Source organism: Protopterus annectens, chromosome 4.part0 (assembly GCF_019279795.1).
Source record: "Protopterus annectens isolate FY-2018-M chromosome 4.part0, PAN1.0, whole genome shotgun sequence".
In the NCBI taxonomy this organism is placed as follows: Eukaryota; Metazoa; Chordata; order Ceratodontiformes; family Protopteridae; genus Protopterus; species Protopterus annectens.
The window spans coordinates 913,303,691-913,375,779 of record NC_056733.1 but is presented as its reverse complement, the minus strand read 5'-3'; the positions used below and the strand labels follow the sequence as shown (position 1 = coordinate 913,375,779).

General features: G+C 43.1%; 2 protein-coding genes across 5 annotated transcripts; one reads left to right on the top strand and one right to left on the bottom strand.

The window, feature by feature from the left end:
• Positions 1 to 21,485: 21,485 nt before the first annotated feature.
• Positions 21,486 to 47,797, bottom strand: SRSF9 (serine and arginine rich splicing factor 9). Of its 3 annotated transcripts, none has more exons than XM_044068876.1 (4): positions 47,390 to 47,797; positions 42,963 to 43,129; positions 25,995 to 26,167; positions 21,486 to 22,205 (listed from the first exon to the last, which is right to left on the bottom strand). In XM_044068876.1, exons 1-4 carry the CDS (start codon positions 47,587 to 47,589, stop codon positions 22,059 to 22,061), a joined length of 687 nt encoding a protein of 228 aa, XP_043924811.1. In that variant the 5' UTR covers positions 47,590 to 47,797; the 3' UTR covers positions 21,486 to 22,058. The 3 variants fall into 3 exon arrangements, with proteins under 3 accessions (XP_043924811.1, XP_043924813.1, XP_043924812.1); XM_044068878.1 differs by having other exon boundaries at positions 47,471 to 47,797; XM_044068877.1 differs by lacking the exon at positions 47,390 to 47,797 and adding an exon at positions 46,679 to 46,960.
• Positions 47,798 to 47,956: 159 nt separating this feature from the next.
• DYNLL1 (dynein light chain LC8-type 1) lies at positions 47,957 to 61,141 on the top strand. Of its 2 annotated transcripts, none has more exons than XM_044068880.1 (3): positions 47,957 to 48,084; positions 56,156 to 56,299; positions 60,712 to 61,141. In XM_044068880.1, exons 2-3 carry the CDS (start codon positions 56,168 to 56,170, stop codon positions 60,847 to 60,849), a joined length of 270 nt encoding a protein of 89 aa, XP_043924815.1. In that variant the 5' UTR covers positions 47,957 to 48,084; positions 56,156 to 56,167; the 3' UTR covers positions 60,850 to 61,141. The 2 variants fall into 2 exon arrangements, with proteins under 2 accessions (XP_043924815.1, XP_043924814.1); XM_044068879.1 differs by lacking the exon at positions 47,957 to 48,084 and adding an exon at positions 49,002 to 49,141.
• The last annotated feature ends 10,948 nt before the right edge of the window (positions 61,142 to 72,089 follow it).

Here is a 72,089-nt window from a genome sequence, read left to right as displayed (position 1 = left end):
AGGCCTGGTGCCTCTAAGAGTTTCCGAACCAGCCAGTCCATATCCAGATCGGACAAGCTGACATAAGACCTGGAAGAGTGAACAGATGGAGCCGATTGGAGCAGTATCGGACGTTTTTCGGCAACTGGTTCCAGAGCAGTGTCCTGGTTCCGAAAAGAACAGACTGACGGCTCGGAAGGCAGTGGAGCCGAAGTCACCACACTGACATTTGTCCTTTCTTAGTCCTGGATTCAGAGGAAGATTTGGACGATTTGCTAGCCCCATCCTGGTCAGACAATGCCTCTGAAAAAGGGTGTTTGATAATACCCCTATCAATTAACTTCCTCTTCCTTCCTGCAAGCACTCTAGTGGAAAAGGAGTGACAGATACTGCATGACTCTTGCAGGTGCACCTCACCCAAACAGTAAACACACTGCACATGGGCATCCGTGAATGACATCTTCTGTCCGGAGTCTGGGCATTTTTTAAACTCAGACTTTGGATGTTTTTCCTTCTCTTCAGTAATTTCAGAAAATCCAATATAAAGGAAACACACTATGAGCCATTTAAAGTTAAAGAAAAAATCTAACTAACTAGACAGTATTATATAGTAATAAAAGATATAAAAATTGAAATCTAAACTTGCTGAAAGTTGAAAACTCCCAATAATAGTCTCAAGCAACACTGGGAACCAAGAGAACCATGCAGTGGCAAACTAGATCTGAGGTAATTCTAGCAGTGCATTGTGGAACAACAGGTTGGGTCTCAAGCTACTGGAGAACTTTGAACTTGCTAGTCGGCCGTGTCAGAGCAGAGGATCGGCTCCGAACCAGTGAAGAATAAATGGAGAGACTGAACAACTTCAAATAAAAAGTTTTCATAAACTATTTTAAAAAATCAGAAAAGAGAATAAAACAGATATACTAAGGAGAAGGAAAAATGGTAGATAATGTACTCAGCAAAGGTACTAGAGATACTAACAATGGTAATGGAAACAGTACTGGACAGCAACTCAAAAAGGGTCAATAAATAGCTAAACTAGCTTAAACATGGGCAAGAGGAAAAGAAACCAGGAAAATACAAATAGGAACTCCTGAACCAACAGAACAGCAAAACGAATAATTCCCCCCCCCCCCCAAAAAAAAAAAATAGGGATCCACATGTGAAGCTAATGGTTGCAAATGAAATCTGAAATAGGTTAGGTTGACAGGGAATTTATAAGTAAAGGGACCTCGAGAGTTCTTGGATCCGATGATCTGGTAGAGTCAGATCCAAACCCAGCAGTTGAATGGAAAGGACAACATCAGATCAGCAGATTCATTGGCTTTTCTTCATCCAGTTCAGCTGAGTGTTGTCAGGTCTTACTTCAGCATGAACTCCAGACTTTGCTACAACTTGTCCACTACCCACAATCCTCCTCACTCCACCTTAACACTTCTAATAGTTTGCATTGCCTACGTGCTGACATGATCAATCGTCAACATTCTGTACTAATAGATACCACATCTCAAGACCATGCAACCTAGTAAACCAAGCTCCTGAAGGAATTATAACCCTAACCTGGTCCACCAGAATAAGGGGATAATTTGCAGGGAGTTGGTAAGAGGGATGTTGAACAGGAATCTTACTGCTGCAAGTGCATAGCTTCTGTATCCATCGTTTCTTTTCACCTGATTCAACTGTGGGACAATTTCTCCAAGCACTAAAAGCCTGGGTGGATTCATGGCAGAACAGTAGAGTCAAAAGATGAATGATATGTTTGTCCAACTGATAATTTGACCAAGTAGCTCCAGCACAGTCACTATGAATTCTGTTAAATGCTGTTGAAGCTACTGCTCTTGTGAATGCATTCCTGGCTTGGATAATGGTAAGCCTCTCTTTGTATACACAAATGAAATTGAGACAACAGGACAGAGTAACTGCCTTCCCAACATCTGCTTTGAGAAAACAATTGATCAGGTTCTCTGAAGGTCTTGTCCTGTGCAAGTAAAAAAAAAAAAAAAAACATTAACTGGTGGTGAATGTCCAATGCAGATCATGTACTCTCCTTTTTAGCAAATTTTGGGAAGAAAACTGGTAGATGAACAGACGGACTTGTTAGACTTCAATGCCACCTCAAGTTCTCAAAGTAACCCTATCCTTAAAACATCATTTAGGGAGGTTTAGCAGAAAGGGATTGTAATTCTTTTGGGTGATGCAATTGCTACTGGAGAAATTTGATATCTGCCTTTACTGCTGGTTCAAAGTGCAGTTGTGTCCAAGTTTGTAGCAGAACAGTAATGCCCCAAGGCAGCATTAGATCTTTAATAGGTGGTCTGAGAAGGAAGATAGCCTTTAAAGAGGATTTCAAAATTTTAAGGGATGCTATGGAGGAATCATCATTGCTTGTACAGAAATTGGAGATGGCTGCTAACTGTATTTTGATGGTGGAAGAGCTGCAGTCAATGTGAACATTCTGAAAGAATTGGAAGATGGTAGGAACTAAAGCAGAGTGGGTCTACACCTTTAAAATTCACTCATATGGAAAATCTTTTACATTTGATATAATAGACTTTGGTAGTAGAGACTTTCTGAAGCCATCAGAATGTGAACCACTGCAGGGAAAAGACCCACCTCTGGCTACTGTCCAAATTGGAGGAACCATACAGTTAGTTTCATGGACTTCTGATGTGCTAGAGGCAAGCAGAAAGGATAAAACATAAGCTATGGGAAATGGGTTGGTCCAACATCCATGAAGGATGAACTACTGGGGGCCATAGGAAGGAAAACCAAAAAGAGACTACAAGGGTTAATTTGGCCTTGCACCCCCATGCCTTTTTTTTTTCAAATAGGAATTTCTTCATTAGTGGCAGAAAGTACAGGAGCTCTTGGGGCCAATAATAGAAAAGCATCTCTCAACAATTGTCCCTGTGGCAGGAGCAGAGCAAAGTTAGTGCTGCATCCGTTTAGATATGATCTAAAGATCACAGTAAGGCTGCCCCTAGTGAGTGAAAATCTCCACTGCTGCTACTAAGATTAGGAACAACTTGTGAGGCATCAGAATAACCTTGCTCAGTCTGTCCACTGAACAGAATTCAGTGGAATAGGAGTAATTAGAAAATGATATGAGCAAGAGCATGTTCTCCCTTGCTTGTTTTGGTACCTTACTACAGACATACTGTCAGTCTGAATGGCTATTACAGCTCTAGGGAAGAGTATCCTGAAGGGCCTGCAACATTAGTACTATGCTAATCTCCCCCACATAATTTACACTGGCTATTTCCATCTTCCTTTCTTCCCCTGTTTACACTAGCAATTTTCATTTTTCTTATCTCTTAACTCATACCTCCTTGTAACTCCTAAGATATTTGCAAATAATAAGATGCACCTCTTAAGTGTATGCTTTCTATGATGTAATATCTCTCAGTATTTATTTTGTAATGTTCCTTTTGCTAGTCTATCATCTAAGTTTAATCTCTAGTCTGTATTAATTGTAATGTTTGCTCAGATCTATGACACTTATAAAATTATAATCAAAAACCTATTGTAACCTTGATTGTTTTTGGAGCTTTTCTCCCCAGGACTCCATTGAAAACAGGTTCTTTTTGGCCCAATGGACCATCCTGGTAAACCAACTGCAAATAAATCTCCAGGTTTGTTGAAGTTTCACCCCTATTTGGGACCAGGAGTCTTGGAGAATTTCCCTCAAATGCCCCCCACCCTAAAAGAAGCATCTGTGGTCACCACTGCCACCAAGGGCTCCCTCACAAAAGGGAGACCTTCTGCATGGGAAGGGGGCATTATCCAACATATGTCTGCAAACTGGAGTGATCCACATCTTTGCAAGCAGAGGGTGAGGATTCAGTGGCCACTGTGTGAAGGCTGCCAGCCTAGGTAGATATAATTTTATAGATAATTATCATTTGTAAAAATGAATGTACAGACGTTTTCTTAATTGAAAGGACTGTGAAATGTTGAACTTAATGTAGCAACATTGCCCTCCACTGTAAAGAAAGCTAAGTCAAGCATTTCTTGTCTGTCCTTTGAAGTTAAATATTCGGAGTCATTCCGTCTGCGCTAGCACATTCTATTGTTTTAACTAATTGTTAGATTGCTAGATTTAAAAAAACAAATGTATTTTTATTGCTCTGGTTTCTGCCTGTGTGCAAAAGAATGTAGATGCAGATTTGGTTGTGCTAGGAACCCCAGGAAGGGTGAAGAATGATGCAATGTTAATTTAAACAAATAAGATGTACCTACCATAACGTTCCATGTTAGTTGTCTTCTCGCCTGCTTTCTTGCTGGATGGGTTCGGAGCCAATCCTCAGCTCAGACTCTGCCAATAAAGCTCGAGAGCTAATTCCACTGGCTCGAGGCTCCCCTATATCCCACAATGCTAGGCGGTAACTACTCAGATCTTGATAGCTAAACCAAGCAGTTCTGGTCTCCACAGTATGGAGAAAAAAGAACCCACCTCTATATAAACCCGAATTGTAAGCTACTAGAGATGGTAGAACATGTGGGAAGGAAAACTCCAAAGGAAGATCCCAAAATTTCCTATCGGTCTGTCCAGGCTAGGGGGAAGGAGGGTGGGACACAAGAAGGAGAGAAGACAACATGGAACGTTATGGTAGGTACATAACTTCTTAATGTTAAGTTGTCAATCGCGCCTTCATTCTTGCTGGATGGGACCGCGTCCCTAGCATCTTATTCCAGGTGGCCTATCGGAACAGACTCTTAAGAACAGTGGGACCAAAGTTGGCACGGTTTCTGGAGGCCATACCCATTTGTAAAGTAAAATGTAAAATGAAGGTATGAGGAGAAGCCCAAGTGGCTGCTGCACAAATGGAATCTATTGGCAGCCTGTCCTGAAAAGCTACAGATGTAGCTAATGCCCTAGTTGAATGAGCTCTAGGTCTTGAAGGCAGTTTTTGATGTGATTTCATAGATGAAGGTAATTATAGAGGTAAGCCATCTTGGAAGGGACACTTCAGTAACTGGAAGGCCCAATTTCCCTTCCACATAAGACAGGAAAAGCTGATCAGATTTCCTGAACTGTTTATTCCTGTCTAAATATCTAAGTTGGCGGTGAACATCTAGAAAATGTAACTTTTGTTCCGATCTGTTGGAATAGTCAGGGAAGAAGACTGGGAGATCGATAGTTTGGTTCAGGTTCATCTCAGAGGAAACCTTAGGTAAGAAGGACGGATTAGTCCGGAGGGACACCCTATCTTTGTGGAAAACTAAGTAAGGAGGACGATTGCACACAGCATGAAGTTCAGATACCCTTTTAGATGAAGTTATGGCTACTAGAAAAAGTGTTTGCCACGAGAGCAACTTAAGAGGGCATGAAGCCACTGGTTCGAAGGGGGGGGGGGGGGGAGATCAAGGATGCCAGAACCAAATTCAAGTCCCATTGAGGTGGGGATCATTGATTGGGGGCTTGAGCAGAAAAACACCTCTTAAAAAGGCTTTGCAGAGCTTATGGGACATGATACTGGAGTCTGAGACACCTACATGAAAATTAGATATGGCAGCTAGTTGTACTCTAATGGTAGATGAAGTGCCTAAATGAAAGAGCTCTGCCAGAAAGTCTAGGATAGACTGGATAGGTGCAGTGAAGGGGTCTATATTTTTCGATGCTGCCCAGAAGGAAAAACGTTTCTACTTACTATTATAAATCTTCCTGGTAGAAGATTTGTGAGAGGCTATCCGGATGTTTCGGACCGAATTAGAGATTAAGGGAAGCCTAGCTAGGGTAGGAATTGGAGAAACCATGCTGTGAGGTTGAGAGAATGAAGGGAGTGGTGCAGCTGGCCCGACTGGTGGCTCAACAAATCTGGCACCAGGTCCAGATGCCAAGGCTGCTCCAACAGGTAATGGAGGAACGGAAACCATATCTGTAGAGGCCAGTAAGGGGCAATGAGGATCATTGTAACTGTCAAGGCGATAGCTTTCTGAATTAATTGAGATATCAGGGGAAAAGCATACAGAAGTCCCCGGGGCCAATCGCGGACTAGAGAGTCTCTGGTGGGATGGCCTGGTAACGGGAAGAGAGTGCAGAAGTCGTGACACTTGCTGTTTTGGGGAGTAGCAAAAAGATGGCAGCAAGGCTGGCCCCATCTTTGGAAGACTTCTTCCAGCACTGATTTCTTTAGAGACCACTCGTGGGGCATAAGAATGGCCCTGCTCAACTTGTCCGCAATCACGTTGGACTTCCCGAGAATGTGCGTTGCTATCAGAAAACGCTGAGAAGAAATCGCCCACTGCCAAAGTCTGAGTGCCTCTCAACATAAGGGGTAGGATCTGGTTCCGCCCTGTTTGTTGATGTACCACACTACAGACATGCTGTCCGTCTGAATTACAATAGTCCATGTGGGAAGAGAGTCCTGAAGGACTTGCAACACCAAAAGCACTGCTCTCATCTCCAAGACATTTATGTGCAAGTGGCACTCGAAAGGTTGCCATGTGCGCTGGACTGTCCTGCCCTGATAATGCCCCCCCCCACCCGATCAGGGAGGCATCCGTTGTCACCGTGGAGACTGGGGGGGGGGGGAAGAAAGGTCCGCCCTAAAGAACTTGAGGTGATGTGATCCACCAAGACAGGTGATTCCTGCATGATGGAGTTATTAATATGCGAGACATCGGGAGCTGTTGGAAGGACCATTGAGTAAACAGCATCCATTGGAGGATCCTCATGTGGAAACGAGCTAAGGGGAGAAGGGCGATAGCTGCCATGAGTCCTAATACCTTCAAGACTACCCTGGCTTTGACCTTGTTGCATTGTAATAGAAGGTAACCTTGTTTGCGGATATTAAACACTCTTTGCTCTGTAGGTCTGGCGGAAAGATAGAGTGGGTCTAAGGTGGCGCCTATAAAGGTAATAGATTGACAAGGCAGATTTTTTCGAAATTTATTGAAATGCCTAGAGCTTGGCAAGTTTGGATGGTGAAGTCTCTGGATAGAATCAGTTGATGTCTGGTGGTGGCGGTAAGGAGCCAGTCATCTAAATATGGAAACACCTGGAATCCTTGACGTCTCAAGTGAGCCACGACCACTGCCATGCATTTGGTAAACACTCGGGGGGGGGGGGGGGGGTGGGCTGTAGTGAGACCAACGGGCAGGGCTCTGAACTGGTAGGGACTGGCTCCCAGCCTGAAGCGGAGAAACCTCCTGGAGCGTCTGTGCATTTTGATATGGTAGTACGTATCCTGAAGGTCTATCGAGCACATCCAATTGTCCTGACCCACGAAGGGTAGAATGGACCGTAGAGTGACCATCCAGAATTTTGTTTTGATATAATTGTTTAACTTGCTGAGATCCAGTACAGGTCTCCAGTCCCGTTTTTTTTGGTACCAAAAAGAATTTGGAGTAGATTCCGGATCCTTGCTGGTCTGCTGGGACTGATTGGATAGCTCTTTTTGATAGCAGCTTTTTTGATATTTCTAGAGCTGCTTGTTCCCTTAGACTGGGTGGAATGTCTGGGAAGGGATCCTTTGGGTTGGGATGGGATGTGAATAAAAGGGAATTTTGTAACCCTCGGATGATTGACTGTACCCATTTTTTGTCTTGGGTGAGGGAAAGCCAGGCTTTTAGGTACAGTGATAATCTTCCTCCGAAGGTGGACAGCCGGGCAGCTGCTCCAGGATGCTGAAAGGGTTTATCAGAGAAAGTTTCTCTGCTACCCTGGTTTTGCAGACCTCCTCTGCCTCTAGGACAGTGTCTATTGTTATTCCCCCCTCTGCCTCTAGAGGGGAATCGACCTTGTGCGTCAGATGAGACTTTGAGGTTTGCGGAACCACATTTTTTCCTCCCCTCTGACCTTTTGGATAAGGTCTAGAAGGGGTAGAAAGACTCCCACGGCAGAGATTCTTACCTTCCACCTCGCACCTAGTCAATGTATCCTTCACCTGAGGACCAAACAATGTTGAGCCATCAAAGGGGGAATTGGTGAAGGACACCTTGAAAGGGTCCGCAAAATTGCAAAGCCGCATAAAGGCGTGACGTCGTAAAGCTACACCTGTTCCTACGGCCCTACTCGCCCCATCAGCAGCATATGAAATAAGCCGCATGGAGGAGTTAATAGAATTCAGGGTTGCCAACTGGGAGTTCATTTTGTCTTGGAACCCCTCAGCTGTTGGATCCTGTATAGCCTCACCCATATCTTTGAGCAAATCTCTCTGGAGACGGGTGAAGTGACACAAGTAGTTCAGCGACCGCATTGAAAAGGTCGCTGATGAAAACATCCGCTTACTGTACCTGTCCATGGTCCTAGACTCCTTATTAGGAGGATGGACAGGTACCGAAGGATCGGCTAACTCCTTAGTGGCTGCGGCCACCACCATGGCATCAGAGACACCTTTAGATAGAAACTTTTAGGGGCAGTAATAAATTGACAGCCTCCTTGGGGTAGGTTCCACTGAATCAGGGGCCGTCCAAGCCTTCCTTGCCACCACTTCCATAAGGGGGTCAAAGGGAGGGGGACACCCAGGAAGTGGAAGGGCGAGAGCCAAACACCTCAAGGTAAACTGACTCGTCCTCTGAAGGGTTAAGGGCAGGCCAGTTCCCCCTCTGTTTCAGGATTTCAAAGATGTCAGCAAAGGGGACATCCTCAGAGGGGGACCGAGGGGAGTCTTCAGATTCCTCCAAGTCAGTGTCAGAGGTGATAGACTCAGGGGAGTCAATGCGCTTCCCCTGGCACAGTGTCTTTCGAGGGGGTTCTCCTACCGGAGAAGGAAAGGCCTCGGAAGGAGGGAATTCCCAATGGGGAAACCTGAGGAGCTGGCTCTCTGCGGTCTGATACAAGGGGATGGGTAGAAATCACCGCAGGCACTGAAGAGGGAAGAGCTGACAGAGCCGACTGTGGGGTAGACACTGGGTCTAGCACACTCTGCATGAACTTGAAGGTGCCCCCATCAGGCAAGGCCAGAGGTCCCCACTCAGAGGAGACAAGGACCCCCCCGGCACAGACAGGGACGGCTCAGAGGCCGATGTCAGAGCCGAACTCACCAGCGCCGACGCTCAGAGAGGGAGAACAGGGTCAGTCAAGGGTCCGATGCCACTCGCCCCCTCTGAGCAGAGGGAAGCCCAGCACCAAGATCCCTCCAATGAGGAAATCTGAGCAGAAAGGGAAGGTATCGGTTCCGAAGCACCGACAGCCATGGCTCAGATGAGCCCCGGCTCCGAACTCAAAGGAGTCGGGGGAGGAATAAAATCAGGGATGGAAATAGCCGCTGACTGTTGAGTAGGGCTATGCAGCATTTGGGCCAGTGCCTCAGACTTGAGAAGTCTACTCACCACCCTTTGTAAATCATGGTCGGACAGCCTGGAGGACCGAGAGGAATGAGACCTATGGCTCCGTTCAGATAGAAGAGGGGATCCCGGAGCCGAATGGATGGAACCGATGGAAGGGGATTTAGACTTTTGAAGGTGGCTCCGATTAGCCTATCGGAGCCAACTGAGTCTTTGTCAACACTGAAGGACTAGGGAGAGGGCCAAAGGCCTAAAGGTTAAGGGAATAAAAAGGGAATTCTAACACAAGAGGAGACCCGATTTAAACTAATGGAATATTTTAAATAAAAACTATACTAAATGGAAAAATAGGGGCTGAAATTGAAGTTTCTGAACAAGAAAACTTACTAACCTGCCAGAGTCGGTAGAAGCACCTAGTCAGCTAAGCGGCAAACGAGATCAGAGTAGTTACCGCCTAGCATTGTGGGATATAGGGGTGCCTCGAGCCAGTGGAATTAGCTCTCGAGCTTTAGTATTGGCAGAGTCGGAGCCGAAGATCGGCTCCGAACCCATCCAGCAAGAATGAAGGTGAGATTGACAACTTACCACAGATTAAGCATTTTTGTCTTGACCATACAACTCACAGCACCATCTAGCTCACATGCAAGTTATCTTGGACTTATTTTCTTTTAGAAAGACTTTGTGATGTCAGAAATGTACTAAATTATTTTAATTATTTCTGTGTAATCTCTGAACTCTTGATTAACACTGTGTAGCAAGTACTGCCTTTTGTCTATTACTACACATTTTCAAACCTTTCAACTATGACTTGTGTAGAGTTAAGTTACAAGTACACTGAACATATTAGGGATCCTGTACCAAGTCCCTCTAACAAACCTTGACTAGTTATACTAATTGGACACCCTTTTAAGGGCCTATGAGTAGCTGGGTGGTTATCAGTAGTACTATTGTCTAGGCTGGGTAAAAAGGGCACAGCTGGAGAACCTGTGCCAGCCTTCCCCCAAAAGTGTGCGGTTATATAAACTCATCTCAATGTGTACGCATCAGCTACATGGGCAGGGACACCGCACTGGTTAGACAAGGAGTGTGCTGGAGATTTTAGCTTGCCCAGCTGACTGAGATCAGGACCCTAGTGCAGTGCCAGTGGGGAGTCATCTGGAAAGCAAAGGAGCGACCGACCCCAGACTGATTGTGATCTCCATGTGCTCTTAAGGGAAATTGCACTTTCCTGCATTTGTTATCCTGTCCGCATATATGAGACACCCTCTCTGGTGTTTGTAAGGATTGAGGCTCCTTGATTGCTGGGCCAGGGCACAGGCATCACATTTGTAGTTTGGCAGCGGTGGGATATCCACACCACACATTAAATTAGTTGGCAAATACTAACTGGCCTGTAGTGGTGGGGGTAGAGTGAATTCCTGTAGCTTCCAGTTCATGTTCATTCCAGTGAATTGCAGTGAGGCACCACTGTCAGAGGATACGAGACTTCCTGTGGAAGGGGAGCTGGGAAGGGTTACAAAGGGAGAGTTGACACAGGCTCAGCTCTGACCCTACATTGCAAGGCCTGAGGCAGGTAGCTAGGGAGGCACCTGATTCTCAAGGGGAATCTGTATACTGGGACAAAGGTACTACACAGAGTAGACCCCCGAGGGAGGTCTAGAAGATTAGAGTGTACAGCAGTTGGTAGTACCTACAGTCTGGCACTTCTAGCCATAGCCCATGATATTCCTTTTGCAGGTCATACGAGCATAAAACTTGCAAAGAGGTGTATTATGCAGAACTTCTATTGGCCTGGAATTTCCAGAGATGTAACAGGGTACTGCAGTGCCAAAAGGTAGGCAAGGCGAGAGCTCCTTTGATGCCTGTGACTGAGGAGCCATTTCAGAAGGTAGCTATGGATATTGTGGGTCTGAATACTCCAAGTTCCACAAGGAAAACCTATCCTAGTGGCAGTGGATTATGCTACACAATACCCTGAGGCAGTGGCTTTGTCCTCCATTGAGGTAGAGAAAGTGGCAAATGCCTTGTCAAAAATTTTCAGCAGGGTAGGTTTCCCAAAAGAAATACTGAGGTGCCAATTTCATGTCAGACCTGCAGGCTTGTCTGTGGAAGTCCTGTGGGGTGAAGCACACGAAGACCACCCCCTACCAGACTAATGGTGTTGAAAGGTTAAACTCTACAATCAAGTCCATGCTACAGGCATTTGGACATCATTTTAAGAGGGAGTGGGACAAATATTTGCCCCATCTGTTAAGTTCCACAGGTTTTTCACCCTTTGAGTTGCTGTATAGGCACAGGGTAAGTGGACCTCTAGATTTAATTCAGAGATGAGTGGGAAGGCGACTGCAAATCTCACCAGGAGTCTGTTGTGGCATACATCCTAAGCCTCAGGACAAGGCTTGGGTAGGACAGGAATGTTAGAGTTACAGTATGCTGCAGGTAATGGTTCTCATTCCTGTCCAATAAAACAAGCAGCTTGGGAGGGACCCTACAAGGTGGTAAGCGATACTAACTGCATGATGGAACTGCTAGGTAGGAGGCACAGCACAAACTGTACCACGTTAATGATGAAACCTTAGAGAAATCAGTCATCCCTCTGCACATACGGCTATTGCACGGCTCAGAAACATCAGAAGACTACAAAAAACATGTTAGAGCCAGCAAACAGTAGACAGCAATCCATTTACTGATAGAGGATGAAGAAAAACAAACTGGTTTTGGACATTCGGTCTTCCTCAGTGTCTGCATTAGTTGCAAAATGTCACAACTATACAGATATCTACAGATATACACATACAGATATCTACAGATATACACATACAGATATCTACAGATATACACATACAGATATCTACAGATAGATATATAGATAGACAAAGAGATATAGATACAGATAGACAAATAGATATATATATATATATATATATATATATATATATAGATACATATATAGCAATAGACAGATAGATATATATAGACAAATAGACAGATAGATATATACATACAGATATATAGATAGACAAATAGACAGATAGAGATATAGATACATACATATATATTCATTCAGAACAGGGGGAAAGAGTGCACCCAATTTTATAATCCAGTTCTTTTCCATTTTAATATTCCATGCCAACCCGATTTGTTGTGTATTCAGTTTTATATCAAATCACAGTAAATCTAAACTTGGCCCGGGGAGGTTTTATTGTACATTTATTTAGTGCATTGGTTGGTTTACCAGTCCTAATGTCGCTAAGGTGTTCTGAAATCCTAAATTTTACACACCGGGAGGTTTGTCCTACATAAAAGGCAGCAGCAGAAATACTGGTGAAGTTTTTCCGACTAAATTCTTTGCAAATTATCAGATTGGGTGATTTAGCATCATGCAATTGTTCAGCCTTTTATGTAGGACAAACCTCCCGGTGCGTAAAATTTAGGATATCAGAACACCTTAGTGACATTAGGACTGGTAAACCAACCAATGCACTATATAAACATACAATAAAAATACCCGGGCCAAGTTTAGATTTACTGTGATCGATATTATACAATGGAATACACATAACAAATCAGGTTGGCATGGAATATTAAAAATGGAAAAGAAATGGATTATAAAATTGGTCTAAATGAATATACGTGAAATATATGTGGTGTAATTTTGTTCATGGACTCTAGGTGGCGCTATACCACTTGCTATTATGGTTGACACATTTTGTAACAAATGCAGACACTGAGGAAGGCCCAACAGCCGAAACCGGTTTGTTTTTCTCCATACTCCCATCAATAAACGGATTGCTGTCCACCGTTTGCTGGCTCTACCATGTTTTTGTAGTCCAATGATGAAACCTTACCATGATAGGGAGGCTCTTGTGCCGAGTATTTGCAGTGGATTGCAGGAGTGAGGGAGATCCCCTCAGTGAGGGTCAGACTAACACCTCAGTGGAAGGGATAGCAATGTCATAGCAGCTATTTCCTACCCAGGTTCAAGAAATCAGAGCAGTGTTACAGGAGTTTGGGGACATGTTCACTCTGAAATCAGGGTACACCCACCTAGTGCAGCACCAGGTGGATGCAGGCCCCTTTATAGGGTGCCTGAGGGAGAGTTTGGAACTACGTAATTCCAGTCCAACAGTCCCTGGGTCTTCCCAGTGGTGCTGGTGCCAAAGAAAGATGGCAGCACCAGGTTGTGTGTGGACTACAGGAAATTTAATAAGTCAGTGTCAGATGCTTATCCCATGCCCAGGGCAGATGAAGCCCTAGAGCAGCTGGTTGGGGACAAGTACCTTGCCACTGATCTTACCAAGGGTTACTGCCAGGTGCCTTTGACTCCCAGTGCTAGAGAGGTCAGCCTGTGATCCCTTTTGGCTTGTACGAGTTCACAAAGACACCCTTTGGGATGAAAAATGCCAACTTTTTACAGAGGCTGGTAGATCATATCCTAGCACCTTCAACATATTAGGGAGGGGCTAGGCAGACTACAGACAGCAGGGTTGACCATTAAGTCCAGCAAATGTCAGGTGGCTATGGCAGAAGTCTCCTACCGGGACAGAGTGGGGAGTGGCAAGATCAGGCCAGAACCTACCAAAGTGGAAGTCATTCAGGCATGGCCTGCACCTGTTATCAAAAAGCAGGCGAGGGCACTCTGGGACAAGCAGAGTACTACAGAAAGTTTACCCCCAGTTATAGCACCATAGCTGCCCTCCCTCAAAGACCGGACAAGGAAGAACAGTCCAGAGAAGGTACTGTGGACCACAGCATGTGCACAGGCATTCAAGAAGCTATGGGGGGGGGGGGGACACACCCTGTGTTAGCCAGTTCAGATTAGGCAGAGTCCCTCACTGACTCTCTTCAAGAGGAATCTTGATAAGTGTATGGGGAATCGTAGGTTTACCCCAGGTATAACTTGTGTCACTGTTAGACAGAAGCACAGTATACTAACCTCGAAAAAGGGCTCAGCAAAATTTAAATGGGTGGCGAAAGCCATACACACTCTGGCTAGGCTTATAAATGCCCTAGGGCAGATAGCCTAGTATGAACCTAGGAGAGAAGAGGGGAGGTTGCGTGTTGTAATGAGCTGAAATGGCAAAGGCATGTATTTTTATGGAACAAACATACAGGCCCTTGTGAAGCATCTCGGTTAAGTATTGTAAAATCTGAGGAATATTGGGCACTGCTGTGCTTATTCATAGTGATATATTCCAGGCACAGAATCTTTTCCATTTGTCAGCATAAGATTTTCTAGTACTAAGCCTTATTGCCTCCAAAATGACGTCCATCACGGGCTTGCCGAGGGATGGTGTGTGAAAATTTAGGTGATTAGCCTAGCCATGCTGCAAGATTCAAAGTTTGGAGTTGTGTGTGCAGAATTTGGTTGTTCTGCTGAGACGGTATGGTGTCAGAGGCAGGTGCTACAGTGGAAGGTCTGACACATTGTGCAGGTGTGGGTACCAGTGTTGGTGAGGCCAGTCTGGAGCACTAAAAATAATTTTTGCTTTGTCCTGTTTGACAAAGAACTTTGGAGAGCAGAGGAGGAAGGCAGACATTTTTCCAGTTGAATTAGAGCATCCACTTTCCAGGCTTTTTTACGAAGAGTTCGTATGCAGAATTTGCCCAACTGAATTTTGCCTCACCCCAGAACTATGTCTGGACCCCCCCCCCCCATTTGCATGCCAACATGTTGAAAATCAGTGGTTCGTTTCCATTTGTGTGGGTCCAAGAGATTTCTGCTTAGTCTGCCAGAGTGTTCAGCTTTCCTGGCAGGAATTGAGCATGTAGTTGTATTGGCTAGTCTGCAGAGGGGGTAGGTAACAACTGTGGTGTGGTCCGTCTTCATCATTAATTGTCCTGGATGAAGGTAGTCCTTGAAGGCTGTCAGTGCATTTTGTACAGCTAACATTTGATTGATATGAAGGTACATTTGATTTAGCCTCCATTTGCCCTGAATGCACTTCCCTGACAGATGAGCCCTCCCCAAGCATAATCTCAGGAGTCTGTAGTTGGGGTTTGGGCAGCAGGGGCAGTCTCTTGTTTTGGTGGCAGGCCTCTGCCCACCATAGGAACTCTAGTTGCAGGCAAGGTATGATAGGAACCATTTCCAGGCTGTGACAATGTTGACTCCATAAACATTTTAAGTACCACTGAAGTTTCCTCATATGTAGTCTTGCATATGGAATCAGAAGAATGCAGGAGACCATGAACCCCAAGGCTTGCAGTATTAAGTCTTGCAGAAAGCAGGGTTTTTGTGGCCACCTGTTTTGAAGTTACCAAATGAATTTGCTTTTCTGGTGCAAGCCAAGCCATCTGGGCAGTTGTATTCAAGCTTGCACCCAGGAATGTAATCTTTTGAGGGTACCAGTTATGATTTTTTCATTTATGGTGTATCCTAGACAAATTAGAACCCTTTTTACAAACGCCAAATGTTTAAGTATGTCACTGTCTTCTGCCTGAATTAGACAGTCGCCCAGGTATGGATATATTTGAATATTTCTTTGCCTGCAAAATGCAATTACTGGAGCCAGGCATTTTGGCTTACCTACTGCGCCCAGGGTCTGGCAATGCAAGTAGCCTGCTTTGAAGCAGAGGTATCTTCTGCAAAATTCCCTGATTGGGATACGCAGGTAAACCTCTTTCAAGTCTAGAGTTAGTTACCAACCAGGCACATTTGCCTAGCATAGGAAGCAACTGCTAGAAGAGTCAGAATCTTGACTTTTGGAATGTCCAGAATTGGACACCATGATTTGTCTTTTCTGGGTACCAGGAAAAGTCTTGAATAGAAACCTTGTCCCTTTTCCTCTTCTGGTACTGGTTGAATAGCCCCCATGTTCATGAGGGACAGTACTTGTTCCTGGGCCTCTGCCCACTGATTTAGGGGCAGGTCTGGCCATCCATTTTGAGACTGGCAACATGTGGAAATGAAATCTGTATCCCTGGGATACTACATTTAAAACCCATTTGTCCTGGTGCCAGTTTCTCCCCCAAAGGGGCAGCTAAAAGGTTAAGTGCTTGGTAAGTGTAAAGGGAAGTCATTGTGACTGCTTACCATAGGGAGAAGTCTTGTAGTTTCCAGAGTTGGATGAGGCAGCACCCCATTGTTTTGTTCTAAAAATCCCTTGCGACTGAAACCTGAAGCCTTTGGAATGTCTGGGTTTGACTTGAGTGGCTCTGGAAGGAACTGGAAAGGACCAGTTCTGAGTAGGCTAGTGCCTACTAAATCTTTGAGGTTGCACTTGTAAGAAATCTTTCACAGTTTGCATAGATTTAGCTTGATCTTCCATCTTTCTTTTAAAACTTATTGCCAAAAAGTCTGTCCTGTTGTAAAGGAGCATCCAACAATTTAGCTTTAACACGATCAGGCAGAATTTGCTTGGAGCAAAGCATGCCTTCTTAGCACAAACCCAGTTACAGCAGCCCTGCAAGAGACCTCCAAAGAATCAAAACCACATTGCAAAGTAAGTTTTCCAACTTGTTCAGCTGAATGCAATAGATCCTGTAAATCTTTATTTTCCAGTCAGAAATTAACATTTTCTGTTTAAGCAGTCCCACGATATGCTGCTATTTAACCATATGAAATTGACAGTTTAAAGCCCTGGTTGACAAGGTTGCAGAAGTGTAAACAACCTTTAACCCATCTATCCTGCACTCTGGAATCTAACGGAAGGGGTAGGATTTTTAGCAGTAGAAGCCTTAATGCTCTTGAGACCGAGAAATGGTTTCAGGATCTGCAATAGGATTTTTGAGAGTCAGGAACGCTGTACTACCTGTCTGGCTTACAAGGAGCCGGAGGCAGAGAATCAGGAGCCATACTAGATTCTGAAAAATCATCAACAATGTCTAGAACAGGAGGTATAGACAAAGGCCTATGCTGAAGAAGAAAATCCCCAAGTCTTTTAGATTCAGAGAAATCCTGACTTTCCCAGTGGAAATGCTCCCTTAAGGTAAAGTTTCCCCAAATTAAATATCTTCAGGGGGGTGAAGCAGAAGGAATGGAATCTTCTGCACCAGAGTCCTCAAGTACAGAGGAATCTTGTTCATTAGAAGAGTCAGAAGAAATAGAATCCCTGTTCAAGATTCATAATCAAGGTCTTGCCTAGGCCTCTTGGGGGGGTTTGCTACCCCTGATCAGAGTAATTAACTTCAGCCATTATGATAGTTTAGGCATAGGGGCCTGCACATGTAGTTTTTTTTTTTTTTTAGGCATAGGGGCCTGCACATGTAGCCCAGGAGTAGTCTCTTAGACACAGATTTAGATTTTGGCCTTAGCTTTGAAGATGGCATCTGTGTAATACAAATCTGTAGGCCTAAAAACAACCTCAGAAGCCAGTGCCTGCACAGCAGCTCCAGATCCATCTAAGGTAGAGACATCCACTGGTTACATAACTGAAGCATCTCTCAGCATACCAGACTCCAAATGGGTCTCAGTAGAGGCGTGCGAATCATAAGTAGCAGGTATCAGCGGCTGCAAACACACCTCACTGAGTACCAGCAAACTGGTGACTAACTTAGAAGCTTTGTAGTCAATTTTGGACCTAGACAGCCTGTCTTTTTTTTTTCCTTAGGTATTCCGGTAGTCAGATTGCTAACCAACATTTCTGGATAATTAAAGCGCGAGCCAAAATATTTAGAAGCAAAAATGTACAGATGTTTAAGTGTGTTGATTAAAATTTAGCACAAAACCGACAGCAAGGTACATTGTGGTCAGGGCCTAGACAAGGAATACAGTACAAATGAAAATCCTTAAGAGGTATTTGCTTCCCACAAGTAATGCAATTAACTTTTACTGACATCGGTAAGGAGCAAGAAGTTTCCCCAACGGGGGTACTTGGCTTTTTAGTTGAAGACTTCGGTTCTGAAATTTCAGGAGTCTGCGACTGGCAACAGCTTCGGGCAACGTGCGGCAAGAAAGACTGATGTAATGGCGTCAGTCAGCTGCATGTTTTATATCCCTGACGACATGGAAGGGACAGCAACCGACGCAGGACCCAAGACTATCAGGCCGACTGAGGGCATCCTGCCAGCAGATTACCCAAATGTAATGACTGCAACAGTGAAACACTGCCAACCTCTTTGCTGCACAGATGGATGCTTTGAACCACTGGGTGGGGCTGTACTTAACCAGATTTCTTCAAAGGAAGACCAGCACCCAGTGGTTTCTCAGTCATAGTAGGCTCTAACCCAGGGAGGAATGCTATGCAGCTGTAGAAAAGGAATGTCTAGCCAGTGTGGGCACTGCAGAAACTTCAGCCTTATCTGCATAGAAGAAAATTCACTATAGTGACATATCACAATCCCGTAATGTCAGTGTGGCACTGTAGTGGGAGTAGCAATGCCAATGCAGATGGGCTCTTAAGACATGGAATGGGGCAAGGTATACTCCCAACAGACCTAACCCTCTCAAAGCACACTCAAAAGATATGTGAAGGCTGCCAGCCTAGCTTGATAGAATCTTGTAGATAATTCTGTCTTTGCAATTAAAAGACATAGGCTTGTTCTCTTAAATGGAAGAAAACGAAAGTCAAATGTAACAGCGGCTTTCTTCCACCAGAGTGCACTAAGTCAAGCCTTGTATGACTGATCTTAAAGTCAGAGCTGTGGTGTCTGAACCAGCAGATTCTATCGCTTTGAGACCAGAGTTAATTGCTAGACTTTCCATATGTCTTTAATGTGCTTTCCTGACTAGGTGCAAGCTTAATAAGAAATGTAAATGTAGAGTTTTAGCCTGGGAAACCAGAGAATTGTTACGAATGATGTAATCTAAAATGAGGCATCATCAATTTAAGGACAAAGAAAAGAAACCATTTTGGATTTTGTCTAAAGCTGACAACAGTATTCTGCTTTGCTCTATATGCAAGTTTATTTAGAACTAAGATTGCTCTTAGATATACATACACAAGTTTAGTCTGGCTGTTTTCTGTACTGATGCCAGAACTACAGTATTTTATGCCTTTTCCTGGGATATTTGAACTCTTGACTAGCACTGTGTAGTAAGTACTGTGCTGTGTTTTTAACTATTTTTAAACCTTTCAACTGTGGCTGTTTTGTGTAGAGATAATTTAAGCTAGAGTACATTGCATGCATATAGTGATACTGGCCAAGGTAATGCCCTGGGTCAAACTTAATATTTGGATAATACTGTACAGTAATAATTCTCACACATCTCAGCCAAGAGAGATTTCTTAAAATGTGCACAGTAAAATGTCTAACTGGAATTGCAATCTGGCTACTCATGTGGTTATTTATGCATAGTTACTTGGCCACAGCATAACCTGAACTGTAGTATTTAAAGACAGGTTTGACATAAGTGAAACAGTTTAACTGTATGTAGCATCTCATCCTCACAGCAACAGAAGCTTCCAAATCAGACACTTCTGAAAATAGTAATACTACTGATTTAGTCAGCTCACAAAATAAGACCTCAATTAGTACTTTCAGAAAGTGAACAGTCTTTCATTGTAATGAATATTTTTAAGCAGCAAATACCTTGTACTAGTCAAAATTAGGGACACTTGTGAGGTACACTGATAACAGATGTGACACGCTTACCTGTTCCTTTGCAACTACCCCAAATCACACAGGCACGTACATACTTCATGATACACGTGCACTGAAACACTACCAGCAGCTGTAACCGTAATACCATACTCCAGAAAGGGCACTATAAGAGTGACAGTGGTGTACATATCTTAAGCAATGACAAAAATCAACAGGAATCACACTGAGCAAAGCTTAATCTTAATCCCTCCATTGAATAATGCACAACATTCACACCAGACTTACAAAGGCACACCTCCACCCCCCCCCCCGCCTCCACCAATTCTGACACTTTCCCCACCTCTCTGCAAAACGCTGCTGCAACAGTTTTGACAAATGAGAATGGCTGAGATGTCAGCTCAGGACTCCTATCCCCGCTCCACTGCACTTGCACAAGTGACCCCCTCAGCAGGGCAACAAGCAGGTGTCAGTACATGAAAACAAAGGTCAGTAACAAAATAAAGTGACGAAATAAAGAAAATAGCAACAAAGTCCTACCATAGGGATAAATGTAGCACCAAAACGTATCACCAAAAAGCCAACAGCTAAGATATAAATCCAAAAGATTAGACACGACAGCCCAAAGCAGAGAGGTGGCATAACTTTCACAGCTATCCAAGCCACTTCCTCAGACAAGTCACAACCATTACTCCACTTTTAAACATAGAACAGCCAATAAAAAACACAATCTTGCAATTAAACCAAGAATTAAAAATTCAGAGACATCTAAAAGATAAATACCATATGTACACACTCATACAAAAACATATAAAAATACATGAATATGCAAACATTTACTATCTAAAAGTCCTGCTCTTCAGAACAGGTTTTATACTAATGTCAGAGGAAGGAGGGGAGATGGAAGGAGCAACTGTCAGGAACTGAAACCCGCAAAACCATTCTTGTAGAGAGACTATTCAGTAATTTGTTGATAGTTTTGCAAGCTTTTCGGAGAACGTGTAGTGCATCACGCAAGAACATTTGTAAAACTCAATGCACACCAGTCAATGACATTATCTGCAGACTGTCAAACTTTTTTTTTTGGTGTTCCATTAGAAGTAAATGGAAATTTATTCCGACAAAGGTAGGGCTACTTTTGTGCATTACTGGACAGATTTAGTTTTCCAAAGGAATCAGGATGTCTGCCCCCCTTGAGGGCAGAATAGGATAAAAAAATTTGGAATGAGTACTTTTGGTACAGGCAGAGATCTGCGGTGGTGGTACTGCGGTAGCGTTGTCGCCTCACAGTAAGATGCTGTCCGGTTAGATTCTCAGCTAGAGAATCTTCTGCGTGGAGACATGCATGAATGGGTGTACCTTCGTTGAAGGTTGTGTCAGGGCTGGTAACTCGGCACGTAAAAATCACCTACCAATCATTAGCAGACTGGAGTTCTGCTGTGACGACCCCTAACCAGGAAAAGCCGAAAGACGCAAAAACAAACTTGTTACAGGCAGCTTTGGGAGGTGCAGTAATTCGCAGCAAGACAAACTTTTATTATTTGCCCGTAGTGGTCTTAAATCCCCAGACCTGGCAGGGACAAATACCAGTTTCTGAAAACAGCAGTTCAACACTTGCACTCTTGCACTCAAACCACTCCAGACTTCTGTACAGGTTTCAACATCAAGGATTTTTGAAAATGTTTCAGCCTAAACAGAGCAATGACACACCAATTAATCTTAAGCAGGTTAACACTGGAAGTCAGCCAACTCTACGCAGTAGTGATCACACAGACTAATGTTGCCATACCAACTCAGTATGAAATCCGTAGTTTATTTCCTACAGAAAAAGGGCATAATCAAGTATGAAGAGGAACACTGGACAAGTTACACTTGGTAGTGTTGTGCCAAGATGCCTGTATGCAAAAAAATATATATAAAATAAAAAACTGAAGTTAAATTCATAAGTAAAACCACCACCACAAAAAAAAAAAAACTTTACAGCATCATTCTACCACCTTCTACATGTCTAGAGGCCACTTGACAATATTGTTTATGGACTTACAGCACTATCCAACCCCACCCCCTCCAAACATACAATTGACAGGAACTGTTGTGCTAGAGATGTAAACACATCAACAACCTTCACTAGGTCAGGTAGAGTACACCATCCAGAGAGACACTGAGCAAATTTGTATACAACATTAATGCATTTCAAACTTTCTATTCCAATAAAAGGCCAAAGAGTGCATCCATTATTTTCACCCCCCCCCTTCCCATTTTTACAAAGCAGTCTAAAGATGTGGCAAGTCTTAAAAATGTTTTAAAAAAATCAATATCAAATTCCACAGAAGGACAAGCACAATGAATCACTGGTTCAGGAAACTTTATCGGTATAATCTTGGTGGAGGAGAATAACGGGGTGATCCTCTGCTTGCATATGGTGACCAACGGTTTCTTGAAGGAGATCTAGACCTAGAACGCAAGTAAGCTGCTACTCTGTCAGGCTGGACACGGATGTAGCTAGTCTCTCCCTGGAGGAATTAGTAAAGGAAATATGTTAGCAGGAAAAAATACAGAACTGCTACACTTTCATAAATTGATTTTATACTCAAAAAGCTGAAAAGTAGATAACTGCTACAAAGTTTAAAATCATGGTATATTGCATCTCTGTAGTAATCTCCCATGCATTCCTAACATCACATTCTTCACATGAACGGCCTCATACACTAAATCATTACAGGAACAATAAAATCGGCTCTTACTTTAGGCAAACCACCTGGTCAAGACATGTGCAGCAACTCCCAAGCCCCATTACAAGCCTCAAAGTTTTCAAAAAGTATTTTAAAACAGTCATACCAGCAGCTGTAGGACATTCTATAAAACCAGCAGAAACTGTTCTAAAGTACTACCCGATGACCAGGTGTGGGAACTGGTCAAATGACCCTCCAGTCACAACCCAGAATCAAATCACAGAACAAGACTGTTCTATTCCCAGTATTTTACAACATACCATTTACAAAATTGTATAAAAAAGTTAATTTGCTTCAATATTTTGCACTCGTGTTCACAAAGAATGCGTTTTTTCTTAAAGTCTTAGATGCCCAATTTTTGGATTCTATAGGCAAGTGATTCCAAGCATCAGGTCCCAGTCTACACAGCTTTCAGCTAGTAAAACTGTTTTGAATCTGGCCAGGCCAGGGTGACCCTTACAAGCTTAGTCAAGTTCTCTTATTTCCATGATCAGCACCTATTGCTCCTGTCCAAGAGGGACACAGGTAGAACTCCCAGGGTGAATTTTCAACCACCCATCCAATCGTCCAGACTGCGTTTGAAGAGGACCAAATGAAGGTGCTGACGAAGTGGAAAGTCCGTTATAGGATTAGAACAAGTTGGTGTCCAAGAGCCTAGTTTTCCAAGTGTATAAATTAGTGTACTTGCAGAAAAATTAGCAGTCACTGCCATCCATTTGGCATTTTTAAGCACAATGCAGCAACGGATTGACAGATCAGACAAAAAAAAGAGGAATGCTGACAGAGTATGCTGAGCAAGACTAGGAACGGGAGTCTATTCTAGATCGGGATTTGGCACTACTGATTACAAAGGTAACACGCACAGTAAATGTTAGAAGGGTCAAAGACTAGACCTAGATTACTTTTTCTCAGTACTGTTAGAAATTGTTACCTTTGGAAACAGTTATGGAAAAAAAATGGGTAAATTCTTTAGATATATTAGTTTTGTGGTGGATCAGAAGTCCATTAGAATAAGATCAATTTCAACTTGAAGTCTTAGTTTGCAGTTCTTACTAATTACGTAGACAAATACTGCAACCTAGTAACAGGATTAAGACTATGAATCTCAAACAGGTCACTGAGAGCACAGTAGGACCCCTACTTTTAGCAGGCCAATGAAGAATTACTGCAGAATACCTGCAAAGCTCCATCATGCAGACAATTCTGACAGAAGTAAAGTAATGAGGCCAAAGTTGAGCCCAACTAGTTTAAGATGAGTGGCACAATTTCATTTCAGAGGCCCTGGTCACGTCCATTAAGCATGCTGTTATATTACCATCATTAAATACAAGGAATCAGGCAGCATTAGGAGAGCTGAAAATGTGCTTAAAGAATTATGAAAGCCACACACCACATCACAAATCCATAGCAACCAGTATGGTTTAGTTAGTTGCATAGTAGCTTTTCAAAGCATTTTTGTAACAGGACAGATGAGGGGCCTGTAATTCTGGCTTTCTGGAAAAGAGAATTTTTGATAGTGGAATGGACAAGTCTGACTGCAGTAGGGACAGATGCTGTGGTCAAAAAGAAAAGCTGAAAAATGTGAGCAACTGGTTTGGCCAACTTCAACAGCTATCCAACTCAGAGGGAAGTCTGAAGAACAGTGGCACTGGTTTCTGTAGTATGATTGACATGTTTTACGGTTACTCCCAAGATGTTTTGAGAATGTTGTGACAAGAAATCAAGGGGATATAACGCAGTAAGGTAATCTTTTAGAAGTGGGATGGTGTACAGAAAGTAAATCTGTAATGTTATGTTATGGCTGCAGAAGACAGGCATAACTTTTAGCAAAAGAGATGAGATAGAACCAGAGATCAGATGAACCAGAGATCTGATGGTTTCTTTCCAACAAAACTGGTCCAGGTGTGAAGGGTATCTGTCTCACGGAAGTGGTTTTGGCCATGGTGGCAATTCAACTTCTTTTTAACGTTTAGAAGAGTGCCAAAGTTGGGCGTTTCCAGATCTTCCAAAAAGCATCTCTTGCTCTCAACATTTCTGATCTTACTTGTGCCAAACCCTGTACTGGAATAAAGTATTGTACAAGAAAAGTACAGTGCAGATGAATCAGGTTAGAGAGGACCAGTCAACAATGCTAAGCAGCATGTAGAGTTGAAGGAGCTTGGTGACTGGGGAAAAAAAGGTTCCCCAACAGAGGAATTCACTGGCTCAGGGCCAGCAAGATGTTCACTTTTGGGAGAATGTAGCAAGTAGACAGGTTGTCTTTCAAAGAAACTAAATGTTCCCTTATTTGGCCATGGACTGTTGCAGACAAATGGGTCCTGAAGGTTATTCTGGAGAGTTTAGGTTTGCAATGGACAGAAGTCACTTCCTTTCAGGGGAATCTTCCTCTCACCCACCCAAATCAGACAAATACATTGTAGACATGGGTCAGAGCATATTAGCACACATCAGACCTTATTCCAGTACAGTTCGGGTTCCAGAGAACAATTCCTGGAGACCAGTTCTGGACATTTCATCTCATCCTCTCTGGGAAGACAACGTTCAAAATGTTGATCCTTCAGATTGACAGAAGGATAGTACTTATTAGCAAGTGTCTGAGCTATTGACTCCAATATCAAGTAACTTCAAGAGGTTTCCAAGATAGTTTTAGCCTGCATCACATTGCCAGCTCTCTGTACATGTTAAAATGTCTAGTCCCAGTAGTGATGCAATGCAAGTTGTAGGCTACCCATATTTTCACAGGCAAGTACTAGGCTAGCCTGCCTCTGGGACATTAAGCCTAGAGCATACCCCCAAATCCCTTGCAACACTACAGAGCATGTTGTGCAACTTAAAGGCATGGCATCCAAGTCCAAGGACTACGCCCCCTTTGTTATATGCCTAACCAGGCATATCCAAACGTCCAGAGGTTCCTTACTAAAGGACAGAGGGTGTGTTACGCAGACCACTTCAAGACCCTATCCCTGCATTCTTTCTACTACAGGCTTTTGAGGAGAACTCTATACCTGGGATAGAGGGCATTGTCAGACCCCACTCTAATGGACCTCTTGCATATCTACAAAACAAAGTACCAGAATTACCAGTTCTAAAGACTTAAACCTCGCCTGTGATATAAACAGGACCAGCTGGAGAGATAGAGATGTATCCCAGAGATTACCTCATCTATGGAACAGGCTCCCCATCCATGTGATGCAGAGTTCCTCCCCAACCCAATATAATATATCTAGACTTTCACTGGTTTTAGCTGTGCAGTGAGCATTCACTTATATATTTTTTCAACATGCCAATTCTCCATACCTAGGATTTGACTTGAGAATAAAACCATAAAAATTCAAGATGATCAAAGTCTTGCAGAAAGTACACAGACTTTAGAAATAAATGAATTAAAACATGGAACACCTTGGGTAGCTCGTTTCCAGGAGCTGCCCAAGATAGATTATATATGCTCCAAGACTGCCCAAAGGGCTAGAATACCACCACCAAAACATGTTCTTAAAAAAGTACCAGATGTGCAGTAGCTAAACAAAAATTAGTATCTTATGCACATTAAACCAGAAACATAAAACCAACCTCATGGGATCGGAATTTGGAGTCATCTAGTTTGCGGACGGCATAATCCATATCCTCCTTTCGCAGAAACTCCACGACCCCCGTGCCATCCTTCTGTACATCAGCGTAGCACACATCACCTGCTTCTCGCATGTGATCTTTCAGGTCCTGCCAACTACCAGATGGAGGAAGACCTGAAGAATCAAGATACCATTAGTATGGTTCTAAACTAAACCCAATACTCAAAGTTCAATCAACTCTTGCCAATATAAAATTAGTCACATCTTATTAACTTAGATCAGAACATGAACCATCCACCTACATAAAGCTTGAAATCTGACAATGGCTGCTTATCAGCCATGAGCAAGTCAAATGGAGCAATTGTGGGGGCTGCACAGCTTAGCAACACTAGAAAAGGAGGCAAAACCAGTCTCTCCAAAAGCACACCCTGTGCATGTTTGTAACCAACAAGACAATTCTAAAAATATAGGGCAAGACTGATCCAAACTTAATGGCAAAGTAGTTTATTTGGGGTGTTATTTGTGCAGCAATCAGGAGCCTGTCCAAGACTGCTACCTTGCTTTTAGGGAATATATGGATTTCAACTTAAGTTGGGAGGCTCCTCTAACATTTGACTTTTGTACAATTACATGAATGATACCAACACAAACTTTATAAATTCATCACTATCCTAGTAACTATAACGTTATTTATGCAACAGCTGTAAAGATATTAGCATTTTACAGTGCATTTTGAGGGATCCAGCAACAAAAAACTGAAGTGGCAGAGAAAAGGCACACTACACACACATCTCATCCAAGTACTAGACATATAGTAGGTTGAGGCTGGACACTGCTAAGACAGAAGTCTAACACATTACAGGTTTGACATCCACATTAATCAACAGGTGCACATTGCTATGAAGGACTACACGATTTATGCCAAAGCTTACAATTTCTGCTGAGTGCAGTTGCTGTCAAAGGGTGACAATCCAAATGGGCAGATTTTAGCTTGTACTTGTTTTTTTGCCAATCTGTGGTTAAATGGGTCCACTTCTACCACTAAAGCTGACTGAACACCCTTAAAAATAAAACGCAAGTACAATACACTTTCCTGAAGTCAAATGGCTGACAAAAACTAGCCACACCCAAAAATACCAAGCATCTGTCTGGGGAGGAGGGCACCTCAAAACATTTGACAGTTGTTATGTGTAATTTAAACTAGGCAACCTAATCATTAAATCTAATCTCCCCTAATACTCTCACACAAACACCCATCTGGAATTGGAATGCAAACCTTGAAAGCAATCCTTAATTTAGCACAATGTTTGGATCTCCCAAAAGCACCAGCACATCTCCCTACAAACAGGGAAGACAGTCATACCAATATTGGGGCACATAAAATTAGACCCCCATTCTCTTAACCACAATAGCTTCATAGTAGTCAGGGTATTGGGTCAATTAAAGCTTTGCAGCAGCACACCTCAAAAACACGAAACTTTCTAGCAAAATATATATATATATATATCCCATTCCCTAAACTGGAATACAGGCCACATCTCCCAAATTTTCCATTCTATGAACACCAAAGTTTATTTTTCCCTCTTGGCCATCTACTACAGTTCAACTGGCTCCCAGTACAAGAGACAGCATAACTAAAGCATAACTAATTTTAATAAACCTCACATTTTAAATCTTGGTAATCACAGACCTCTACTGAAACCCACATGTCTCGTTAGAGAGACATCTAAGAAACTCAAAAACACCCAGTAAGACAGACTCTCTCGTAAAACCAATCTAGGTGACAAATCCTCAGTACTACCCCCCAGCGACGCAGAATTGCTATTTCATATGCAAAGTTCAAAGTCCAAACTTATGAAAGAGCATCAAGAATGCTGAAGAATTTAACAGCATTAACTGTGTGTGTGGGAGCCACATACTTTACTTATACTGACAATTGCCATTACCACCCAGCCACAACAAACATGGTTTAACTCTTGCCATCTTTTAAAGGATTAACCTTCCCATAACAAATGAGCGTCGTACCACAGCAGAATGAAAATCTTACATGTACTCAAAAGTTTGAGGCCTACATTAAGACAAGGTACCAGGGAAGCTTACAAAACACTGCAAATATCAGATCCATCCTTAACTCTAGTACTGATAGTCCACAGCATGCACAAAAAAAAATTCACACCACAGAAACGCAAATTACTATAGCTTCTATTAATATGCACCTTTGTCACTGTAATGTGATGCAATAAAGAACCTTTCCCCTGCTTCCACATTTTTAGAATTCAGGACAAGTAACAGAGACCTGACAAGACATTAAAACTTAAGTGCTAAGTGTCCTCCATGTGCACATGTTTCTGCACTCTGACTCATCACAAACCAGCACCACCTTTTAATAATTAAAACACAACAGCTTCCTATAAAGGAGGTTAAAACCATGCACACAGCACAAACCACCAAACATACAAATTAGGAAGAAACACTAATTAGACACAAATGTTCTGGACTGTGTACCAAACCCCCTAAACAGAGAAGTTCGCCTGTACCAGCTTCAGGGGAAACATGAGCAACGAGTGAAACTTGTGAAACTAGCTGTGCTATGCTGCAATGGTAATCTGTCAGCATAACCAGCACAACTGCACAAGAACACTGAAAACTGCCCAGTACACCCCCCATCTGCCAATATGGGAAATGCACACCAGTGCTACAAGAAAACACCGGTATCACTGCAAAACTCAAAATATACCAAAGCCCAAATCATAGTCATATTTCAGAGGTTTAGTGGGACTAACCCAGTCAGAAAAGGCATCTTCAGGCGAGACCAGAGGTTGCATGCATAATGAATACAGGACATCTGGCCAGAGTACTGGGGAGGCTCCTCTAATCACATTCAATATGTGCCATGGAATCTTTTACATCCACCTGAGCCACTACCACCTCAGGCAAATGGGGCCTCCATTTAAAATCGGAATTTCTAAGGGCCCAAATCAATTCTACTAGTTACAAAATGCAAATCACCCATGGGTAACTACAGTAGACAAATCAGGCAACATTTCACTCCTGTTCAATACCAACAGCAGAAATGTCCAAAGAAAGGACTACCTTAATTGTCCTATACACAATCTCTACATATCCACAGAAGTCCAATGCCTCACCACACTGTTCATTAACTGCAGTTCTCAATAACAGCCTATTCTATATTCACTCCTAACACGTTAAAAAGGTTTAACGATCAGTCAGGATTTAGCAGTCACCCCCCCCCCCCAAAGGGTAGCAGCATCAGGCACTACACTGCAGATCTTAGCTAGCATTCACCTTCCATCTAAACAAACATAGTATTTCACTTCTGAAAAACTTTCTGAAGTCACTGGAACCACAGAGCACTCCCATTGCACTTGTTTTCAAAAATATCTCTTGTTTTTCCTGCTTTACTAGTTTAGTCCAGTTTCAGAGTTGCTGATTCCTGGGCTTTGGTTGTAGTTCCTGTGTACTGTTTCCTTGCCTTATTTGGGGGAAGGGAAGCTACCTTGCTTTCCTGCTTTACTAGTTTAGTCCAGTTTCAGAGTTGCTGATTCCTGGGCTTTGGTTATAGTTCCTGTGTACTGTTTCCTTGCCTTATTTGGGGGAAGGGAAGCTACCTTGCTTACCAGTGGGAGTGGGAAGCATTGAGCTGCCTTTTGTCCAGTTTTGTGAGGTTTCAGCCAGTAACTAGTAGTTTATTGGTCGTTTGGGCCAGTTTCTAGCTTTTCCAGCCCCTGGTATAAAACTTTCAGCTTGTACCTACTCAGCACAGACTCCACGTGGGCCAGCAGAGTAATCCAGGCTGCAGAGAGCTGAATAAGCGACTTTTCTTGATACTAAGTATATTTTTGTTGCTTTCCACATCTGAATACCTAGCAACTGTATTTCACCTGCCTTTCTGTTACATTGAAGCTGTTTTACTGCATTTAACTTAATATTGCACTTGGAATCCTTGTTTGTTACTATTTGACTGTATTTGTAGCAAATTCTTCTGTGTAAGCTGTAGTAGCTGATTCATAGCATTTATAAGTGTTTGCTGTACCTGTTTCTGCCTGTTTTGTGAAAAAAAAGAAAAAAATATCTCTTGTTTTTCCTGCTTTACTAGTTTAGTCCAGTTTCAGAGTTGCTGATTCCTGGGCTTTGGTTGTAGTTCCTGTGTACTGTTTCCTTGCCTTATTTGGGGAAGGAAGCTACCTTGCTTTCCTGCTTTACTAGTTTAGTCCAGTTTCAGAGTTGCTGATTCCTGGGCTTTGGTTGTAGTTCCTGTGTACTGTTTCCTTGCCTTATTTGGGGAAGGAAGCTACCTTGCTTACCAGTGGGAGTGGGAAGCATTGAGCTGCCTTTTGTCCAGTTTTGTGAGGTTTCAGCCAGTAACTAGTAGTTTATTGGTCGTTTTGGGCCAGTTTCTAGCTTTTTCCAGCCCCTGGTATAAAACGCCAAGTTAGCTGATTTAGAGCGATTTAGCGGAGCTGCCACTGTTGCACACTAGGGCAGTGCCGGTTAAGCAGGTTTAAACTATTCGGGCTACCTAAAGTCCACTCTTCAAATTTTCCCTTAAAACTACCTTCCTCGAACTATACTACTGATCAAATCAGCGTATCCTATAACTAAAAGATCAACTCTACTTGACTCCAAGTAGACTATTCTCTATCTATTAAACCTAGCACTTGCTCCTACAGTACTTATTACCTTGATACGGCACTCTTGTCATAGATAGTATCCCAAAACGCCAACCCCATTTCTCGGTCACCCACGTCCCCGAATCTTTTTTAAAGTTTTTCGTCTACCCTTCTAGCATGTCGAGGGATCAGTTGCTAGTGTCCTCTCCTGCTCAGCTGGTGAACCTGGGAATATTGAGGCAATGTTTCAATTGCCTCATGTACACAGACAACCCTTTCCTCCTCCCACAAAACACAAATACATGCGAGAGATGCAACTATACGGCCAAACTGGAGGCTGAGCTCTCTCAACATAGGACTGGCAAGACCAGTCAGGAGGAGAAGGTTACCACACACACTATAGACCCAGTCTCACATAGTACCATTACAACCTCAAATCATACACATAAACACACAAAGACATACTCGAGGCTCTGATCAAAAATCTACCAAAACAGCAGAGGCCACCAAAGCAGACACCCAAACAACCACCACCTCAGAACACAACACCCGCAACACATAGACCTCACAGTCAGAGTGTCAAACAGTCACAGCCCTTAAGGCAAAACACAATGCCAGACACACTAGTCATTGGTGACTCCATAGTCAGACACACTGATGTCCCGCTCACCAGACTGAGTAAGGAGAAGGTCACAGTAAGCTGCCTGTCGGGCGCTAGAATCCGCCACATAACGCAAGCACTCAGGTCTCTCAACAGCAGGTACAAATATGACTCAGTCATTGTCCACGCTGGTGTAAACGACCTGAGACGCACCTCCTTGGACTACATGAAAAGAGACATTGAGGAGCTCTCTGATTATGTAGCCCAGGCAGGTATGACCCTGACCTTGAGCAGTATCCTACCTTCACCAAGAATGATGCCACAATACAGAGATAAGATGATCAGCTTTAACAATTGGCTTAAACACTGGTGTCATTCAAAGGGGATCCAGTATCTGTCTGCCTGGGATGACATGCTGGACAAGCCACGCTGCTTCAAGGGACGGCTTGCACCTGTCACCCTGGGATTCGGATATTGGCAAAGGCTCTTGCCACCCCATAGTGCCTTTTTAGGCAAGGCTCAAATTCTAAACCTACCACCCTAGAACACAAAAAGGAAAAAACTAAGGGTAATGCTGCTCAATGCCAGAAGTCTAAATCTCAAAATGCACGCACTCGAGGCCCTTCTCAGTATGGAGAACATCGATGTTTGTGCTGTGACAGAAACCTGGTTCAAGGCTCCTGAGAGCACCCCAGTGCTATCAGGTTTTACCTCATATCATGCATTCCGCCCCCAAAATCCGGACAATACCAAGAAAGGAGGGGGGGTATCCATATTCATCAAGGACACCCACACCTCAAGACTGGTGGCAACGCATGATGCATCGGAGACCATCCAGGTGCAATTAACCATAGGCAAGACTGCTCTGCAAATTGTAGCATGTTACAGGCCACCCTCACAAACTCAGGAAACTCACATGGCCTTCCTGAAAACACTAGAGGGGATAAATGTATCACCAAACACCATCATACTAGGTGACTTCAATTACCCTAATATAGACTGGGAACACTACTCAAGCCCAAACACCCTAGCCCAAAAGTTCCTGGAATTCATAAACTCAAATGCCATGGAACAACTAGTCACCATCCCCACAAGAGGAGATAACATACTTGATCTCATCATCACGAACATGGGAGCACAATGTTCAACACCGAAGTATACCCCTCACTGGTGAGATCAGATCACAAACTAATCTCGCTGGAGGTCCTCATCCCACCCCCACCTGAAATAAAAAGACCACAGTAAAGAACTTCTCAAAAGCCGACTTCACACTTCTAAAGACTAGTGTGGTCTCCTTTCAGGCCCCCGAGCCGGAAAACAATACTCAAGCCGCTGAATCACTTACAAACGCCTTCTACCAGCACCTGCAGGACTGCATGGATAAGGCAATCCCAAGCAAAACAAAGACTCTTTGTACCAAAGGCAAGCGCCCAGTCTGGTGGACCCCAGCCATAAACAAACTCTACAACAAAAGGAGGAAGCTACTACAAGATAGAGCAAAATCCTTAAAAGGTAAGACACCCTTGATCACTATAAGTAAAAACTAAGAGCTCTCATAAAATCATCCAAAGCAAATTTGAGAGAAAAATAGCTAAAGACTCAAAAGACAATCATAAGGCCTTCTTTAGCTATGTTAGAAACCTAGGAGGAAACTCCCAGATATGCTCAGAACTAGTTCAAAATGATGTGAAGATTACTGATCCTACAGACATTGCCAACATACTGCCTGACAGGTTCAGTGCAAACTTCTCCCCCCCCCCAAAAGGACAGATATCTATACCAAATCAGTGCAGCCCCCAAACATCTCCAGCCCAAGTGAGAACTGCTCTCTCCAAAGCAAAAACACAGCATCCATGGGACCCGATGGTGTCCCCGGCTGTGTGCTCCACGAACTCAATGAGGAATTAAACCCACAGCTAGGACAGCTGTTTAATCAAAGTCTTACCTCTGGATACGCACTCCAGGAGTGGCGCACTGCAACTGTGGTCCCACTTCACAAAGGCGGTGCCTCCACAGACCCTGGAAATTACCGCCCATTAGCTTGACAAGCCTTATCTGCAAAGCCATGGAGAGGATCATAATGGACCTCATAAATAAAGACATAGGGAATTTGCAGACTTTGGATCCAACCCAGTTTGGCTTTGTCAAAGGCAGATCATGCCTTTTAAACTTGGTTGACTTTTTCAAACAGTCACCAAAGCCATTGATGAGGGAAAGGCAGTCCATACAGCCTACCTCGATCTGGCTAAGGCCTTCGATACAATACCCCACTCGGGTATCATTGAAAAACTCATCAGCTTAAATGTTAACCCATACATCACAAGATGGGTTGCAAACTGGCTGAGTGACAGAACCCACAGGGTCAGAGTTGCTGGCGCCATGTCAGACTCAAAGCCTGTCACAAGTGGTGTCCCACAGGGCTCAGTCCTGGGCCCACTCTTGTTTGGCATCTACTTTTCCAAGTACAAGCAAACACAGGAGGGTTATGGCTGACAAAGTTTGCAGATGACTGCAAACTGGGCCATAGTAGAAAACACATCTGACACAGATATCCTTCAGAAGGGTCTCACAGAAACGGATAACTGGTGCCAGAGCCACGGCCTAAAGTTAAATGCCAAAAATGCATAGTCATACCCTTCGGGAAAAACAAGGTTACCCCTAGCTACCAAATAGGTGGCAATCCACTGAGCACAGAAGAAGTTATCAGGGACCTGGGGACCCAGGTTGATAGTAGTCTGTCATTCGACACCCATGTAGCTAAAGTAGTTAGGAAGTCCTTCTACATTGCCCACCTTATCATGAAGGGATTCTCATCTAGATCAAGGGAGGTCATAGTCTCCCTTTACTCATCACTCATCAGACCAATGATTGAGTACAATGCCCCATTCGGAATGTATCTGACCCGACACTTGCAGCAGCTGGAGAGGCCACAAAAGTTCCTCACCAAAAGGATAAAGGGTCTCAATCTGTCCTATGCTGCCCGACTGAAAGAACTCCAGCTCTATTCAGTCGCCACCGCTTGCTCAGAGGTGACCTTTGCCTAACATACAAGGCCATGTCAAACCCAGATTTGATGAATATGCTTCACCTCAAAAAAATCTAGATCCATCAGAGCCACAAGGGCGGAGACTTAAACCTCGACACGGCTATTAATAGGACATGCTGGAGAGATAGATTCATCACCCAAAGACTCCCTATGCTGTGGAACAAAATCCCGGTACATGTGAGGCAGAGCACCTCGCTGGCCTTGTTCAAGAGAAATCTTGACCAATGGATGGGAGATCGCAGATATACCCCAGGAATTACCTCAGTGTCACTGCTCGACAGAGGCACAGCAAAATAATGGGTATAGTTCCCCATACTAAAGGGGTGGCGTAAGCCACAAAACAATGGGCTAGGCTTATAAATGCCCTCGGGCAGATAGCCTAGTATGAACCTATGAACCTATTCATTTCAACAAACCAAAACCCATGGATGCAGACTGGTTTCATTAAGCATTTCTCCAAGCCAACTAACTGTATACCTTAGGTTCTCCTACTTTTACTCAAAATAAAGGATAACAAACAGGAACAGTTGACCCGTAAAAAGCCACAAGCATTTTCCTCAGAGAAAGCAGACAGCGTATACAATAGCAAATATTTTTATATACCTCAAAGTTCAGACCAGGAAAATCAGAAGTCTAAGGTGATGTATGGGCAGATTGTGAAACCACTATGTGCAATGCAACCCATTCCTACAGCACCAGGGAAACTAGCAGCCTAATCATAAGCCACACCCATAAACTAGAAAAAAAAAAGGGTACTGAGCAACTCCTATGCAAGGCAACAGATACTAAACAGAGGCCTGAAGCACATTTCTACACAAATGCTTACCTAGAAGAAACGTCATTTTTGTGTTTACGTACAAGAACCTCCTCCCCCACAATCCAAAACACCCATAAATCAAACCCACAGCAGAGGTCTGGCTGCAAATTTAAGATTGTGCCCCACACAGACCAAAAACTGGCAACTTTTTTTTTTTAAACTATGTTCCAAAACAATGCATCAACTACAATTTAGGGAGATGTGTGTACCACTCCTCTACTACATTTGATTTTATAAAAAAATTGTATTTTGCTGCCTGCCCCCCCAAAAAAACAGCAATTCTCCCTTTCCTGTTTACTATTGAACACAAGATGTGTTCAAGTGACAAATCAGCACCAATGTTAGGAGCCACCCATTGCTGCCAATACAAGCCCCCCCCCACCAAGTGGTCACCCCAAGAGATTTTATACACCTCTCAGCCCTGTACCATCTGCAAGGAAATGGCAACTGTATCACTCACCTCAGCCTCAATTCACAGATCCACTCACTGCAGCACTTTCCAGTAAAGTACAAACTGGCAGTTGCCAGCAACACACAGGAAATCAATACAAGAGATTACAAAGGAATACAACTGATGCAAGTCAGCTCTGGAGGAACCCACTTTTAGGACATCTTTGCCAAGTTCTGCAGGACTAAGGCTATCAAACCACATCCAAATGCACTACTTAGTAGTAGTTACCTTTGACCTTAGAAAACAGTTTTAAAATCAAAGTTTGTACATACTTCTACAGTCCAAGGGAGGGGTACAGGGAATCAGACAAGTTAACTTATGAAAAACATCTTTATCTGCGGAACACCAAGTACCAATTGTGAAGTATCACAACATACCCATTACTCTTTTGGTAAAAGACTGGTCTCCTCAGAAATGAAGGTCCACCCCCAAAATTCTCACAGCTCCTCTGACTAGAGATCTAAACCTCTTCTGCAGCATCAAAATATTTTGCACGTACAAGTAAATCTCATAGGATACCGCTGCAATGGAACAGACTCCATCCACATAAAACAAATTTCACCCCATACATATTCAAGTGCAAACTGGATCTATGGACGGGGGAAAAAAAATTATCCAAGGACTGTCCCCCTGCACTACTAATGGACTTAAAATGCTTGGGTCCTCAATTTATGGCATGCTCCCAGTAACTCAGAACAATATAAAATCATCAAATACCACACTGAAAGCCAAACAGAAGAGGTTAACAGCAAAAAAGGAACCTGGCTAGGCTTAAACTTGGGCACTTAGCTGCATTTTAACTATCCAGGCAGACTTCTCAGCTGCATTTTATGTAACATGGGTCACAACACCAAGTAGCTAGACTCAGAGGTGCAGCTACCCTACCAAATATATCACAAAAAACTGAAGTGGACCACAAGAACCAATGGGAGCAGACTAGGCAGGTAACTGGTACCACCTTCCAAACATGCCCGCAGCCCTGCATTCACCATTCATCACATGGGCATCACACCATCCCAGTTTCTAAACTGGATTAGTGCCCTCACCAACTGCCAATATACACTCCCTACGCTCAAAACAAAGGTATCAAAAGGACACTAGTCAACCCCAACCGGATTCCATATTGGGCTCGTTCTTTAAGCCTTTCAGCCAGCAGCGACAAATTTCATGTCTACAGTTTAAGGAGCAGAAAAGAAGCGTTGAAACATGTGTTGAGACTCAAGGTAACAAAACACCAGTGTTATCCGAGGAAAGAATTTCACAGAAGACAAGGATTCCGTGCCAAACCCAAATGGAAAGACCAGTAGAAATGTTTGAGCAGCAGACCCCCGAACCCACACAACTCCAGTTAAGACAGACCTGGTATGCAGCAGGGGATTACTACCGCACACTGCAAGATCAAAGCAGAGGACAGCACAAGTGTTTCCAACACTAGCGAACATGTCTCCTAATCAACTGGGGGGACAGATGCTGAAAATGTTGTCAAAACCTCAAAACAAACCTTCCAAAACAGCTGCACACTAATGAACAGTTAACTTGCTGCACACTAATGAACAGTTAACTTCAGATATGTATGTGTATAGGGGGGGGGGGTTTAAAGACAAGGGCCAGAAGTATTGTCACTCAAGTTACTGACTGGCTAGTAATTAGTCTGGATGTCAGCAAAAACAGCCTGGGGGAAAAAAAAGGGGGCAAGAAAAGAAAGACAAACAGGAAAGTATCCCTCAGCAGTTTAGCAAAAAGCAGTTCAAGCTCCAGCAAAAACTCAAATGTGCTCACAGCCGACTAAACATAGCACAGAAAGGGAAAAACGCAAGCTGAAAAAAAAAAATAGGAAGCAGCTTTAAAAGACACGGACAAGCTAATAAATCCCAAATATCAGAGGTTGAATGAATAAAAAAGGCTTCAAATACTGGAAGATAAGGAGCAGGAACCCTATCACTCTTGGAAAATTCAGTTCATGGCTGTAAGTATACAATCTGGAAGTCAAAGAAAAATAAACTAGAAAAGGAGAAAACGTTGACTGGGAAGAATCCGGCAGCTATTCAGCAAAAAGCAGCTCAAGCTCCAACCTTTGACCAAGACAACTTCCAGTAATCTAGAAGAAAAGGTCAAATTTGCTCAGAGAGGGAGTATAATCAACTCAAAAGCAATAAACTAATTGTACTTTGGGGTCCAACCCCAGAGGGCATAATGCATGCGTGCTGCAAACCTGTTCACGAGAAAGGAACTTAGATCTACACTAGTAAAGAGAAACCTACCAGCATAAAATGTATCCTGACTAAGTTGTGGCAAAAGGGCAGAGTATTACAAATTGGGAAACTGTTTCTGTAGGATTACTCACTCACCACACACCAGGCAGACAAGAATAATTTACTCCAAAAATGAGCGAACGTTGAGGCTAGGATTCAAACTACTGTACCTAGTTGTCTTCACAATTTTCCCTGGACAGCCCAACCACTTTTTGATGCAGAAAAAGTTAAGGAAATACAAAAAGCGAGCCATGAAGAGGACTCTCCTGCTTGCAACGTACACTGAGAAACTTTGCCTGGGAAACTTTTCCACTGTTCCAAAGGAAAAAGCTTGGAAGTCAGACCACCACAAGAGTTGACTAGAACTGAGCGTATACTGGAAGTGAAGCACACTCTGGAGATAGGAGACTGACATGAACAGGAAGATTTCAGTGGCACGGTAAGAAAATGCAAAACTACAAGCAACTACATTCAAGCAGAAAGAGTGTGAACTTTAATATTAAACTTGCAAGGAATTTAAATGCATTTACCTCACTTCATGTAATTAAATCTCAAAGGACACAGAACATGGGGGGGGTGTCCTAGCAATAGTAAACCTAGCCAAAAAAAGCACATTTAAGTTTACAGACTAAAATTTTACGTTTGTTGAAATGGGTGAGGAAGTGAAAAACTATAGATATTACAGCTGTGTGCTCCCCTAAATGTTTGCATAGTAGTCTGAAAACTTGAGAATTAATATAATGAAGTCTTCCTTAGCAATACACATTTCAGCTTGACTTTAGAAGCATGCAGCAGAGGGCTACATTTTTCCCTTGGGTTGCACAGACGTGCAACACCCAAACCAAACCCATTTCAAGGCAAGATGACATCTTCTGAAAGCAAGCAAATGTTCACATCTGGGAGGTAGTTAAGTAATGAAGTTTAATTCTATGCACACGATTGTGTACGATTGCATGTTTTATAAATATATATATATATATATATATATATATATATATATATATATATATATAAAAAACTTCAAAAAGACTGCAACTCTAACAGCAAAGCACAAAACATTTTTACAACTTAAGAGGGCCTATAACAAGATCTATAGGAGAAATGTTCCACAAATTTTATGAAAAACTGTATAAAGCAGGGATAGGGCAAGCCAAGAAAAAGCAAAGTGGAAGTATTTACGAAGACTTTATATACCAATGATCAATGCAGATAAGCCTCCACAATAATCAGCCGAGATATGAAATGAGAAAAATAGTGGTGTACAACCAATCTACAGGAAGTTCACCAGGAACAGATGGTATTCACATGCACGTTTGGAAGCTGGGAGGGAAGAAAGTGAGAAAGCCGTGCAAGGTAATGTTTAATAGTCCTTTTAAAAGGAGAGGATGCACCAACATCCTAGGGGGAAAAAAAAAGTTGTGGTGGCTGTATTACCCAAATACCCATCAGAACCAGATTCATACAAGCCCATTTCAATTTTAAACCTAGACTATAAAAAAACATTTGTCTACAAGGGCTAAAAGAATGGCAAATGTGTTGTCAAAAATTGAAATATTAATGAGATTTGAGAAGCACACATTTGATATAGTTAATAAAAATGATAAAGAGGGAGGTAAAAATTTAACAAAAATATCTCCACTGTTGGTGGGTCTCGAGGCAGAGAAAGCAGAGCAAGCGAAGATTTTTATGACTTGGCAGTGGATAGTTCACATTTCCTGAAGCAGAAAGATGTTTATCAACATGAGGTGGTTCTAAGAATACACAAACTATTTAATTCTCAACACAAGCAGAAAGCTACAACTCAGAAGTGGAAAGGAATAATTAAGCAGAATGGAGAAAATTCAAGAAATAAGGAATGTGGAATTTCTGGGTGCAGATTGTTAAATCGCACGAGTAAGACAGTGAAATTAGCAGAAAGTCCATTAAGAACCAAGCTAGCACAAGAAAGATTCTGATGTGGATGACTGCAATCACTGGTACAGAAAATAGACGAGAGGATGGAATTTACTGGAAGAAATTGTCAAGTAAACCAAAGCATTGGGAACAGACAGAGGTAAAGATACCTACGCTGGTTGTTTTTAAATCTTGAACAGAAGCTACTGCTAAAAGGGATAATTAAGTAGGGCATTTAAAAAATTGCACAATAACTATAGGAATCCACCAGGCAGTGGCCAGAAAGGTTTAGGAAGAGAGAAATCAGATAAAGTCACACAAGCAATGGGAGGACACATGGCTCCAAAGTAGAGAAGGTTTCATAGGTGGGTACTAGGATAATGGCCCTGATGCCTTTACAAACCTCAAGTGCCCTGGTATTGGGCCACCTGTCATTTCCCAGTGCATCTATCAAGATGAGCTACTGGAGTGATCCCGGGGGCAAACTTTCTATTTCCCATACACAAAGATCTCTTGAGGTCATCTGCTTGACTTGTATGGGAAGTCTATTCCAGAGCACGGGCAGTCTAGTTATGAACCTGATTCTGATTGTGGTAATAAGGTTGAGGTCCCTGGAGTGTGTGGTGCAGAGGGACTGGGATTTCGTTACATGGGGGATTTCTAACAGAGCTGGGTCAGACATGGCTTTTAAGTCAAGCAGAGATAATATCTTAGTTGGAATTAAGAGACAAAATAGTTGGAGTCGAGTGTGTAGGACAAGCTTAAAGATCCTCTTGGCGAGATACTTGTGGCGCCTCAAACTGTTGCAGGTGTCTAGTGAGGTACATGCCAAATGGGGCATTATACTCTATAATTGGTCTAATGAAAGGAGAGAAAAAAAATGACTACCTCTTTCTTCCTGGACGCAAAGCCTTCGGTAATGAGAAGTGCCACAAGTGCAAGAGAAGAGAAAGCTGAATGGGATAGAACTACCACCCAAATGGCCAATAAAACTACAATTTCACAGTCGAACTGCAAGTCCTAAAGATTCCAGCTCTGACCTTCAAAAAGATCAGGCAATGGAGTCTTGCTCCCTAATCACCCAAGACCAAATACCATAAGCACACAGAACCACTGAACCATCAGGGAAACAAACATGTGAATCAAAACAAGTCAAAATTTCAGACTGCTCTTCCACTAGTCAAGTTAACTTCCACCTCCAGACACGACTTCCATACTTCTACATGTTCACGAGCAAGGACAAACTTTTCAAAAGGCTCAGACTTCTAATCTTCCCAAGCGGCACATAACACACATGCTTTGCAGCCATATTTCACTCTTAGGATGAATGTTTGCCCCCCCCCCCCCAAGACAGGCTGACCTCAGCCACCAAGTCCCTCCCCAGCAGTCTCCTCCAGCATTCAAGTCACTATTAAAAACTCTGAACAGCCAGCAGTTTCTTCCTTTATTGTCTCAAGTCAGAAATACTCAGAATTATTTCCTCTAAAAACCTTAACATTGGCACAAGTACCTCGTCAACCAATACATCAATGCACCTCACTTTAACCATTATAAATTCCAAGTCCAAGATTTCCAAATCAAGAGTCCCTAAAATGGCCAACTCTACAGGCCATAGCTCCCCTCCTCCACATGCCACCAAAGCTGCATCATCCTTGTTGTGCAAATCAGGGATTTCCATTGTTCCTTAAGAGATGCACTCTGCACAAAATGCAGTTCTTTGTAAAAAATGACAGAAATACATGAAAGTTAAAAACTCAAATATGGCAATAGTCATCCCAAAATCAATGGTCACCATCTCATGCTGCCATCAACCACCAAGTACAAATTCAGCCACTGCATAACGGAAATGCAAAATATACCAACAACTCAAAGTCAGAGTTGGTTTGACAATCACAGAAGCTGCACTGATATGCTGCCAGTACCACAGGAGTTGAGAATAAAAGGAGCTGCTCACGAGAGCTCAATGTCAAGCTTCCAAGAGAGACGTTACTGCTCAATATCCCTACAATGGGGATGCACCAGTACATTCCATCCATAAGTCAGCTTGTTCTAGGACTACCAGTTGACTTAGCAAAAGAAAGCTTCCACAAAACTTTAAACGACACGATCTCCACGTTTTGAACCAACTTATCAATAAAATGGAGACGGTTCAGATTTCTGCATTCTGCACGAGTCCAGTGTTTCACTACCCATCCAAGACATCAAGAACACGATCTATAATAACGGACATCTGCAGAAAGAGGACTCCACTGTGGTTAAGCCAGGTTCACAGAACGTGCAGAAATGCATACAAATCCAAATAGCAAAAGTAGTCTATTCAGCATGCATTTTGTTTTAACCGCAAACCAGAGCTTAAATGACTGATCCTCACGCTGTATATGCTTAAACCTCAAGTCAAGACATGCTGAAGTTTTCCAGCCCAATGGGATCTCTTCAGACTACAAGTGCCTTCCACTTGACTTCGGGTAACTTGAGACAGTCATATACAGTGATCAAAATATTAGCTTACTGGTTCAAAGAAGCCACAGAAAATGTTGCCCATCCTCAGCTGCAGGTCCCACCGAGATGGCGCTAATAAAGTAGCATTAACTGTTCAATACGAGTCAACGGAAATCACATTCCAGAAGAACTTCAGAACTCATTTGTTCTCCAAAGCAGAGTTGCATCCATTCCAATCACTTCCCAAAACACTCTTTTCTGTAACAAAGCTTACTAGACCAGATCCTTAGGCTCACTTCCCTTAACTAGAAAACAAGTTAACCTTCTCAGAACGACTTGGGTAACCACTACTGGCATCCAAGGCTTTTCAATATACTACACCGAACTCCAAAAACTCATAAGACAGCAGACACTCCTAAAGAGATCCAGTAAATCCTGCTACACTTTCCTGTTTAGGTCCAGCTACTCCAAACGAGAGAAATACAAGCCTCCAAGTATGGTATAAACTAACCCAGGTCTCCAAGATTTCCAGTACAGCAGATTCCCAAAAAGGATCCAGATTAAGACTTCCCATCCTAAAGATTTCCAGGTTAAGAGATTTTCCCACCCCAGGTTTCCAGTACTTCCATTACTGCGGATCCAAAAGGGTCCAGAAGTTAACATCCCACCCCAGGGGTCCAAGAGGTCCAGCAAAGACTCCTACTCAAGGCATTAAATCCTTCATACCCTGCAGTTATGCACTGCATTGGTTCACATGATGGTCCTTCCCATTTTAGCAAATGGTAGTTCCGTCCAGTTCTCCAGTAGTACCTCAGAATTCTCTTGTGGCCATATCTTACCTGTGACAATAACTCTGAAATCAGAGCGACGCGAAGGAGGGCCAAACCTCCCCCGCGAGCCACCCATCCCACCTCCTCGGCCCCTGACGGAGCGCGGGAACTCCACACGTAGTCGACAGTCTCCAAAGTCGTATCCATTCCTTCCGAACACAGCATCCTCGGCATCTCTGTAAGGGTCAAAATGCAAATCATTAGTGCAGGACAGTACGTTATATGGCTAATGGAAAAAAGCACAAGGTATTCCACTCCAGACGTACAGGTAGCTTTTAAGTCTAGAGTCCGAGAGAACACTTGTCTTCAAAAGGCAGAAAAAAAAAAAAGCACAGTCCAACGAGGTCATCATTGTAGATGGATAACTGGATGAACAAATTAACTTTCAAAAGCAGTTTAACCCCTTCCCCAGAGTTCTCTCCACAAAACAGTAGAGGATCCCTAGGCTGGCATGTAACACAGCCTGCCCACTAACTTACCATAGACTGATGGAGAAAAACTCTGCATCACCATGAAGCAAAGCAAAGGGTAACACTGAGGCACTGGGTCTGTAGCCAGTTTCTGGACTACTAGGAACCACAGCACTTGTGCAATACAAACATTTCCAAGAAGGAACTTCAACCCAGAGACTTAAACACAAGGCTGCTCAAATGATACCTGACCATACAAGGAAAATCTGCACTAAAATGCTCCACCTTACACAAGTGTGGTTCAGATATTTTCTGACAGTCAAGTTCCCTTTTGAAAATACAGCAGGCCACTTAAATCCCCACAAAACTAAAACTGCATCTTAACTTTGAAAAATTGGTTTCATAATACAAATTTCTTCTGGTTGGAAAAATACAAACTTAAATCAAAAAGCAAAGTACTGAAACAAAGTTTCCATACAATGTAAGGCAATGGCAACCAGTTTCAATAGAGTCAAGCACCACCTTTTTAACTGAGATGGCAATAGAAAGTTCTCTGAAAACAAACCTTTTCCTGTAGTACGTGTGTTGAACCAATTGGGTATGACTGAACCAAAAGTACAGCCAGCAGGAGTAATAAGCTAGCCCTTCTTCTGGAAACTTACCTGCCCCCAAGTGAAAAAGCAGCGGGGACACTTACCAGACAGGCTATTCACCCTGACCTTTAGAAATGGCACCAGAGAATGACTGTGTAATGTTTTTGTAATCTTCAGTAAAATGCACAAAATCAGACTTACTACACAACATAGTAAGCACTCAGTGTCCAACATAAGCACACATGGCTGCCAGTCACCTACAAAGAAAAAATTATGGCTACACCGCACAAGCATTGTGCGTGTAGCACCAAGGACCCCACGACACTGATTAACTTGCACAACAGTATTGTTTCATCAGGATAAAAAGGGTGGATGGATAAGTGCCAGAACTGGAATTCAGCATTAGCAAAACCTGTTCTCTGGAAACATACAAAGTTTGCAAAGGACAACGTAAATCACCCCTTTTAATTTTAGAAAAAACACAGGGAATGAATAGTATATGCTTTAAAGTAAATTTACCGGCCACTATTGGTATGAGAAAGTACGGCTCCAAAACTCATACCACAAAACAAAAACAAGGTAGACACATCAGGGCCCATAATTTAGATATCCACCCCACAGAAATGAATAAGTACTTCTGTATTATGGGTGCAAATTCCAGGGTGTGTCAGCTCCTCAATCAGGAAGGAGAAATTCCAGTAATGTGCCAATGTTTCCCCAGGTGGTCTAACATACTGGTTTCACTTCATAATCTCGAAAGGCTGAAATACCGAATTTCAGCATTCCGAGACCATGAAGTTGAAATTCAGAATGCCAAAAGTGCACAAGAACAAATTTGAATATCTTTAATATACACTTATGCATTTCCGGTACGTTGCATGTAGTGTTTGGCTGGTATGATGTCTGAAATTGCAGTGAGCGGGTGATTTTGTACAATGTGTGTGTGGGTAAGAGTAGGGAGGTGCAAGCATGAGTGTTGGTGTTCATGTGGTGCGCGCGAAGTGGAGAACGCAATGGTGAGGGTTTTTTGGTGCGATCTTGAAGCAAGTATATGTAAGTAGGGTGTGGGGGCACAGCCCCACCCACCCACTGCTTATATGTAATCTAGGGTTGTGTAATCTGTGTGCTGTGGGTGGAATGGTGTGTGTGCTATGTGGTGGGTGGAATGGTGTGTGCTATGTGGTGTATGTATGTCCACAATTGTGTAATACATTGTGGGTTTCAGCATTGTGAATGGTTCAGCTTCAGCTTTTTTCACAATACAATAATGTACTTGGGGGGGGGTTGTTGATCTGCTCTGAATTTTCTGCCATTAAACACTATCCACAGTTTGCCTGTCCATTTCAAAATGGTACTTAAATCTACAGATGGGAAAGTTTACCACAGGACTGCCTCCATATTACTAACGGGCAGAGGTAGTTCCTACAATTTTATTCCATGTATGGGTCCCCTCAAATTATGACCCCAGTTATTCTTAAAGGGATAACCACAAGGGATACATGCCCACTTCGGTCACATTAAAAAACACGGCCAAAGAATTTCTGAAAGCCTTGCCGAGGGGAACGTTAGCAACTTCAATCTTTACATTAGTGAAGCTCTGCACTTAGGCAGACATTTATAACTGCTATACCTGTAGCAGTAGAGCTAGTCAGCATCGCCAGTGTCAAAGCTCATTTACCTGAATTAGTGAACTGGGAAGCACAATTCAACATGTCAAGTATGGCTGAACCCAGCAGCAAGTACATTAGATTTAATCTGGAGTTATGTAGACTAGAACTTCTACCCTCAGGATCTGCCAAGAGGTTTTAATGAGAAACCGATAACAGCTAAACTGGACTAAAGACTTTGGGAAGTTCTCTGATGCCATGGCTAAACCCCACCTAGCCACAGAAATTTGAAATATATGCATCCATAGCAGGAATCCTACTTTTCAGTCTGTAAAAGAATCCGAGACTTTGTTGCCTACAGGGACAGAGATCGACTGTTTGTAGATCTGCATGGTAATTGGCTTTAATTCTTAGAATCAATATACATTCACTGTCAGTACCAAACTCTGCCACCAAACGTAAAAACAGAAGCCTCGAATATCATTAAAAGTGGGAGCCATCATCTAACGAAAGTGGTTACCATTGCCCAACACTAAGCAATACATTTAACACAGGAGAAGCAGCAAGTCTCTCTCGGGGGCCAACACAGCCCGAGGACGTAATCTGAAAAATGACGGAAGGGAAAAAGTGAGAAACCCCGGGTGATAAAATCCATCAGTACAAGCGGTACAGGCAGAACTACAAAACGCTCCATAACAATTAACAGAGGACCCGGGTGTTCCCCTATATGCTCTCCATGGTAAAACACGTGGTGTCGTAAGATATCCCCTTCCACATTCAATAATAAAAACCAAGGCGCACCCCCCTCTGATTCTAAACGTGTATATGTGGGGTCGAGGGATTCAGGAAGCCGTACCTACGGTTCCTACCACTCCAACAATCATCCAAACTTAAAACGGTCAAAATATACCGGGGTAGGGCAAACCCAGTTCAATATTATATCAGGGACCCCCTTCCGACATTTTTCTCATTGAAAACCGAAAGGCGGGCTTTGTTCTTGAAAATGCACACCTTCCCCGCGTCACACAGATGGCGCTAGAGCAGTCTGGGGGGGGGGGGGGTAACGCACCCCCAAACTTTCTCCAAAAGCATCCGCAAATATCGGCGCTCCTCACCTGTGGTCCTCGAACTCTATAAAAGCAAATGGAGTAACACCCCGGGGCTTCTTAACGTCTACACTCAAAATGCGACCGTAACGGTAAAATAAGTCCTCAAGGTCTTTGTCGCGAACATCATTTGGCAGGTTCCCAACGTACACGCGACCATCGGGCTCCCCACGAGACAAACCACCTCTGTACCCGGACATAATACAGATCGAAAGGAAAAACAAAGCAAAATACTCCTAGGACAACACGCGGCACAGATAAATCAGTCAATCAAAACTCGAAAACCCGAACAACCACCTTTGCTCCGCGCGCAATAGCGCTAGAAATCAACAGACTTCCTCCGGATATACAGCAGTCAAGACCCTCAAGGCATGCTGGGTAATAGCAGTCGCTTCGGATAAGATTTAAGCGGATTACCAGGGCGCGCACGTTAACTAAAATGCATGCCACAAATAAGTGTCAAATATATTATAAACAGTTACTTTAAAAAGGGGAGAGAACCTCGCAGTCACCAGTCAAACCATCCTCCTATTCAAACTCTTGCTTAAAGACCACGTGCATATATTTCAAAGTAATAATAAATCATCATACCAGATTATCATCACCATTTCCTTTCCATACAAAGAAGTTTGGCCTTTACAAATGCAATCGATAGCACGTTGTCTGTAAAGACTAAACCCCAGTATTCATTAAATATGAATAACTACGTGGCCGTCTTACCTGGGGTCCTCAAACTCTACAAAAGCGAAAGGAATAACCCCTCGTTGATTTTTAATATCGACGCTACGAATGCGACCATACCTAAAAAACAGATCCTCAAGGTCTTTTTCTCGAACGCTACTTGGTAGATTTCCCACGTAAACTCGCCCATCATTTGTACCACCTCCTCGACCAGCTCCCCTACCAAACGCTGCCATCATTTACAGTAGATTGGTGTTTTTTCCTCTTCTCAGTAGTGAAAGAATTTGTGCTGTGCCAAGCAGGACGCAAAAGCTTCGTTCTGTTCCCTGTGCAGCTCGAGCACATACAATGCACGCGGCCAATCAGTTTACGAGCGGTAGTCAATAACCGAAAACATAGGTGTGGCGCGCGTACACGAGCTCAAGCTATTTTCGTCTCCCCTCGCAATTATGGCGTTGCTATAGTTACTAAATTGCAAGGGAGGACGCACAACATGTCGGAATGGAGCGCATGGGATTGTGGTCTGAAACAAAACCCAGGCGCAAGAGTCTGTGGAGAGTGGGACAGATAACCAATTGGAATCACGCTCTATTTGTCGTTGACCAATGAGTGGTGAGGTTGTGTTTTGTTGTAGTGTGTAATGTGGTAGGAGACGGCACCTTAAGAGGTACTGTGGAAAGAGTTAGGTGACAGAACGTAGGTGCTCCATCGTTTTCCTGTGTGTTAATCACCAGGTGAGTGTATGTGAAAATTGATTGTAAAGCTTCTGGTACTGGAAATGTTTTAGCATGCTTGGTAATACTCAGTTTGGTTGTCTGGTGATATCTGAATGTGGGTTAATGTTCTTCAAGTAACTGCTTCACAGTGTTGTTTGTAATGCTCCCTAAATTCTGCGTGGGACTCTTTGGGATCCCGCATGCAGGATTCTACTTTAGCTGTGATGTGGACTGGTTCTACTTAATTTGCAGACATCTGAGTCAGATGTACGGGCTCTTGGTAAAGTATATACACCTAGCTATATCTTACCAGCTAATTAATATATTATGGTGAGTTTGGGGAACTCCTCCCACTTCCAGTAGACCTGAAATACTGTGTTATTACCAGTCGTGTTTTTGTTTTTTAGGTAGTGTCAGATACAGTGTAATGTCTGTAGAGTGAACGGTGCTCAAGAAATCTACCTCATAAAATTGTTTCATCGAAAATTGAGCAGCAGCACAAAAGTTATTAAATTACTGGTGCTCCAGCTATGCTTATGTAGTCTGGGTTTCTGTGTATTGAACTGGATGATTTTTATTTTTCTTGAAATTTGCTGAGGAAGTTTGTGTCGGCAATAATGACAAGCCTCTCTATGGGTGAAGTTCAGTTATTCTCTTTAAGTTAACTGTGATGTAAATAACGAGTACGTAAAGTTATAGGGGGGATTCAGAGTAAAATTGCGTTATAGTTTTTAATATGTGTAAGACTACTTAAAAAAAATAACTGGGGGGGAAATAAGAGATAATGTGCTAATGTTATTTTCTGATGCTTTATATGTAATTAGGAGGGTTGGGTTTAATTTAAACATGCAGATCTGCGTAATTGGAAATCCCACCCAGACGCTTCACGGACGGCCCCTTATTCACGCCCATAATCTTGACGTTTTTATGAATATGATGAGGTTAACGAGTACTGTCTAGCGTGTCCACGTCTTTTTTTCTCTTTCGGGTGGTGGCATTAATATTTCTTGACTGGGAAAGTCCGAATGGACACGGGTCCATTTTCAGCGGAGGCCCGCGGAGAAAAACTCGTATGGTATGAAAAAAAATTACCACAGAATATAGGTCAACAATGAGAGTATTAAGAGAATATTTACAAAAATGGTCTCCCATCCTTTGCGCTGAACCCCGCCAATGGATAGCATATTTAAGCTAAGAAAAATTAAAAAAAAATATAACCGATATGGACGAAGCCGAAAACGGGGGGGGCGAGAGGGCACTTGTATGTTCACCAATATGCAAGAATACCGCATTTTACGTAGAGGCAGAGCGGACTAAATTTATGAGGCACAATCTGGACATCTGGGAAGCATGATCAGCATACCTGCCCCCCGCCCAATAAGTAAGCGAATAACGCAAAATTACGCATCTGAGTAATACTACCAATTACCCTACTTCTCCAAATATTCACTTTCTGTGCACCCTTCCTCTGGAAGAGAAGATTGAAAGTAAAACAATAGCTCGGTTAGTGTGATTTTTTTTTAAGGGTGGGGGCAAAAGTAATCTACCAAGAAACTTATTATTAACTATGTATAGGATGAAACGTTTTGTCCCAACTGCTTATTCTGTGACGGGACTATGTAAAATATGCTTTAACTATATGTGTAATGCTACCGCGTATAGTATTACTTCTTCGATTGTATTTAATCTCACTTGCTGAGATTGGACCATTTTTGTGGCACTTACTTGTCATTTGATCTTGGCTGCGTAATGATCTGTGTGAGAATTTAAGCAGTCAAGGGTTGTGCGACGGTTCTTATGGCTGCCTAGTGTATTTTTTCTCAGTAAGCTTAGGTGTTGCATTCGGCCTAGTGGTTGACAGCTTACTAGCTGGGGATATAGTGGGTGCACTTTACAGTTTATGTTCATCATGTTGTTAACTCTCTTCAGTAGCCTTTGTTGTATGGGTTTGTCTTTGTGTACCAGGAAATTCCAGCTGTGTAATATCCCTTTTCATCAGAGGCCTGGGGAGAGAAGCATTATACTAAGTTCCAGTTAAACACAGAGTAGTTATTTATATACAAGCAGTAGTTACATCTGTACATTCTAAGATTTTACATAGTTACTAAAGAGAACCCATGTGACTTTGTGGACTCTACAGGCAGCAGTTATATACAAAAACTGTTCCCTCATTTCAGTGAGAGGTTGAGTAAATTCAGTTTAAGGGGAGTATCGTACAATGAACACAAAACCTAGACCTTGAGGTGGGTGTGTGCGCGACCAGGATTGGTTAAGTGGTGTAAAATTATTGTGGGGATATTGTTCCAGAATTTAGCAACGTTATTGTGAGTAGGATGAGTCCCCTGCAAATCCTTTAAGACAGCCACCCAACTTCCAAAGCTTCTCATCTTTTCTTGTCTCTATTTTTTTTCTTGTCAGTTCCAACTTCCAGAGTACTGTTTTTGATCATATAATATACCACATCCATAGAATGACCATATAATATACCACATCCATAGAATGACAGCACCCCAATTAGTGAATTGGTGTTTCTTTTTACAATTATGCTTCCTTTGGTGTGGAAGGTTGGAGAATGAAGTGTCCTCCAAATGATAGCAGGTATTTTTCTTCATGACCACTTGCTTTTTCTTTGCACATTGCATGCTGAGCATGTAGACAGTGGTATTTTTGCTGTCTGGCTCACATCAAGGCCATCTTGTAGCAGCATAAAACATCAGATGACATTTTTGTTTATTTTACATTTGTTGACTGGGATAGTCCGACTGGATATATGTCCATTTTCACCGGAGACGGGGAGAAAAACTCCAATATAATATACATTGAACATTTAGTAAATGCTAGTTTCAAGCAGATTTACAGTCATAAGCAATACCAGCATTTAGCACATATAGTACGAACTTCTAAAACACTTTACAAAACATAACATTATTTTCGAAGTTATATATACATAACATTACATTCAGGTTTAAGACAGATTGAGCAGCAGTTATACAATTGACCCTTTCTGAAATGGTGTGGTAGAAAAAAAGTTAGTAGTTAAAGGTAAGGCACCTAAGTAATAGAGAGGTCACTAGTTGGGGTTAGTGCAAGGACATAACCATATCAACATAATTTGCAGTTGTGTTGATTTCTTTGGCTGTATAGTTGCATGGTGTCCAACACAGTTCCTTTCACAGGCATTTTGAGCAACACTGATCGCATCAACAGTGCTTGGGGCAGGCAGTCAAGAAGGCAGGTTAGCACTCTGCCCTACTTACTGGATAGAGTGCAGCTTTGGGGATTGGATGGGGGGTAAATGCTAGTATTGGATAAGTGCAGTTGGGGGGGCACCAGATTCCAGTTGTAGCATACATTAGTGCCCTGACACCCCTTTCTTTTAGGGGAAAAGTTTATCATGTGGGTGGAACTCCTTTGGTATTTAGAATGCAATTTTAAGGGCTGGGGGACATGGAAGGAAGTTGCCGGTGTGATGACTGTCCAGAAATTGGTGACTATCCTTTTACAGAGAAGTACACAAAGCAAGTGTTAAACTTTTGTGAACAATTATTTTGTCCATTTCTTTTTTTTTTTTTATATTTGATTTTGTACTAATGTCTCACACACATGCAGTCCTGCCTTATTCAAGGAACGTTCATCTATATTGCCCACCTGAAGTAGCTCACTTGTAGAATATTGCCACAAGTGATGTTTTTGCTGTGTGTGCTTTTATAAGAAGCAGCTGTCCTAGTGGGACTAACCCAGTCAAAAGTAGTGCTGCAGTTTTCCTTTGGGTGCACCTGTTTAACTGTAGTAAAGCTTTTTTTTTCTCCAGACTTCGTTCACACATTAAACTTTCTTGAATGTGTTGTGCAACTTTAGCACTTGTTGTGCATCGGCTGTTTGGCTGTGTGTGTGGCACCATCTCCTTGCAGCAGTGGTGCATACTTCTGGATTTTCTGTAGCATTGCAGTGTATCTACTTGGTGACTGTGGTTTAGTGGCATTAGGCTGGGGATTGAGCTGTTAACCAAGATGGGGAAGACCAAACTTTTTATTTAGACAGGGGTGATTTTATTGGGCTTACTTTAGGCTCTTTATCTCCCTCTTTCCTTTTTGTTGGTAAAAGAAAAGGGAATTCATTATCTGAAAATTCCCAATATAATGAACAGGGAATGTATTATGGAGGGCCACTTTTTTCTTTTAAAGTAACTGATTCTGAAGAGTTTCTTCTGGTAATTTCTTGGAAGAATTTTCTTTGAAACAATATCTGGGATGAATCAATAGTTTCAGTGCAACGATTTATTACATATGGGGAGTTTTCAACCCACTCCTGTCCCTGACATACTTCCAGCGTTGGGTGTGTTTTTTACAGTCTGTAAATGTCTGGTAGCAGGTCTGTAGCCCCTAAAACAGCAGATGGATTGCATAGTTACTCAGTCTTGCAAGTTCTTCTCCAATCCCAATTCCTGACCGTGCTAAACATTTGGTAAGTGTTAATCCCTCCTGCTGTGACTATTACATTGGGGGGGTATACATTTTGATAGACTTATTTTTAGAATTCTTAATTGGCAGTCTCGCATGTTAAAAGTTTTTGTTTGCATTATATAGAAAGATTACAAAAAAATACCAATTTTCTCTTCTGAGAAGTTTTGTTTGCATATGCTTCAGTGAATCAGGTGACCTCTTCTTTTTTTTTTTTTTTTTTTTTTTGTGTGTGTGCGCTAATGATTCACAATTGATGCCTTCTCCAGAACTGTCACTACTGGAATTATTAGAAGTTTTACATGCCCATGTTCAAAAATTTTACCAGAGGAAGTTAACATTTAAATGTTTGGTTTCCCTCTCATCTCAGATAGTCAATCTGAAGGGTGACTCCAATGATTCAGCCTTCCTTCTCCAGGTTTGTAAAGATTTCACTCCTGTCTCATCATTAAAAGAAAAAAAAAAACAAAATAAGCCATCCCAGCAAACTTCTAGCAAGCAAACATTCAAAAAACAATGACGGTGAGGCTTCGGGGGGGGTGCTGTCCCAGAAACGAGGACAGTTCAACAAATCAGAATGATTATCTGCAGATTGTAATTCCGCCCCCCTTTTGTCACACTGGCAAGCTTTTAAATCTTTAATAACCCCCCCCCCCAAAGGAGCAAATGCCTATCCCAACTGAATGTAACCTCCCTGACATCACAGATGAAAGCTGCCCTCTCCAAAGCAGCATCTATGGGACCGGACGGTGTCCCAGGCTGTCTTACATGAGCTCCAAGAAGAACTGAGCCCTCACATTAAGTCACTGTTCACACTTAGCCTTACTACAGGATATGTACCCAAAGAATGGCGTACAGCTACAGTGGTCCCACTCCACAAAGGTGGTGCCACAACAGACCCCGGAAACTATCGCCCCATAAGCCTGACTAGTCTGGTCTGTAAAGCTATGGAGCGTATTATCATGAACTCATAAACAAAGACATTGGGAGCCTCCAGACACTGGACCCTACCCAATTCGGCTTTAAGGGCAGATCTTGCCTCTTAAACCTAGTTGATTTCTTTGAAACGGTTACCAAAGCCATAGATGAGGGCAAGGTAGTCCACACAGCCTACCTGGACCTCACAAAAGCCTTCGACACAATACCCACCCTGGCATCATAAATAAGCTTACCAGCTTAAATATCAACCCCTATATCACAAGATGGGTTGCAAACTGGCTCAGAGATAGAACCCACATGGTCAGAATCGCAGGTGCCATGTCCGAATCTAAACCAGTTACAAGTGGCGTCCCACAGGGCTCAGTTCTGGGACCTCTCTTGTTCGGTATATACTTCTCTGAGGTTCAGGCTAACATGGGGGGATTATGGCTGACAAAGTTCGCAGATGACTGCAAACTGGGGGCCATAATCGAATCTCCAGCTGACACAAGCATCCTCCAAAAGGGTCTCACAGAGACTGATGCTTGGTGCCAGAGCCACGGCCTCAAGCTAAATGCTAAAAACTGCATAGTCATCCCCTTTGGGAAAAACAAGGTGCCCACAAATTACCACATAGGTGGTAATCCATTAAGTACGGAAGAAGTAATTGGAGATTTGGGGACCAACGTAGATGGTAATCTCTCCTTTGATAATCACGTTGCCAAAGTGGTTAGAGAGACCTTCTATATAGCCCACCTTATCACGAAAGGGTTCGCATCTAGATCGAGAGAGGTCATTGTGTCCCTCTACTCGTCACTCATCAAGCCCATAATTGAATACAGTGCCCCTTTTGGGATGTACTTTACCCGAAACCTGCAGCAACTGGAGAGACCCCAAAAGTACCTCACCAAGAGGATCATGGGCTACAAACAGATGTCCTATGCAGCTCGACTAAAACTCCAGCTCCTCTCAGTTGCTTACCGCCTACTCAGAGGCGATCTATGCCTGATGTACAAAGCCATGTCAAACCCAGAATTAATGGACATGCTCCACCTCAAAAAATCCAAGTCCCTTAGAGCTACACGCTCCAGGGACCTAAACCACAGCACAAAAATAAATAGGACATGCTGGAGGGACAGATTAATTTCCCAGAGGCTCCCCTCGCTCTGGAATAGAATACCAATTCATGTTAGACATAGCCCCTCGCTGACCCTCTTCAAGCGAAATTTGGATGCGTGGATGGGAAATCGCAAATTCACCCCTGGGATCTCTCCTGTGTCCCTGCTAGACAGAGGCACAGTAAACTAATCTTAAAAGGGTACCTTCTGTGACCTACTTTAGAGGCACAGTAGGCTAATCTAATAGGGAGGCGGAAGCCAAATACACTCTGGCTAGGTTTATAAATGCTCTAGGGCAGATAGCCTAGTATCTACCTATGAACCTATAATAGCTGAGACTCAATTTCTCTTTGGCAGTAGATAATTTGACATGGGTTCTGATGGTAGTCTGTTAGGGTACAGGTGGTGTAGATAATCTGACAAATGGGTTCTGATGGTAGTCTTGTTAGGGTACAGGTGTTTTTTTTTCCTCTGAGGCGATGCAGATTCAGAATGTTAAATGACATGGTTGTGCAAGGTCCACTTTTCTCAGTTATCTTAAGCTGGTATTACTGCTAAAGGTAATAAAAGTAAATGAGTGTTCCATTATTGCCAAGCATACCTCTCATCTGTCCTTGGTGTTTTTTTTTTTTTTCTCATAATCCTTTCAGAAACTCAATGGCAGTGATGTACTCTTTACAGTAAAACTTTAGCTGATTTGCATTCTTATTCTGTCAGTTTTAAAAAGCACCCCTGATTTTTCTGGATTTGTTCTTTCTTCTAGTGGGTAAGAACAATCAAGTTCCTAGGGTGTCTGCTTGACACTTCAGTACAAAGAGATTTTATTTATTTTTTTTTTAATTTCAGGGGTTTTCCACTCTGATTTCAGTGAATGCAAGGAAATACCTTGGGATTCTGGGTCTCTTTGACATCTATGATTTTTTATAGCTCTGGCAAGACTCCACATGAAAGATGAAATATCCAAAGTCTTTGTTTCCAGCACATTCTCTGTCTCTGAGACTGTCATTCTTTATGGTAGATAGAGCTGTATGACAGTTAGCATTGCCACAAAGAAAGTGGCAACTAAAGAGTGATGGGAAACCATTAAATGCTTTTAGGATCCCCTCCAGCATTTGTAGAAATTTGAGGCTTTTAACAGCTTCCCACTTTTGTGGTAGCCAATAACTGCTGTTAATAGCATGGGGTTCTTGCTTGTTAAGCACACAAGCTTGTTTTTTTTCCTAATGTCAGTGTAAATTTTGTACTCCATGATCTACAGTGAGATTGTAGCTGCACTTTATGAACATAAGGTAACTGCTGAATAGTTTGTTTCAAGTGAAGTCTGGTTCAGTATTGTAATGGGATATGTTTAAATACAGTTATTAAATTTATCGTTTTTTTTTCTCTCTCAAATGATGCACCAATTCAGATATTTGTCTTTTATCTAGGAACTTGCTGCTTTTCACAATTGGTGCCTTAAGAGATGCTAACAGACTTTTTTTGGGCTTGAATCTGACATTAGTCTTGAAGTATTTACAGGAAGGGATGTTATAAGTTTCAACTTTAGTTTTTTTGGAAAGGAATGAATGGATTCATTATGTATATTTTTTCCAGTATTTAGCAGCCATGTCTGACAGAAAAGCTGTTATCAAGAATGCCGATATGTCTGAGGAGATGCAGCAAGATGCTGTGGAATGTGCCACACAAGCCCTTGAGAAATACAATATAGAGAAAGATATTGCTGCTTTCATAAAGAAGGTAAGTTGTTTTTGCTTTGATATGTAAACTTACGTGAAGTAAAAATGTTTTAACTTTACATGCTTCTTGATATGGGAAGCTTTTGAGGGGGCACACCTGAATCTGGCAGTGTGCAGCTGATTCCTCACTTAATGTAACCAAGGTTTATCTGTTGCTTCACTTTGCTTGATGGTGGTGCTGCTTGCTGACTAACATTACATAAAATGGTTAGTTTAGACTTCTTTCCAGATAATTAAAACTGGAAGGAAGGGGAAACTGTTAAGCAGCTATTTCACCCACTGGTTTCCAAATACAAAGGGGACGGCCCTCCAAAACAGTGGCCCTCTTACAAAGAATGCAACCCGAGGCTGACCATATGTCTGGTAAATATAAAATTGTAAACAGTACTACTGTGTCATTCTATTTGTGTAAGATGTATGTGGAGTTTTGTTAGCATGCTTCATAAACAATGAAAACTGAATGTTCTTACTAGTTTACATGAAACATTTATTCAGGACTATTTCTGTACAAAAGCTATGCAGCCTCCCATTTGCATTTTTAAAGTTGTGTACCAATGTACTAAATTGACCTTGTGCATTGATGGGTAGCACCAAAACGTAACTTACCCAGGCACAATTCCCAAATTATTCCAAAAGAAATAGAATCTTAAAAGCATAACTCCATACCACCCTGTGTCAGCATTGCAAGCTCTGCATTTGTGTGCTCTAGGAGGTGGATGCACATTTCTGCAGCAGAGAGCCTATGCTGAGGAGCAGCATGCTGGGCTTCTCCCTTTGGGTGAAACAAGAACAGCTTTGGTGCTTTCCAATTAGTTTGAGGAGGCTGGAAACTACAGTGGGCATTTGAATTTCACTTCTTGGTAAGCATTACTGATTCTCTTCTTTCCCACCGCTGCATTACTGATTCTCTTCATTCCCACTGCTGCATTACTGATTCTCTTCATCCCCACTGCTGCATTACTGATTACCTTCATCCCCACTGCTGCATTACTGATTCTCTTCATCCCCACTGCTGCATTACTGATTCTCTTCATCCCCACTGCTGCATTACTGATTTACCTTCATCCCCACTGCTGCATTACTGATTTACCTTCATCCCCACTGCTGCATTACTGATTCTCTTCATCCCCACTGCTGCATTACTGATTGACCTTCATCCCCACTGCTGCATTACTGATTGACCTTCATCCCCACTGCTGCATTACTGATTGACCTTCATCCCCACTGCTGCATTACTGATTGACCTTCATCCCCACTGCTGCATTACTGATTGACCTTCATCCCCACTGCTGCATTACTGATTGACCTTCATTCCCACTGCTGCATTACTGATTGACCTTCATTCCCACTGCTGCATTACTGATTGACCTTCATCCCCATCCCCACTGCTGCATTACTGATTGACCTTCATCCCCATTCCCACTGCTGCAGGAGTCCTTAGGCTGTACCAGTTGTCTTGCCCAAATAACTGGGCAGCTTCCAAAGGTTCTGGCTCTCTTACACTCTTGACTGCTGATTTGGTCCAGCCCTGAGGAGGAGAATATCTGCAATCAGACTGGAAAATATTGGCTACGTATTAATCACTGCTGCAATAACTTTAGCTGTAGGGTTCTATCCTACAAAGGATATAATAGCCTGCCAGCTTCCAAAGTTTCAGTATGGTTCTAACTACCCTCCCCTTATCTCCAGTGTTGGTCCACCCTTTGGGTCTGGTTCTCCTGGTGCACCTTTGCTGGAGCCAGCAGCCCAAATGACTGACACCAGCAGCACTCTTGACTCTCTGAACTTTGGTTCATGCAGATCAAGATGAGTCCAGAACTGGAGAGTCCATTCTGGAGTTTTTGGAACTGTCTCAATCAAAGTCGAGGCTGATTGGGCTGGGGAACTCTTTTTCTAACTTGAATGGTGGAGGGATTCCTTTGGCTCAGATTTTGACCTTGAAGCCTTTGTAAGGATTTTGGCTAGACCGAAATGTAAGGCATTATCTTCAGCTTGGCTCAGTCCCGACCTTGTACTGCTGCTCCTTCCAGTCATTCTTCCCAGCAAGGACTGTCTGTACCAGTAGGTCCAGAGGTTACTCACTTTGTGAGTTCCCAGACTGATTCGGACCCTTCTGATGTTTTCCCCAAGGCAGGGTCATATAAAACGAAGTGCAGACAGAAGCATTTTGACTTTTCACCAGAGTCAGTCACAAAAGATGCAGACTTGGATGAAGGTGAAGGTTCCCCTAGATTCCCTTTAGAAGATTGTCACTTTTGGTGATTATCCAAACGGGGGAACCAGGTCTTATCCCGTTTGTCACAAAGCCATGAGATTGTTGGGAGTGGGTGATCTCCACCGGCCGTTTTCTGGTGGCAGCACACATTCCAGGGAGGTCCAACATTCTGGCAGAAGGGCTCAGAAGATCTATTCTGATGCCTTATGACAGGTCTCTGAATCCTTCAGTAGCGGACCAGATGTTCCTAAAGTGGGGTCAGCCTTGCTGCAGTCTCTTCGCCTGTCCTTCCCAAAGCAAAGTGCAGTGAGTATTTCTCTCTGAAACCCCCCCCCCTCTGGGGGAGCTCCCAAGAGACACTCTGGTTCATGCTTTGCCCTCTGGTCTTCTGTATGCTTATCCTCTTCCCCTGATACCGAAGTTCATTCAGAAAGCTTGGTGGCCGGGGAGCTTAGTAATCTTCATTGCCCCCTTCTGGGGTCGCCAAGTATGGTTTCCCTCTCTGTGGTCCCATGTAGTGTGACCTCCTCAACATTAGATCTGCATCTGATCTCGGATCCCGCACCCAGATCTAGTCAATCTGGAGCTTATAGCTTGGCTGCTCCACTTCCAGTGATGGCTAGGACTCCCGGGCTTTCTTCTCCAGTTTGGCTCACAAATCATCCCCCAGGAAAGCTTACTCTAGTAAGGTGGAAAGGTTTTTCAATTTTTGGGCGTCCCAATGTGATTTGCATAATTCCCTGCTCCAGTTCCCGCTATTCTGGAATTTGTGGCAGGTATTTTTCATCAGGGTGCCAGTTTTGTCTACATTTAAGGTTCAGCTGGCAGCGGTTTCCAATTTTCATATAGGAGGCAGTTCAGCTTCCCTAGCTTCTTCCAAGCTTTGCAAGTCCTTTTTAAAAGGTACCTTTTTACTTCGGCCTCCAATCAAGGAACCCGCACCACCTTGGGATCTACAACCCCCCCCTTGAACCTGCAGCTACAGTGGATTTGCAGTTTGTCTTGGAAGACAGCTTTTTTGGTAGCTATTACTTCAGCCAAAACAGTGTGACATTCAGGCATTCTCTATTAAGCCTCCATATATGGTGTTCCACAAAGAAAAGGTAAGATTGTAGATAGCGGTTTGGATTCTGTTCAAGATGCAGCACAATTGATCTGACATCTGCAGTGAGGCAGATACTTTAAGAAACTAGAAGCATGGAAGGCTTCCAACTGGGAGTTCTTAGACTTGAAAAAGCTTATGACAAAGTCCCATGAAAGCTGGTTTGGGCAATCCTGTGGTGCTTTGAAGTCCCAGAAGTATTGATAGAACTGGTGCAGACTAAACAAGGATCCAGTGACACTAGTACAAACAGTGTTCTGTCTCTGAAGGGTTCCCAGTGAGTGCACACTGTGGGAAAGACTTAAGAAATGAGGAGTTAAGAGCAGAAGCAAAGCAGCACCTTTTGCAGAAAAGGTCGAAAATAACAGATTACAGTGGTTTGGGCACATGTGCAGAAAAGCAGAAGATTTGGGTCTGATGATAACGAGGCAAGAGGAAACAATGGCATCCAACAAAGAGGTGGATGGATTGTGGAAGAAGACCTACGACAGTCTGGCATGAGTGTCGAAGGTAGAGTGGCATTGAATGGCAAGAGATGGCAACAGTTGACATGACACCTTCCCCCCATGTGGGGGTTGATTTGAGATGATGGGAAGGGTCAATCTGTCTCCAAGCAAACCATTGCTTGTTGGTTGTCCTCTGGTATTTTTTTGCGTCACCTACCATGGCAAGGTGCATTCCACCAGGACCTCCTAGGGGCTGGGCAAACAGCAGTCTTAGTGGAAGTGTGGGAGAGAACCCGAGCTCTTGGAAACTGGACAGTTTTTTGACTTGCTCAAGACCCAGTTCACGTAGCCTAAAAGCTAATGTAGCAGTGAGGAATTCAACCCTCTACTGTTACGGGTAAGTGCAACTTAAACAGCTGTTGATGTCATTTAATTGATCTGTTTCACACATTCTTTCCTTTTTTTTAGATTCTTTGAATCGTGTAGAGAAAAATTACCTTGTACATCTCGCCATACTGTAACGTGTGATGATTCTGTTTTTATGTTTTGACAAATACAGATCATTCTATGAATAGTACTTTTATTACAAAATCTTTAATGAACATTGGTACGTAGCTGACTACTGTTTTCGCTTCTGTATTTTTCTTCAGGAATTTGACAAAAAGTACAATCCTACGTGGCACTGTATTGTGGGGAGGAACTTTGGAAGCTATGTGACACATGAAACCAAACATTTCATCTACTTCTACCTGGGCCAAGTCGCTATTCTTCTTTTTAAGTCTGGTTAGACATTCCAACAGAAAAACTGATGGACAATTTTTTTTCACCCCCTGCAGAACAAGAATTTGGCACAAGGACTCCGTAAAGTTCCAGAATGTTTATTTTATTTTTGTTTCCTTCCCCTCGTGACTGTCTTGGATGTCCAGAAACCCTGGAATGTTCTCCTTTTCCAAAGGTTCATTAAATTTGTAAATCGCAAGGACCCATTTTTGATTTTAAGTATGGTCAACACTATTTGTCTTCTGGAACACATATGTATTTCTGTTTTGTAATAAATAGTCACTTGCTGAGTTGTATTAAGTATGGTGTGTTGGTAAGCAAAACGTTTTGTGTTTGTGATGAAAGTGGTCATAAAGTAATGTGCATTTCTTTAAAATGAAAGATCTCTTGAATGATTGTGGTGATGAGAGTATAGGGCCAAAAAATTGCATCAGTGGAAATCTGTGTAAACCTGGATTATCCAGACCATCCACTTCAACTTGTGTGGCTGGTTGCTTCCAAGAGGCCCTGGTTAGCAATCTTAACTTCCTGACAGCTCAAGACCCTCCCCTGGCTCCTATAAATACACAACTACCACTCCTCCCTCAGCATCCCAGATGTCTTTCAGTCTGGAATTAAATAGGTTCATAGATGGGCTCCTCCTGTTAGCTCTGAAGCATATGTGGTAAGCCACTGTTTTGTGGGAGTGGCAAGGGGTCATTGATTTCTCCCTGGGATGTCCATCAAACAAATTCCTTCCTTACGGAGGCAAGCAACAGAATTCACTGTTTCAACTGGCAAGTGGATTGATCTGACCCTTTGCTGCCATATAGGTCGCCAAAAATAGCAGAATAAAAACAGCAATACATAGTTCCTATTCAGTCTAGACTGAGAACGGAGTACAAAAAAACTGAAGAACCTGTCAGGTGCACATTTACAGCACATAAAAAAAATATGCTTTAAAAGTACCCCAATTACATAAAAGGTCAATGAAAACATTTGGCAATTTGATCATTTCTGTATGAAAGAGAAGACAATTTGGTAAAGCAGATTTTGGAAGAGACTGGAAAAAGGCAAGAGACTACAAGGATGTCCGGTCAATATATGGTTAGACTGCATGAGAGAAGACCTTAAACAGGCAGTCATGAAGGTAGGAAAAGTGTTACTGAAAAAACAGTGAAGTGGAAACTGCTTTAAAACTGACTATGTAAAATGGAATAAAGGGGGATAATAACACACGCAAGTAACACATGGGGAAAGTTTAGTATACTAACTGGTATGGTTAGAAAATACATGGAGTTACAAGATGTATATTATAGTAAACGCATACGTAAGCATTTTGTGTTTTGTAAATCGACATCAGATACATAAACATAGTAATCAGAACTTTCCTTAACTATGTTAACCATCACCCCTAAAGCATTTGCATTCACCCTCGGCAAGAAAGGTTTACCCTCCAATGTGGGGGGAATAAAGATAAACTTAAGTGCCTCTCTAGTGTGAGAGACCATCATAATAGGACTTGTGCAATCATTCTGTTGAGCAGTTCCAATTTGTCTTGTCTAATTTAATTTTAAAAATCGACCACAGGCAATTTGTAGCAGCTGTGTAAGGAAGATGGAAATATTCAACATGGCTACTACCATAGTGTATCCAGCACAACTGCTAGAGTATGGCAATGCATTGCTGTCGCTGGCTTAGACTCGCTTTTTTGGAAAAGTGCAAGGTGTTTAACAACCCACCCATTCAGTGAGCCCTTGCTATGTGGACTAAAGATGAAAAGAAAAACTGGTTTAACAGTGAGCAGGAAAGCCTAACTGTCTGCCATAGTATTCTAATTGGTAGCCCCATACAGGTTTACTTCCAAAAAGCCAGACAGTCCTAAATATTTGCAATACAAGAAATAGTGGCAGCCCTTTGTTCTGTTCCCTGACTGGTTCCAGTGGTCCTGCTCCTTCAGTGGACATTGCCCTCTAGGCAGAGGTGGTCCATAAATTCCACAGTACTTTCTAAGGAAAGCAGTATCCCAAACACTGTAGCTAACTCCCCACTGTTGATGCAATCTGGAGTCTCCTTTCTCTGTACCAACAAGAAAGGATGGCTGTGAGTGTACATGGTAGACTATCCAGGGGCTAAAGCTACAATTGATAAGAGTTTACCAGATGAAGGGAACAAACTGTTTCATAGTTTGACATTTGTGGTATTGAGATCTAATCTTCTTGGAATACAGTTCAAATGAATAGTGCTCATTTTGTGAGAAGTTTAGAAGTTCATTAATTTGTTACATTCTGCTGACACTTCTTGGTGTCCAATGTTGCTTGCTTTTATTTGCATTCATAATGCCAAAACAGTGCTGCATACAAGATATATTGAAAGAATTTATCTTAAAGCATACTTGATTAATTCAACTGCAATGATATTTGACCTCTGTCTGGTGCAGCTAAAGAATGTTTAATATTGTTTGCATACTATTTGTATTGTAATGTTCATATTTCTCTAAGTATCCTAATTCTCAAGTGACAGAACTGCTTAGCCTCTCGTGAAAGCTTTCAACTGTATGAAGAAAATGCTGCTAGGCAGTATGTGTATTTGTAGGTTGTTACTAGGCTAATTAACACTAGGGCCCTTACAAGCCTAGCCCTGCACCCCAAACCATTTGTGTCCCAAGTATTGGGCAACTGTATGGGGGGGCATGTTAATAGGGAGGTAACTAAGTATTGTAAGGGGGTGGGACGTTAGAATAATACTTTTCTTTGACTGCCTCTGTCATTAAGGGGTGTAATTACAATTTAACATCAAGTTGTCCAAGGTTTTGTTTGAATCGGGTCTGGAATGAACTATGAATTCCATAGTATGTGTATCCTTTGGGACACTGCTGTGTCTCCAGAATGTTCTGCTTATGTCATAAGCAAAGCTCAGATCCCTGGCTCTGGTTTTCTTGGTGCTGTTTTTGTGCATGTGCAATAGGTCTGTCAGGGCTTACTCTGAGGATGCCCTGTAAGCCAGGTAAAGATCTTCTCTCAGCAGCGTGTAGAAGACTGAATAGAGAGATCCTTTAAGTGATCAGTGTAGGACAAGGGTATTTATGCCCTGAATTCTCCTGGTAAGAAACCTTTGTGGGCATTTAAAAGTGTCCGATTTTAGGTGCATGGAAAAGGAAGCTTTGTATTCATTGACTGGGGGAAGTCTTGTAAGGGACAATGAGTAGTACTACAACTTCCTTGGACCTGGATGCCAGACGTTTACCTAGAAGCTGGATGACCCAGAATGATTTTCCTTATCTTGGCTACATGTTGGTCAAAGACCAGATTGCTGTCTACATATGTTCCCAGATCCTATAACACCGGGTTGGCCTTTGGGGGTGTTTTTATTGATTGGAGTAATTAACTTGGGTTGACAGTTTGCCAGAGAGCTTTATAATTCAATCCAATGTTTGCTTAGTCTGGATTCAACCTGTAGGGACTTCAGATCTGACACAGGCCAGTTCAAACGTCTTTAGCCTGTTTTGGCTCCAATTCCCTTACCCATAACTCCCCAGTCCTCCAACTCTGCTCTAGTTTGACACCAGTCCTAGATACAGCTTCATCTTTGGTTCCACTTGACTGTGGTTGGTGGATAAGAATTTCAAGAAATGTATTTCTTGTAGGCACAACTTGCCATCCCCTGGATATGGGTCTGGGTCCAGGGCATTTGGATTTGGGATGCTCCATTTGTGAGAGCTTTGGTTTGCCAGAAACAAGCTTGTTTTTGAAAGGGTTTTTTTTCCCTCTGGCTCATTAGTCAGTCTTCCTTTCCTTCTAGGGCAGCTTCTTCCCCTGCTCCAAGACCGGGTCTAAGAAGTCCCAGCAGAGAGACTCTAAGCAGAACAAACAGGTGCATAACGGATCATCTTCAGCCTTCACCTCTGTACTGGCTCCTTTTGGTTCTCTGGGTGCAGAGGTCCCTTAACTTTTTGGCTTCCCTGGCAGCAATTGGTGCCAATGTCTCTTGAGCCGATTGCTTTCATTGCCTGTGTCTGGGACAGTGCAGTAGTGTTTCACAGCAAGAGGATGTCCTTCAAGGATGCATCTGCAGTCCTAACATATGGGTTGTCCTGCCTCCGGCAGCCCTTCGGTCGGCCGGATTCCAAAGTCTGGGTCTGGCCTCGACTGATGTCACACTTCACCCAACGTCATAGCTGCTGGGGTATAAAGGCATCAGCCAACGCCATTTTCCCCAGTCTTTCTTGCCGCGCGGTGCCCGAAGCAGAAGCTGTTCGCAAGTGCTGGTCGGTCAGATCCAGAGATTTCTACTACCGAAGACTTCTAAAAAAGCTAAGTACCCCATTGGGGACTCTTTCTTGCATCAGCCGATGTCAGACAAAGTGAATAATTGTTTAACTTGTGGGAAACAAATACCTCATAAGGATTTCCACTCTTACTGCCTTCCTTGCTTAGGCCCAGACCACGACGTATCAGCTTGTCTAGCCTGTGCTTCCTTCAACCGACGGATGCTTAGACGTCGGTCGGAGTTTGCAGAGGAGTTTTTTGGTCCCGCTTTTGCTTATATAATGCAGTCGGAGACTCCGACTACACAATTAGCTAAAAAGTGCAAGGAAAAGGACCGACACTCGCGGTCCGTGGTTTCGTCTGAAACCGCGGTTAGGCCAACCGAGAGTGTCTCTGTTTCGGCTGAAACAGAGTCCTCTGTTCTTCCTTCGGCCGAAAGCATGCCTCCGATAACCGAGGCCTCACAGAGCATGGCTGAATCTGCTACTGAAATTACTGCTACAGAAGCAGGCACCCAGGATTTGTCACACTATTCCTTTAGACATTTCTACCCCTGCACGTGGGGCTGCTAGACCCCCTGCTTCTATGTCTATCAAGGCCTTTTCCAGGGCTAAAGCAGCTAAATCTTCTAAGGCCTTACCTACAAAAGCTCCCTCACACAGACCTACCTCTAGTTCCCAGATACTCAGCTTGGCTGAGGATCTCATTTCTTTGATCAGGGGATCCCAACCTCACCCAGACAGGCCTCTCAACCTCCTCCAGATAAGAGGCCTAGAACTGAACCCCCTGAACCTGTCTCTACAGACTATTCCTCGGATGACTCGGATATTTCAGACCATCAGGAAGGTCCATACTCTCCTTATGAGGATTCTGATGCAGAAGACTCCATTCCTTCTGCTTCTCCTCCTGAAGAATTTTCTTTTGGGGAGACCCTACATTCTATGAGGGAACACTTCCAATGGCAGGGCCAGGATTTTTCAGATTCAAGGAAAAGGCTAAGGACTTTTTTACTTACCACAGCATAGGCCTTTAGCCATTCCTCCAGTACTATCAGTTGTTGATGATGCATATCATGATGCCAGTACTGCTCCTGATTCTCTTCCTCCGGCCCCTGCCAAGCCTGATGGATATTACAGGGTCCCGGACACACACTTCCACTTGTATAAGGCTCATGTTGCAGACCCAGAAACCATTTCACAGTGCCCTAAAGGTGTGGCAGCTGCCTCTGCCAAAAACCCTCTTCCCTCTGAAAGGGAATCTAGAGCATTAGAGATGGGGTAAAAAGGTTTATACATCTGCTACTCTTTCGGCCAGGGCCTTAAACTGTCAATTTCACATGATTCAGTACCAGGAATTTTTGCTAAATAAAAAACTGTCCTCTCCTGAACCTTTAGACCGCAAGTCCCTTCAGGATTTGGTACATAACTCTCAGCAGGTCAGTAATCATTTTTTAAAATGTGGCTATGATGCACTGGAGGCTTCCTTTAGATCAGCCATGACTGGAGCAGTGATTCGAAGGCATGCCTGGTTAAAAGAACAATCCTTACCAGACCATGTTAAGTCAAAACTCCTAGATGCTCCTATGGAGAAGCAAAGTTTGTTTGGCTCCCCTGCACAGGAGGTTCTCAAAGTGGAAGAAAAAGCAAAATCTGTCCAAACAGTCAAGGATTTCTTACAGGTCCAACCTCCGAGGTTTAGCAGAAATTGGCCTTCGAAGAATTGGTCCTTTCCAGACACCAATAGACGCCCAAGAGGCAGAGGTCAATCTAGGGGTGCCTACAGGGGATGTCTGTGGCAACCTGCCAACCAGAGAAGTGCTGCCACAGCTGCAACTACAACCACTTCCACAGCACAGACACAATGACTTGGCTCTGGTTCCGCCTACTAGGGAACAACTGGAAGCACCCTTGGGCGGAAAGCTAGCCTTATTTTCCGACAACTGGCATTGCATTACAGGAGACAAATGGACTTTACAAACAATAGACAAGGGCTACAGGTTTCACTTCCACACTCTACCAAAAAAGAGAGGAATGCCAAACCTTCCACCAAGCCAAAAAACAGAGGCTCAAAAACAAATCAACAACTTACTAAGGATGAGAGCTATAGAAAAGGTACCACCTATGGAACAAGGCCAAGGATTTTACTCCAGGCTTTTCCTTGTACCAAGAAAAGAAAATCAATGGAGACCTATTCTCGACTTGTCCACACTGAACACATACCTCATTGTTCCAAAATTCAAAATGCTGACCCTCCAGCAACTTCTTCCCATGCTGGGCAAGGAGTCTTGGCTGGTGACTCTAGATCTCAAGGAGGCATACCTGCACGTCCCTATACGACCAGATTGCAGAAGACACCTCAGATTTCTTGCAGGATCAGAGCATTATCAATTCTCAGCATTGCCCTTTGGCTTATCTACTGCGCCCAGAGTATTCACGAAATGCCTGGCATCAGTAATTGCTCATTGCAGACTTCAGGGAATTCAAATTTACCCATACCTGGATGACTGCCTAATACAAGCAGACAACAAGACAAAATTAACAAAATATTTAGAAAAGGTCATACAACTGTTGCAAGCCTTGGGATACACAGTCAACATTCAAAAGTCAAGACTAGTACCATCCCAAAGGATAACATTTTTGGGTGCAGAACTGGATACAACAACTCGGATGGCTTTTCTCACAGAAGAAAAACAAAAGCAACTACCAGTCTATTTCATGACATTAACAACTCAAACTCAGCTTACTGCAAGGAAAGTCCTGCAAGCCCTGGGTTACATGGCATCCTGCATAATATTGATCCCACATGCCAGGCTGCATATGAGAAAGTTGCAATGGTACCTAAGGAATGTATGGTCTCAACACAAGCACAGTCTAGAAGCTCAGATTCCAATAATTCCATGCCTGAAAAAAGAATTCCTGTGGTGGGCTCAGGCCTGTCAGATGAACAGAGGATTGCCTTAACAAAAACCACATCCAAGCCAGACCATCACCACGGACGCCTCAGACCTAGGCTGGGGGGCACACATGGAGGACAAGTGTATACAAGGCCTATGGACCCAAGACCAGCGGAATCTACACATAAATCTAAAGGAGATGCTGGCAGTGAAACATGCAAGCCAGACATTCAAACCATTCCTTCAACAAGGTCACCTGCTGATAAGGACGTACAATACCACAGTCATGTGGTACATCAACAAACAGGGAGGTACACACACTCATATCCCACACACTCATATCCTCTATGCCGGATGGCAATCGACCTGTGGAATTTGGCCCTGAATCTCAACATTCAGCTACAGGCCAGATTTGTACCAGGAAAAGAAAATTCACTAGCAGACTCCTTAAGCAGAACTACCACGGATGCTCACGAATGGATGCTGCATCCAGATATCTTCAAAACCATAACAAAGAAATGGGGAATGCCAGAGATAGACCTGTTCGCCTCCCCACACAACCACCAATTGAAGAAATTCTGCACAAGAGTATACCACCCACTTGCCTGGAGGGTGGACTCCCTTTCCTTCAGCTGGAAAAACCTGACAGCATATGCATTCCCACCTCTTCCTTTGATGTACAAAGTCCTACTGAAGATCAGAGAGGAGCAGCCAAAGGTAATCCTGATAGCTCCAGACTGGCCAAGGCAACATTGGTACCCGCTACTGAGAAGCATGTCTCAGACACCCTCATGGACTCTACCTCTATGTCCCTTACTTCTAACACAGAACAACAACAAGACCCTGCATCCAAACTTGAAAACACTGCAGCTAGCTGCTTGGAATATTGCATAAAACAAAAATAAACCAGAATTATCTCCGAGGGTTAAGGACATTATCCTGGAGGCACGCAGACCCTCCACAAGGAAAACTTATTCAGCCAAATGGAAAGCTACCTCATTTGGAGTGCAGCAAAGGGAGAAAATGTCTCATTGGCAAACATAGCACACATCCTGGAATACTTAGCAGAACTGTTCCACAATGGCCTGTCCTACTCCTCCATTAAGATTCATGCATCAGCAATTTCTGCAGAGTACAACATGGATCCTCCTGTCTTCTCTCATCCTCTAATCAGGCAGTTCTTGAGAGGAATCAAAAATGTAAAGCCTCCAAGGAAACCACCTTTACCTACATGGGATCTCAACTTTGTGCTGGAAAAATTAACACTTCCCCCTTTTGAACCAGCAGCAACAGCAGATTTACAGTTCCTATCTTGGAAAACTGCTTTCCTGCTAGCAATCACTTCAGCAAGAAGGGTATCTGAGTTACAGGCATTAATGGCAGTACAGCCTTTCCTTATCTTCCATCAGGATAGAGTGTCTCTGAGAACTAATCCTACTTTTATGCCAAAAGTGGTCTCCAGGGTATCATTGAACCAAGCGATTCATTTACCTACATTTTTTTCCCAACCCACAGAACAGGAGGGAAAGACTCCTACATACCTTGGATGTGCACAGACAATTACGCTACTATCTGGACAGAACTAAGGCCAACAGAAAAACTGACCAGCTTCTGGTAGCATATGCAACAGGAGTGCAAGGAAAAGCAATTTCAAAACAGACAATCTCAAAATGGATAGGAAATTGCATTAGATTTTGCTACTCTTTTCATGGAAAGACAACTCCTGAAAATATCAGGCCTCACTCCACAAGAGCTACAGCCACCTCTACAGCTTTCCTACGAGGAGTGGCTACCAAAGACATTTTAGAAGCTGCTACTTGGAGCTCCGTGCATACATTTGCCAAGCATTATAATCTTCCTTTATACTCCAGATCCTGAGCAGGTTTTGCAACTGCTGTTTTGCAAGGGATCTTAACTACACCATCTTTATCTTGGTGCCTCCTCCCCCAGTTTGGCTATGGTATTCTACCCATATGTTAGGACTGCAGATGCATCCTTGAAGGACATCGTACAGTTTTGTACCTACCATAAATGTAGATGTCCGATAGGTATGCATCTGCAGTCAGGATTACCCACCCTCCTTCCCCTCTGTGGTATTCCTAGGGTACTTACCCCTCTTTTAGCTAGCTGGGGGATCTATTATGGTGTATTTGTATGTATGTATGTATTTATATATATATATATATATATATATATATATATATATATATATATATATATTTATATATATTTTGCTTTCTACTGTTTGGAATTATTTGCATTTATCCAAATTTAGCCTTCCTAGAGGGCACCTGGCATCTGGGGCAAGAAACACTGAGGAAAATGGCGTCAGCTGATGCCTTTATACCCCAGCAGCTATGACGTCGGGTGAAGTGCGACATCAGCCGAGGCCAGACCCAGACTTTGGAATCCGGCCGACCGAAGGGCTGCCTGAGGCAGGACAACCCATATGTTAGGACTGCAGATGCATACCTATCAGACATCTACATTTATGGTAGGTACAAAACTGTACTTTCTCCGGTTCAATTCTCAGCTGGGGTTTCTTCTGTGTGGAGTCTGCAATGTCCTCCCTGCGTTTGTGTGGGTTTCCTCCCACATTACAAAGACATGTGGCTGGAGCATTTCTCCCCGGATCGCCACTGAAAATTGGCTTTGTTCCAAGTTGGACTTTCCCGGTTAAAAAATTTTAAATATATAAATCGGGCAAGATAGCCTCTTGGCTCCAAGTATTCTGAGCCCCTTCCTGATCAGTGTCTCCCTTTTCTTTTCATAATCCTCTTTGGCTCCCAGAGTCTTCCATATCTGCCCCAGATCCAGCATATGGGGTCCTCTTCTGTAGACTCTCCAAGCAATCTTTGGGGGTTCATCTGTCCAGTCATCCAGGTCGGCAGCATCAAAACTACTGATTTGGAGCAGCTGATGAGGTCATTTTTACAGGCACAGATACAATTGGGCTTTATCCCCTCGGGTCTAGCACCAAGGACCTTGAGCACCATCATTCTGGTTTCCTCCCTCAGCCGTCTCCGCTACTAGGTCTCTCTCCTGTTCCTTGGGAGCCTTAACCCGGACATGTTCAGGACCATCAGCACCTCAGAGATGTAGCATTGAGGCTGGAATTTCTGGGTCAGGATTTATGTTCCTATTAAGGATTGTTACTCCCTCTTGAAGCTTTGGCTTTAGACAGTTTGGTTCTGATCCCAGTGTCTCCTCTATTGGGGTTCCGGGACCTGAGATGCTAGGCTCTGCCTTGGGCTTTAATGTTGAGGGGATGCTCTCTTGTCTTGGGTTCGGATATCTTCAGCCAGCACCCCTCAATTTTCATGTGTTCCTCTAGCTAGTCATCGGTCTGCTCTGGGACAGTCAGCATTAGTTGGCCCCCTTGGCAGGACTTCATAACTCTTCCCCCTTCTCCATCTTCATCAGACCTGAGAGGTTTTGGGGAAGAGTGCGCAAGACGAAGCTGATTCCCAGAGGAGTCTCCCTCTCCCTCTCCCTCTCTCCCTCCAAGGATACTGACCTCAAGGAAGGAGAGGATTCCCCCAAATCCTCACATGATGATGCCTCCTTCGGCTGTGTTTTGGAGCTGCTTTGACAGTATAGGGGCTGGACCACTGACTCCCCTTGGCAGAGGAGTCAGTTTTTCTGGAGGCCTTTAGCATAGGCCTATCCACTCTTTGGGCAGTTTCCACTCTCCACCCAATTCCTTTATAGACCTGGTATCCTAGAGGGCATGGAAGGAACTTGACACAGTGGACCCTATTCCTAGAAAGCCAAAATTCTTTCCCCTTCCCCCAAAGACAAGCACCTTTGAAGTAAGGGAAAGTATGTCCATGCCATTCTGGCAGCAGCAGCCAACAAAAAGATTTTTGAGGAGAGCAAAATAGGGAGTTTCCGACACTGGCTTGATTAGAGAAATGGTGCTATGCCTCATCCAATTTTGCTTTGAGGGCACTAAACTGCTACTCACTTGAGGCTTCAATGGGACCTAATGTTTGAAGTGTCTAGAACCCTCAAGACACAGCAATCACCACATACTCAAAAAAAAAAAAAAAAAACCTAGAGACTCCATTGTCCACCTTGGTTTCCATCACCAACATTTCAATAGGAC

Bases quoted from the DNA above. Each gene is read 5' to 3' on its own strand.
- SRSF9 (XM_044068876.1), bottom strand. From the start codon at position 47,589: ATGATGGCAGCGTTTGGTAGGGGAGCTGGTCGAGGAGGTGGTACAAAT. The intron at 43,130-47,389 runs GTAAGACGGCCA...TGACCCTTACAG, and splicing joins GTAGAGTTTGAGGACCCCAG to AGATGCCGAGGATGCTGTGT. The intron at 22,206-25,994 runs GTTGGTTTTATG...TAATTCCTCCAG, and splicing joins CCAAATTCCGATCCCATGAG to GGAGAGACTAGCTACATCCG.
- DYNLL1 (XM_044068879.1), top strand. The intron at 56,300-60,711 runs GTAAGTTGTTTT...ATTTTTCTTCAG, and splicing joins TTGCTGCTTTCATAAAGAAG to GAATTTGACAAAAAGTACAA.